This window comes from Meles meles, chromosome 19, assembly GCF_922984935.1.
Source record: "Meles meles chromosome 19, mMelMel3.1 paternal haplotype, whole genome shotgun sequence".
NCBI lineage: Eukaryota > Metazoa > Chordata > Mammalia > Carnivora > Mustelidae > Meles > Meles meles.
In genome coordinates this window covers 11371846-11426281 of record NC_060084.1, presented here as the reverse complement: position 1 = coordinate 11426281, position 54436 = coordinate 11371846, and the positions used below count along the sequence as shown (strand labels likewise).

Below are 54436 nucleotides of genomic sequence, written 5' to 3'. Positions count from 1 at the left end.
CCCTCTTGCTTATTCAGCTCCAGCCAAAAGGGGTTCCTTCTTGTCCCTATGTCAACTACTTTACCTAGTTAGCATTCTATCCCACCATCACTCGTCACCAATCCTGTTTTATTTTCTAAAGAGCACCTACCATTACATATTTATTTTTCATCTTGTTCCACTAGAATGCAAACTCCATGACAGCAGAGGTGTTGTCTGTTCTGTTCATTGCTTTCCCCCAATACCTAGAACAGTGCTCCTTTGTGTAGCAGTAATAATTTCTAGGTATGAAATTCAAAGGATTTTTCACTTCATTGGAGACAAGCAAGCAAACAAAACCCTATTTTGGTTGCTCAGACGATCTTAAAATAACCAAAATACTTCTAGAATGAAACTAGATTCCACAGCATCCATCAGGAATTACAACTGTAGGAAATGATGAATGACAATGCTCAAACCTGCAAGCCTTTCAGATGCATCAGAATCACAAGAATCACGTGCCCAATTAAATGAATATTCTTGATACGTACTCACCAGCTCGTAAACAGATGTTGACCCTGAGCAGACTGTCCTGATGACTCTGCTAGGAAGAAAGGAGTGACATCACTGGAGAACCTCAAGGCATATGCTCAGGCAGGTGACACACGCGCACACGCCGCCTAGGCTGTCATTGCTGAAATCCAAGCTGACTGCCAAAAAAACCTGTCTTATGACCAACTCTCAAGGGAATTCTCCCAGCCTGATGGTCACCTCTAACTCCTCTGCAGTTAAGGTTATGGGGTCTCTTTGTGATTAGTGCTATGTTACGTTCCTCAAATGCATATTTATGATATCTTTTCTTGTTTAGTCAAACACTTATTCATGAAAAAAGGAAGGATATAGAATTTGTTTAAATTCAGTTTCTAGGTCCAAGGCAACCTAATTACGGCTGTCTCCAATACTGAACCCCCGCTTGTCATCAGTACCTCTCTCCACAGTCCCCTCAAACTAGTTACTCTCTGTATTGCGCCCCCAACCTATTACCACCCTAAACAATACTCCCCAAACTGTCAATGCCCCAAACAGATTCCTCCTGCCTTCACCAACCACCAGAAACCCGTCTTCTGTCGTTCATACCTCCAGAATTCCCGCCGCACCGAGACTTCCCTCAAGAAAGCCACTATGAAAGCGCTATCCTATCAGCCATACCCCCAAACTCCTCTTCCTGTTACCAACGTCCACCGAGCCCCCACTCCTGTTACCAGCTCCCGAAAACATCCCCTTGCAGTCACCAAAACCCTCAAAGACAGCCCTGTAGTGAACGTCATCATCCCCACTTCTCCGCGGCAGCCCCTGTTGGAGCCGTCTCCTGCCGCGCCCCTTTACTTTGGCCCCGCCCCCGGCGCGCGGCCCTGCGAAAGGCGCCGGAAGCCCCGCCCCCGGCCGGTTGCTAGGCTCCGGCAACCGGAAGTCCCGCCTGTCGTGTAGTCGCCGCCGCCACCGCCGCCGCTGCCGTCGTTGTTGTTGTGGTTGGTTCGCTGAGCTCCGCGGCTCCGAGAGCCGGCTGCATCCCTTCCCAGCCACCACCATGAAGTGGATGTTCAAGGAGGACCACTCGCTGGGTAAGGGCTCCCTGAGAGAACGGGTGGTGGGGGGTCAGGACGGTGGGTGGGCCCCCTCCCCCACTCGGGCCGCCTTGGGCTGGGCCGGGAGGGGCGGATGCCGAGCTTCGGCGTCGGTTCGCTGAGGCCTCGGCGCCCCCGGCGGCTGCCCACGGATCTTGTCCTGCCTTTCGCCCTTCTGCCGGGATGCAGGGGCCGAGGGCCGAGGCCGCTGAGACTCCGGAACAAGGGCCCCGGGGCGTGCGCAGGTCGCTGGGGGAGGAGGGTTGGGGACCCGGGAACCTGGGGTCGGGCAGGAGCGACCAGCAGCCCGTTCCTGTCTCCCACAGAACACAGATGTGTGGAATCTGCGAAAATCCGAGCGAAATATCCCGACCGGGTTCCGGTGAGTGCACTCCCCGCCCCCTCACCTCCCTGTCACCCCGTCGTTTAGGACTCGTGATAAGGCCCCGGGCCATTCAACAGTTGACAAGTTGAGGTTCCAGTCCCAGTTATAGTAGCAGACAGGCCAGACTGGGTTAGGGGCCTTCCGGGTCCGTGGCGTGAGGGGCTTGAGCTGGTGCTGTTCAGGGTGTCTCAGTGCTGAATCTCCTGATCTAGGCCAGCGAGCTGTCTGCAGCCTCTGGGCTCCCTCGCCAATTATGTAAGGAACGATGTTCTAGGACAGGGCAACAGGTCACTGCCACTTTTGGGAACAACGGTGGAGGAAGACTGTCACTTTGGTCTTAGATGTGGTACTTTGGTCTCAGGACACTCATCTTTGACTTTGAATGTCTATCTTTGCTTGACTTCTGGCTTCCTTTCCTCACCAAAAAATCTGAGAAGCGTCTGAGAACCCTTTCTCTTGTTTCTCCTTAATCAGTAATAAATATGATCCTTTATTTCTTCTGTGGTAGGGGGTAAGTTTGTGTAATCCTTAACTGATTTTTAAAGGACATCCATGCCTGTCATTGTAGCTCATTGTTTGAACAATTCCTTTGAGGAGGGGTCAGGAGAGACACATTTGAAACCTAGGTCAGGGAGAAGCAACAGGCCAAATGAGGAGCTTGGTTCTTGCCTGTCTGGGATTGGCACTCATTCCTATTAGGCCATCCTTTCCCGTTTCCTTTGTTCCTTGGGATCTTCTCCTCTGGTGTGAAGGCAGATCCATTCTGGGGTCCTGGAGTAACTGGCTGTAGGTGAAACCTTTACCAGATAGTCTCAGTTCTGCCCAGATTAAATGTCGAAAAGCTTTGTAGTAAGGGCTGTGTTTCTCTTATGCTTGCTGAGATCCAGGATGATAAACATAATTGACCACAGAAAAGCACTTTCTGTTTCTATATCATACATTCCTGTCAGTTCTTAACCTCCAGAGTTAAGAGTTTGTGGTTTATTAAATCAGGGACCTATTTTCCAGTGTTGTGCAGTTTCCACCCACCTCCTTGCCCACATACTATTCATCAGCTCCCTGACAAGGCAAGGCCAGAATACAGGGCCAGAGCCTCACTTTAGAAATCCAGTTCTGATCTCTGTTTGCTTTCCTAGGTGATTGTGGAAAAAGTCTCAGGCTCTCAGATTGTTGACATTGACAAACGGAAGTATCTGGTTCCATCTGACATCACTGTGGCTCAGTTCATGTGGATCATCAGGAAAAGGATCCAGCTTCCTTCTGAAAAGGCAATCTTCCTGTTTGTGGATAAGACAGTCCCACAGTCCAGGTGAGAGGTGTTTACTGGCATTGGCCATCTGCTTGGCTGTTTACAGAACTCTGAATTTTGGAGGTCAGAAAACTCTTAGAGGTCCTGACTGGAAGTCTGGATTTTGTGCTCCCTGTCATGAGGAGTTCAAGGAAAATAAGAAAGGGCTGTAGTGCGTGGGAATGTACTTTGGATCAAGAAAATAGAACAAGGTTGGACTTTTAAAAAAAAAAGCAAAACCTGAAATCTAGCCTCAGACCCTCATGAATCCTTTAAAACAGTTGAGGATTTACTTAGGCTTAAGCCATCAGTAGAACTGAAGCCTAAAATGAGGTTTTCTTCAAATGACCCATGAAATAAGTCCTCCCATTCTGCACTGGGAGCCTGTGGGCCCTGCTGAGGCTCGGCTCCAGTTAATCACCCTGCTGCTTGCTCTCCAGACCTAGTTCTGTGCCCCTGTGCGAGCCCGTAGCTGCCTGATCCTCAGGTATGCTGGAATGGCTACTGTCCAGCAAAAATTCCCGAGGTTTCTTTATAGACTTACACCTCCCTCACACCACCTGCTCCACTGTCAGAGTCATTGCCCCCCTGCCTTGCTGTAGCTGTTGTGCTGCCTGGAAGCTTTCTTTGGGATAACTTGGGGCCTGAATCTAGGCATGGGCATTACACTTCCCTCCTGTGCAGTTGACAACCTAGCTCTAGTCCCCTGTGGGAAAAAGAAAATGGACTGGCTCCTTCTGGATTCTGGTGAGTCCTTTGCCATTACTGGTTGAGTACTAGCCCCTGAGCCAGATGCTAGGCCCTCTCCCCTGAGTGTGAGTTCCTGGCTGCTTCTTATCTTGGAGACCCAAACTAAGCCTCATTTATTACCCTCCAAAGTAGTACTTCTAAAAGCTAAGACTTTCAGAAGCGCAGGGAACGAGGCCATGTAGCCAAAATGTTTCCTTTGAAAATCCTTAAAAGCTCCAGAAAAGGTATAAGCCAAATTGCAGTCCTTTTCCTATGAAAAGTAGAGAGCTCTGGTTATTTTTTGGTCTGATTTTTGCTTTCTAGTCTCAACTACCTCCATTTCCTGTGTTTGGCAGAGAAGCAGGTTAGGAGAGAAATGAAAGCTTCTGCCTAAGGAGGTAGGCCTTGGCCCTGCCTGCTAGGTGCCGTTGGCCTACTGCAGCTATCGTTCGGGAAGCTGCGGTGTTGGCAGAGGCAGTCTTGCCGCCTGTTGGAGCTCTTCCAGCTTTCCTTCCTGGGCCTGTAGGCTTCATGGTACTGGGTGCGCTTTTCATCAGGGTGGGAAGCCGTGGGCATCTGTGGTCACACTCAGCTTCTCTCAAGGTGGTGGGGAAGTAAATCCTCACTCCTTCCGCCTGTAGCTTCTGCAGAGTCTTGGCGACCCTGTCTTTCCTCCTTCCTGGAGGTGGCTTCTCAGTAGAGGAAGTAGGTGACTTGACCTGTGGCATTGAATTTATTTTATCAATTCTGATCCCATGATACATCTTAAAGGAAAGGCTTTGGAGACATTGTTACTCTGATGGCCCCATGTTAATCTAGCAGTTAAAATGGCTGCAGATTAGCGACTGCCCCCTCCTCCATTATCCCCGAGCTATAAATAGAATTGGAAATGAAAGTGATTCTCAGGGCAGTAGAGGCTGCTTCCTTTTCTCTCCCAGTCCCTTTTGCCTTTCTAGGCTGGTAAGAATCAGCCCTAAAGCAGATGACACCAGTGACCCAAGTCAGGTTTTCAGAGAATGAATAACCAGGCTTCCTCTGCCTGGGCCTTTGGCCTCAGTTAATGGCTTTCTGTCCCACACTTAATGCAGCAGTTTGGTTTTATTAAGAAAAATGGTTTCTAAACAAAAGTGGTGTGTGACATCATTGGGCTTTATGCAAATGCTGATCACCTGACGACAGCACACACACAATCGCACAGGGTCTCCGTGAAAGCTGGTGTGTGACTCAACCCTGCCTTCTGCTCCCCAAGGCACTTAAGCAGCAGCCTCTTCCTCAGATCCTTCCAGCCTCCTTAGGGAGGTGCAGGGCCTCCGTTAACCTTCCACCAGGACTTGCAGCCTTAGGAGAGTCTGGGGACACGGGAGTTGGGAAATGGTGAATATGGGCCTGCAGGAGCCCTCTCCCATCCTGTAACAGACAGAGCTGCGGGAGGGTCACGTGTGAGGTGGGAGGCGAAGCAGAGGTAACTTCAATTATTTTTGCCTTGCAGTGGAACTTTGGGAGAGTGTTCTGGAACACAAGTGATTATCATGTAAAAATGTGATCATTTAGAGTAGTGAGTATTAAATACTGATTCTAGAAATAGAGACCAAGGCAAGTCCCTGAGAGTTTTACTTCCTAAATTCTTTCTGAGTTCTGTTTTTTTTAAAGCAGGGCTGGGGGAGGGAATCTCACTCAGCTCCCTTTTCCCATTTAGCATTGGAAAGCTGAATTCTCTGCCTAGGTTCCTGTATCCAGAATCAGCCCCAAAACAAAAGAATTGTGTCTTGGTGCAGACCGAGCTCGAGAAAGAGTATCAGTGTACAAGCTTCCCAGTCATGGCATTAGGGGAGAACCCAGACCTGGCAATGGTATCTACATTTTGGTCTTTGTTTAGAACACAGACGAGTCTTGTTAATCCCCATTTAAAATGGAAACAGTAGTATGTTATTAAGTAAAATATCTCTAAGATGTGATAATTTGGGAATGTTAGTTACATTTGGAAACCGGTGTTGTTTAATATTGTGGTGCTTAGTTGCTTCTTCGATTTTAAAGAACTATTAAGTGAAAGAAAGTTGTGAGATCTTACAGTCCATCCTTTATTTAGAAATGTGCTTAGATTAAGCACTTTTGATCATTTCTAGGTAAATATCTTTTCAAAGGTTTATTCCTGCAGTAACAGAATAAGGTTTATTTATATCCGAGAAAGATCTGACAAAAGGAAGAGCCAGTAGTTTTTATTTTTTAGATGTCGGGAGCCTTTCTGGCTACATGACCTCTCACTTCAAGGTGGTTGCCTTTCCAGGGTCCACAGCAGTGGCCATTGTCCTCCCAACTCACCCCTGCTGTCCTCCCCATCCTCCCCTGCTGGAAAGAGAGAAGTCCAGGTCCAGTGGAAGCACGCGGGCGCCAAAGCAGATGGGTGTCCAGGTGTGTGCCCGTCAGGCCAGCCAATTCCTGAGTCAGGCTGGAGCCCACAGCCTTCACTGACCTTGGTCAGTGGGCCGCGGAGGTTCTGCAGGGATTAGGCACCCACACAGTTCTCTGTCGGCTGCCCCCGCGCATGTGCTCGCGAGTAGCTTAAAGCCAGTGTTCGCCCGCAGCAGCACAGCCGTTCCTGGATGGGGATCCTTCTGAAAGGTGCCATTAGTATTGGCTGGTTTGTCTGAATCTGGGTGACTCTGAGTGGAGGGGTGAGTGACTGTTTTTGTGGTCAGTTTAGGTTCACTAGACTCAGTTCTTCAGGGTCCCACCATACCTGAGATTGGTTCCGTGGCTTGAATCTGCCATTGGCTTTTCCCATCTCTTTCCTTGTCAGACTCACAGGTGTGGAAGGTGGTGGGCCTCCTGGTGCTTGGCCGCACCCTTCCAGGGTGAGTGCCTGTCCTCGCTGATGTCACAGTGGTGAGCTTTAGGGTGTGAGGTCATCTCTGTGTGTCTAACTTAGCCAGTAACTTGGGCGGGAAGCTGTGGAGGTGCAGCGTGGCCCGCAAGTTGTCGGGCCATCCCGCAGGCCTGTGCTCCTTAGCCCGACCGGCGCATCAGAGCCACCGGTGCGAGCATCCTCGGGCATCCCGGCCGCGGCCTGCCCAGCGCAGTGGGGCTCGGGCTCTGTGGCCTCTGTGGCCTCTGAGACAGAGGAAGCTCCTCAGAGGCTTGTGGAACTTGTCCTAAACTGACAGGCCAGCCTCCTGTTGGAGACTGTCCACTGACTGGGGTCGTGTTTTGTCCCCCTGCACTTCCGTTTAACTCTTTAATGGGACTCAAAATGTAAACTGTGTTCGCGGCCAGCTCTTTCTGGCTCCAGACCAGATTATTCGGCTTTGTATGTGTGTGGCCCGATCCCATAAGAGCTATTTTGAAATCATACCGTAAGATGTCTCAGTGTTCTGCCACGGCACTCGGTGACTCTCAGAATCGGGCATTCGGTCCCGGGCTGCTGAATGGAGTGTGCGGCGGCTCCCCGCCTTGAGTGTCGTCACTTTCCAAGTGCCTGCCCAAGGGCTGTCCTCTGCGTGTAACACCCAGTGCTGCTGCCAGCCGAGTCAGGTTTCCGACGAGGCTGTGTGACAGGAAAGGAGAACAGCAAGAGGACTCTTAGAGTCGTAGCACAACCAGCCCGCTGTCACGTTACAGGATCTGAAGGAGACAGTCGTGTGACGCGGAGGCTGGCAGTGGCCGCCTTCCTCGGACATCTGTTACAAATGTAGCATCTCGGGCGCCCCTCTGACCTCCCGAATCCAGAGAGGCACTGGGAGCAGACGTGCGAGTGATTTCGGGCGCGTGTGTGTATGTGTGTGCGTGTGTGCGCGCGTGTGTGAGCAGCTCTGTTCCCGGGAGATCTGTGAAGGTACAGGATGCCGACGTGAGGGCAGTAGGACAGATCTGCGTGTTCACTTGGAGGCGGCACGGCTTAGTGCGAAGCCCGTGTCCTGGCGTGAATCATGTAACTTCCCTGAGTGTCCTTTTTTTTTTTTTTTTTTTTTAATTTTTTTTTTCTTTTTTACAGATAGAGAGAGAGAGAGAGATTACAAGTAGGCAGAGCAGCAGCCAGAGAGGGGAGGAAGCAGGCTCCCTGCCAAGCAGAGAGCCCGATACGGGGCTCGATCCCAGAGACCCTGAGATCATGACCCGAGCCGAAGGCAGAGGCTTAACCCACTGAGCCACCCAGGCGCCCCCCCTGAGTGTCCTTTATCTTACTGCCTCACTTCTGTTGTTCTCTGTAAACTGTGGCTTGTCATCCCTGTGAGGGTGATGTCGCCTCCGAAGACTGCCGTGAGGAGAAAAAGAATAAATTCAGAACAGTGCTTGGCACGTAAGTGCTGTTATAATTCGGAGTGTTATGATCCCCCTCTACAGCAGCGGGGGTACAGGTCAAACAGATGTATAAGCCCCAGTTTAAAAGACAGTGCGGATTAGAGACAGGCAGGAGCGAGAGCCACATGGTGACCAGCCTCTGCTCGCACAGTCTCCAGGCCTGCTGTAGGCAGTGGGGGGCCCTTGTTCACCACAGGCCGAGTCTGGGGTGGGCCACCGGTATTTATGTAGCTCCTCAGGTATTTCTTTTCCTTTTTTTTTAAGATTTTATTTATTTATTTGAGAGAGAGGGGGAGAGAATCTGAGCCAGACACCCCAGTGAGTACAGAGCCCAGCACGGGGCTCCATCCCATGACCATGAGATCACGGCCTGAGCCGAAACCAAGACTCGGACGCTCAGCCAACTGAGCCACCCAGCCGCCCCTCCTCAAGTATTTCTAATTCAGCAGTGGGATTTGGAGTCTATGCACTGGGGCTTCTGACTTGCTAGGAACGGAGCATACTTAGTCTGTTGGGTGGAACCAGACGTGACATTGGTATCAAGCCGTGGCTGCCTTTGAATTGCACAGTCTTTTACTTTGCCTCTAAATCCCTCTGGGAATGAATGGCCTTGGGGAGATGGTGGCACAGGTGCTCACCAAGGTCATCCCGGACATGTGGATGAGGTGGGCTTCAAGAGCTGTGCAGTTGCTGCGGCTGTTCTCCCTGTCCCCTCACCCCGAGCCATCTCCGAGAAAAGCGGGCGTCCTGGGGCATTCCCAGCCAGCCGGGTGGACGTCTTGAGAGAGGCAGCTCCGTGTCAAGCCTTTGGCTGGTCGCTTGCTCCTCACGGCACTTCCTAATCACATGGCTCTTAAAGATGAGCGTGGCAGACAAACAGAAAAGACAGATGGGACGCCTGACTGGCTCAGTCAGGTAGAGCCTGCAAATCTTGATCTCAGGATCCTGAGTTTAAGCCCCACGTTGCTTGCTTAACTTAAGAAAAGCAAATACGTGAAAAAGACAAGCATGGCTCCCTCTGGTAGAGAGACCGTTTTTTCCACCTCGCTTCACCTGGAATCATCTTGGGCAGTTTAAAAACCTACTGATGCCTGGGCTTGAGCCTGGAGATGTCGCAAGGCTCCCCTGTGATTCTGTTGTAGCGCTGAGGCTGGGACCCACTGCTCTCCGGGGCCTCATGCGGGGGCTTCCTCCCTCTGTCCACCGTCCCTCGAGTCCTCGCGTGCTCCCGGGCAGTGCTGTTGAGAAATGGCGTGTGAACCACATTTGTCATTTAAAATGTTCTAGTGCATTAAAAAGGAAACAGGTGAAGTGAATTATAATATATTTTATGTATCCAGTATATCCAAAATGTCATTTCAACATGTAATAAAAATTAAGGTTTTTACATCCTTTTTTCCCCAGCGGGCTTGAAATCTTGTGTATGTTTCACACAATGTTGTTACACAATGTAACACATTCCAGTTCAGACAAGTCTGAGCGTGCTGCCTGGAGCCAGCGGCTACGGTACCGGACAGCCAGACTGCAGGACATTTCTCTCCTAGCAGAAGTAGCGCGCGTGCACAGTGCTGGGCCAGGGCGTCCTTATTTTACACATCCCAGGTTAGAGCTTGGGAGTACCGTGTTAGTTACCAGATGCTGATCACAGGTCATTTGTATTCAGACTCATCCGCCCTCATGTTGTTACTTAAGAATTCTCATCTGCCCACGCAGCCAGCCGGGCCAAGCTGGCAGTTGGGCAGGAAGAACAGGAAAGGGAAAACTCCCCCTTGCTCCGCGCGTGGCCCGTGTCCCCGTTTACACGGAGGTGCATGCGGCCCGCCCGGAGCGCGCCAGCAGAGTGGGCCTGTCCCACTTGTACCAGCTTGCGGCCCTACCTGCCTCTGTCGCCCCCGGCCCTTGTTTTACTGAGTCCTGCTTATAAGCCGCTGTTGTGGCCTGTGCAGCGAGTGATCTGTGCCGTCTGGCTGTCAGACTGCTGTCTTACTGGTTCTCGGTGACCCCACGTGTGGGGACACACTGATGTTCAGCACACGTCTGTGTCGCCTGCTATTCTCATAGCGCAGTCACGTGGCCGCGGCTCTCCTGGGGTTCCCCGTGGTGCTAGTCTTAACTCTGGAGCCCATACAGCTCAGATCCGTGGCAGAGAACTAGATGGGGTCTCCTGTACCGCATGCAGTCTGCTTTACTGCTTGGGAAAACCAGCTTTCCTGCCCACACGTGTTTAGTTTCAGCAATATCTATTTTCTGGAGGGTTCTTAGGAGCGTTGGGCAGGGTTTCTTTGGATCCCAGATACAGTCAGGGCTTTTTGCATTCCATGTGAGGAAAGAACTTCTCTTTGATGGCACTGATGCTGATCGCTGGGGCACGAGGGTTTTGGTGGGGGGCTCCCACAAGATTGAACCCACTGATACTTGTCATGTTAGGTACAGATTATAAACCTTCACATAAGCCTGAAGGAGAAGCAAGCCCCATGTAGTTTCTTTATCTTGGTCCTTCACCCACACAGGGATGGGCCTCTTAGGCTCTTAATTTTGCTTAGGTTTTATCTCCTGCCCTTGGCATCCAGAAAGCATTCAGGTACTAACCAGGCAAGCCCACTGAAGGAGCCGGCACTGGCCTCTGAAGGAAGAATTTGGTGTGAGTGTGCAGCGGATGGCCTTGCCTCAGAGCAGGAGGGTGGAGATTTGATTCTAGCCTGATTTACTGATTGCCAGGGGCCCAGTTTATTTTAATCTTTCCTGGCTCCATTTCCTTTCCGTAACACGGATTGTTGGCACACAGCAGTGCTGAGATTGGAATTACTTTCACTTTCACGATCTACCACCCAGGCAGAGTAACCGGTTCCAGCGATCTGTCCCTTATCCTCAGATCATCTTTCTTCAAACACCCAGACTCAGTGAACAAACCCAATTCTCAATGTTGTTTTTTCTTTTCTTTCAAGCCTAACTATGGGACAGCTTTACGAGAAGGAAAAAGATGAAGATGGATTCTTGTATGTGGCCTACAGCGGAGAGAACACTTTTGGCTTCTGAGGGCCAGCGCTGGGCTAGGTGCACCGTTCCTGCTTGTGTATCTTGTAAATAGCTGGCCGTTTTCAGTTACCAGACCTCTTCACATAGACCTAAGTAGTGCATTTGTAACTGGATTTATTTCTTAATATATTGGAAGGTTTTGTTTCCTTAGATTAGTAAATTATCATACAGAGTTTTATTTTGAGTTTTCCTTTTTGTGCACTGTCCTCATGGCTGTACCCTCCAGGGAACCTGTTCTCTGAGGATCATTATTTAATGAAGATATTTCCATATTAAAGTGAGGTAGGTGGGGTATTAAAGTGAAAGGGAGGGAGATCATACATTTCTTCTGGATTATGTTTGAAGTGTTAAAGATGGCTAAGTATTAAAAGCACCCAAATTAAATCCTTAGCAATCAGACACTTGCTTCACTAGATTTTGCCAACTGCCAATCATGTTGGACTGAGCTAATCTGTTCCTCTTTCTGAAACTATTAAGGTAAATAATTAACAATAAAACTTCCTCTTATAAAGGCATTGCAGTGTGACCATGTCCTTTATTTGCTTTCTTCCAGAAGGGTCAGAGCAGTGGCTTGGTTTCTGCTAGGCCAGCAGGAGGGTTTGTGGGGCCCCTGGCTGCACAGCCTGGGACAGGAAGCAGTGATCTATGTCGTAAGAGAGGCTTTTTGTTTTGTTTTGTTTAAGATTGTATTTATTTATTTGACAGAGATTACAAGTAGGCAGAGAGGCAGGCAGAGAGAGAGGAGGAAGCAGGCTCCCCGCTGAGCAGAGAGCCCAATGCCGGGCTTGAACCCAGGATCCTGGGATCATGGCCCGAGCCAAAGGCAGAGGCTTTAACCCACTGAGCCACCCAGGTGCTCGGAGAGGCTTTTTTTTTTTTTTTTTTTTTGATGGTTTACATATGCAGATGGTTCAGATACAAATATTAGTAAAAGGTAGACCTTGAGCAGTCTTCCCACTATTGTTTCCTGACTCCCTAACCTTCTGCCTTATGGGAAACTACTTTAACTAGTTTCTTGTTTCTTTCTAGTATTTTTGGAAGTATAATTAAATGTGAATATATGTCCTTATTTTCTTCTATTTTTTCCTACAAAAGAAAACATATATTTATATATGTTGCTTTTTTTTCATTTAACAGTATATCCTGCTGACCTTTCCATATCAGTTCATAGGGAAACTTCTTTCATTTTCACAGCTAAATGGTATTGTGCTGTGTGAATATGTGATTACATACCTAGTACCTAGGCCCCTATTAATGGCCTTTGGCTTATTTGCAGCCTTTCACCATTACGTACAGTGTTGGGATGATAACTGTACACACACGGCGTCTTACATGTACTTGGGGCGCCTGGGTGGCTCAGTGGGTTAAAGCCTCTGCCTTCAGCTCAGGTCATGGTCCCAGGGTCCTGGGATCGAGCCCTGCATGGGGCTCTCTGCTTGGCAGGGAGCCTGCTTCCTCCTCTCTCTCTGCCTGCCTCTCTGTCTAGTTGTGATTTCTCTCTGTCAAAGAAATAAAAAAAAAATTAAAAAAAAAAAGAAAACATACATTTATATATGTTGCTTTTTTTCATTTAACAGTATATCCTGCTGACCTTTCCATATCAGTTCATAGGGAAACTTCTTTCATTTTCACAGCTAAATGGTATTGTGCTGTGTGAATATGTGATTACATACCTAGTACCTAGGCCCCTATTAATGGCCTTTGGCTTATTTGCAGCCTTTCACCATTACGTACAGTGTTGGGATGATAACTGTACACACACGGCGTCTTACATGTACCTGTACTCTTCATGGGACTGCTCTCCAAACCCTCTTCCTAGAAATCACAGTAAGATTTTCCCATGCCCACGAGTTTCATGATTTCTCACAAATTAGTATAAATATGTAGGCTTCCCGGAACACAAATGCATCTAAGAGGAAAACTTAGTTACTTTCCCAAATCTTCCAAAGATAGCCTGTGTTGGAGGCTGGAGGCCGACATAGAGAATCACTAGGTATCACCCCACGATCAACATGTGGTTTAAATGACTCCCTTAAACTCTGTCCTGGGGAAGAAAGATCTTTAGCTTTGTCTTCACCAAATCATAGAAATAACCTGTCAAGGCCATCCACTGAGGTCAGCTCCCCAACTGGGATCAGAGGAATCACTTGTCATTAAGCATCGAGTTGGTCTTTCCCAAACCTGACCCAACAGAATCTGTGGTCTCTTTGCTGGTAGTTTCCAACTAGAAGCAGGTGCAAGCTGACCTCTGAGTGAGCAAGGGAAAGGGAAGGAACAAATTCTGTGTTGAAGGGAATCTGTTCGCAGTGATGTACACCCAACTCGAGCTGGTTTAAGCTCTAAAGAGGCCATTAGCTCAGTTAGTTCACCTGGCGTCAGACATAGCTCGCACCAGAAGTTGATTGATAACATCAAAAGTCTTTCCTCTTGGTTTTGTTTCCCTCTTCACTCTCAGGCAGCCTCCTCTCATGTGACAGTGGCGTGGCCCCATCAGTGCAGCCAATCCAGGGGAAGAGCATTTCTTCCGAGGGCAGTGTCAGAAGTCCCCCAGGGACTCCAGCCTCACTTGAATTACCAAAGAGCCCCCCACCCTTCCTGGCTGAGACAGGGACTGGTGGGAAGGAAAGGTAAAACCCTCAACAGTACGAACAGAAGAGGATTGTAGAGAAATGGGGAAGGGCTAGCTTTCCAAAGGCATTTTGATCTGTTTCTGTTTCACAACCACAAACCCACAAACGCAACTGAACAGAAATAGTAGGGGGAGAAGAAAATAAAGCAAGGGTCACCATAGCCAGCTGTTTTTCTTTCTTTTAAAAGTAATTTTTAGAGGTGTCTGGCTGGCTCAGTTGGGAGAGCATGTGACTCGATCACTGGGTCGTTGAGTCTGAGCCCCATGTTGAGCATAGAGATTACTTAAAAGTTTTTTAATTAAAAGATGAATTTTTATAGTTTTTATCGAGCTCTCACTGGATAGAAGATGATTTATAAATATTATTAAGATTAGTTTTCAAAAGGCACTCATGAGATACAGGTAGTGTAATTCTCATAGCTCTACTGCTACCAAGTGACAGCGCAGACACCAGACTTGAGATTTAAGAGGAAAGACAGTTGGCCGCGTGAAATCATGTCATGGTGTTTGTTTTTTCTGTTTACAATGTGCTTCACACTGCTGGACAGTGAGGCACAAACAGGAATAAAAGCATTACCTCATCCTCCAGAAGCTTACAGTATGGGGGGTAAACCTACACATAAACAAATAACTAAAAAGTGATACTAGAAAGTATTCTTGGGTCAGAGGAGGGAGCAGCTGTTATCGATAAAACAAGCTCCTGAGGAAAGCAGTCTTACTTGTAATACCAATAACAATGGGTTTGCCCATCTTGTCTTCAGGATGTGGCATCTGAATGAAGATTTGAAAAGTTGAAAAAAAAAAAAGTAGCATCTAGTGTCCCCTAATTCTAGTCCTTAAAAGATAGTAGCAAAGTTTTACAGATGAATTTTTTCAAACTGTATAAGGACACCTTAACCTGTTCTTAAATTTTCAGAGATTAGAAAACGAATGATCACAAATTGATTTTGACACTGAAATCCCAATGCCAAAACTTCATAAGAGAAAAATTACAGATTGATCTCATTCATCACCACAGAAGAATCCTAAATAAAATATGAGTAAATAAAATTTTACAGTGTACTAAAACAGTTATGACCGGGGTGCCTGGGTGGCTTCGTCAGTTAAGCCAGGGTCATGATCCCAGAGTCCCGGAACTGCGCTGCTTTGGGCTTCCTGGTCAGTGGGAAGTTGGCTTCTCCCTCTGACCCATCCTCCTCCTGTGCTCTTTCACTCACTCACCCTCTCTTAAATAAACAATCATGACCAGGTAGAATTTAGCTCAAGAATGGGTAGTACATCACCAAAGGCAAGGGAAGCAAGAGCAAAAATGAACTATTGGGACTTCATCAAGCTATAAAGCTTTTGCACAGCAAAGGAAACAGTCAACAAAACCAAAGGACACCAACAGAATGGGAGAAGACATTTGTACATGACAGGGCTAGTATCCAAAAATCTATAAAGAACTTCTCAAACTCAACACCCAAAGAACAAATAATCCAATCAGGAAATGGGCAGAGGACACGAACAGACATTTCTCCAAAGAAGACGTCCAAATGGCCAACGTACACATGAAAAAGTGCTCGACATCACTTGGCATCAGGGAAATACAAATCAAAACCACACTGAGATACCACCTCACACCAGTCAGAATGGCTAAAATTAACCAGTCAGGAAACGACAGGTGTTGGCAAGGATGCAGAGAAAGGGGAACCGTCTTACACTTACACTGTTACTGTCTTACCCTCTTGCATACACTGGGAATGTAGGCTGGTGCAGCCACTCTGGAAAACAGCATGGAGGTTCCTCAAAAAGCTGAAAAAGAGAGCTACTCCATGACCCAGCAATCGTGCTACTGGGTATTTACCCTAAAGATACAAATGTAGTGATCCGAAGGGGCACGTGCACCTGAATGTTTATAGCAGCAGTGTCCACAATAGCCAAACTATGGAACGAGCCCAGATGTCCATCAACAGATGAATGGATAAAAAAGATGTGGTAGGGCGCCTGGGTGGCTTTGTCGGTTAAAGCCTCTGCCTTCAGCTCAGGCCTGCTTGGCGGGGAGCCTGCTTCCCTTCCTTTCTCTCTGCCTGCCTCTCTGCCTACTTGTGATCTCTGTCAAATAAATAAATAAAATCTTAAAAAAAAAAAAAAAAGATGTGGTATATATACCACATGGAATACTATGCAGCCATCAAAAACGAAAATCTTGCCATTAGCAAGGACATAGGTAGAACTAGAGGATATCATGCTGAGTGAAATAAGTCAGAGAAAGACAATTATGATTTCACTGATATGAGGAATTTGATAAACAAGACAGAGGATCGTAGGGGAAGAGAGGGGAAAATGAAACAAGATAAAACCAGAGAGGGAGATAAACCATAAGAGACTCTTAATCTCAGGAAACAAACTGAGGGTTGCTGGACTGGGGGGCGGTGGGAGGGATGGGGTGGCTGGGTGATGGGCACTGGAGGGTGTGTGCTGTGGTGAGTGCTGTGAACTGCGTAAGACTGATGAATCACAGACCTGTACCCCTGAAACAAATAATATATTGTTTGTTAATAAAAATAAGATAAAGAAAATAATGGGTCATATAGGGAGACTTGGGTGGTTCAGCCTTGATGGTTCATTCGGTTAAGTGTCTGCCTTCGGCTCGGGTCATGATCCCAGGGTCCTGGGACTGAGCCCCGCATCGGGCTCCCTGCTCAGCCTGAAGCTTGCTTCTCCCTTTCCCTCTGCTGCTCCCTCTGCTTGTGCTCTCTCTCTCGTTTGCTCTGTCAAATAAATAAATAAATCTTTAAAAAAAAAAGGGGGGTCATATGGTCCATCATTATGTCGACTAATGAAATACACCAAATTAATAATTAAAGGAGAAAAACTATAGGATTATCTCATAGATGAAGAAGAAACACCTGAAATAACTCAAAACCCACTTATAATTTTAAAAAAACCTCTTAGCAAATTAAGAAGTGCACTTCTTTAACTTGATAAAGGAATCCATAAAAAATCTAGAGCAAATATTACTTAAAGCTATGGTATATAAGGCAGTGTGGTGCTGATACTCGGGGAAATACTCTCACGGAAGGGAACCCAGAAATAGTTCTGTATATAAAACGTATGTCAGAGGTGGCACGACAAATCAGGAGGGAAATGAAGAACCAGTCAACAAATATAAATGGTACTGTGAAGTCTGAAGGGTGAATTTTGTGTTATGTGAACTCTATCTCCATATTCTCAAAGCTGTTAAAAAAAAAAAAAGTCTAGTGGGGGGGCACCTGGGTGGCTCAGTGGGTTAAAGCTTCTGCTTTCGGCTCAGGTCATGATCTCGGGGTCCTGGGATCAAGCCCCACATCGGGCTCTCTGCTCCGCGGGGAGCCTGCCTCCCCCCCTCTCTCTGCCTGCCTCTCTGCTTACTTGTGATCTCTGTCTGTCAAATAAATAAAATCTTAAAAAAAAAAAAAAGTCTACCAGGGCTTCTACTCACCGTGTCCTGGCATAAAGCCAGCCAATACAGTAAGAGAGGAAAAGTAAATGAGAGGCATAAAAATGAGACAGGACGACTCAACTGTTCTTATATATAGACAGTAATCGTCTACACAGAAAAATCCAAGAGAATCTGTAAAACAGATTCGAACAAATAAAGTCTGGCATGGTTGCTGGATACCAGAGGAGTTACACATATGGATGTTGTTTCTACATATCATCTGTAACCAATTAGGGAATATAATAGGCAAAAAGATCTCCTCAGTTGGAGCAAACATCTATAAGTGCATAGGAATAAATTCATATGATATTCAAGACCTTCATCAAGAAAATGACAAAATACTATTGAAGGACACGAAAGAAGACCTAAATGAAAGGAGAAACACTAATATTCCCAATATCTGAGAATGAGAACACCCAGTATTGTAAAGCTCCATATTGCGGTAGATTAATCTCTAACGCAATTCCAATAAAAATCCCAGCCAGTTTTGTTTTGTTTTGTGGAATCTGACAACTGATGCTAAATCCATCCATCTAGAAGAGCAAAAGGCCAAGAATAACCAAGAAGTGTTAAGAAAAACAAGCTGCAGAGACTTATCTTAGCAGTAGTTAAGTAATTAAGACTGTACCATATGGCACAGAGATAGACAAACCAGGAAACACAACAGAAGCCCAGAAACAGACGAATGTTTAAAATATAACAGCGACAACATGAAAATCAAAAGGGAAAGGATGGACTGGTTAATCTAGGATTCTGTAATTGGCTATATATATGGAAAAAATAGATCCTGGGTCATCGGGCTCAGTTGGGAGAGTGTGCGACTTGATCGAGCTTACAGGTTCAAGCTCCATGTTGGGTAGAGTAAATATTTACTTAAATATTTTTAAAAAATAGATCCTCATATTTCACCAAGATGAATTAAAGATCTAAGTGTGGAAAAGCAAAACTTTAAGAAAAATCTAGAAATATCTAGAAATTTAGAATATCTATGACTTTGGAATAGGCAGGGAGTTCTTGGACACGAGACAAAAATACAATAGGGGCGCCTGGGTGGCTCAGTCTATTAAGTGTCTGCTTTCGGCTCAGGTCATGATCCCAGAGTCTGGGATCGAGCCCCATGTCAGGCTCTCTGCTCAGAGGGGAGTCGTCTTCTCTCTGTCCCTCTGCCCCTCCTCCCCCACCACTCATACTCTCTCTTTCGCTTGCTCTCTTTCAAATAAATCTTAAAAAAAAAAAAAAACCAAAACATTAAAGTAAAAACTGATATATTTAAGCTCATTAAATTTAAATTTCTTAATTAAAAAAAGAAAGAATTTTGCATAAGGAAAAGTGTACCATAAACAGAATAGGAGCCACAGGTTAGGTGAACACATTAGCAACAGATACACATTTTTTTTTAAAGATTTTATTTATTTATTTGTCAGAGAGAGAGAGAGACAGAGAGAGAAAGATCACAAGTAGGCAGAGAGGTAGGCCGAGGCAGAGGGAGAAGCAGGCTCCCCGCCAAGCAAGGAGCCCGATATGGGACTCGATCCCAGGACGCTAGGATCATGACCTGAGCCGAAGGCAGCCGCTAAACCAACTGAGCCACCCAGGAGTCCCCAGATACACATTTTTAAAAAGACTTTATTTATTGGGGCACCTGGGTGTCTCAGTCAGTAGGTGTCTTGGGCTCAGGTCATGATCCCAAGGTCCTGGGATCGAGCCCCACATCGGGCTCCCCGCTCGGCGGGAGGCCTGCTTCTCCCTCTCCCACTCCCCCTGTTTATGTTCCCTCTCTTGCTGTGTCTCTCTCTGTGAAATAAAATCTTTTCCTATAAGATTTCCTATAAGATTTTATTTATTTGACAGAGAGAGAGAGAGAACAGCGGCAGCGGGGGCGTGATCAGAGGGAGAACCAGACTCCCTGCTCTTGATTCTAGCATTCCAGGATCATGAGCCGTGCTGAAGGCAGACACTTAGCTGAATGATCCACCCCAGCATCTGCAACAGATATAAATTTTAAAAGAATTCATATCCAGAATAAAGAATTCTCTTTAGAACTCTTCCAATTAGTAAGGTGTAACAGCCCAACAGAAGGAGAACAACAGAAAATCCTTACTATTACTTAGGGCCACTGTATACGTTGCACATTGCACCAACTCGAGTGTTTTTTCAGACAACAATGTGAACAGTGCTCCCTAGAGTGGTGCGTGCACAAGCTCTACACTAAAGGACACACTCTTATACTATATGGCTGGTGGCCCTGTGAAAGTGCAAAGGAAACTAGGGGATACCATTTCACACTTGTCAAATTGGCCAAATTAAGTTGTGACATTTAAAAATGGTAGGGAAGGGGCACCTGGGTGGCTCAGTGGGTTAAGCCTCTGCTTTCGGCTCAGGTCATGATCTCAGGGTCCTGGGATACAGCCCCACATCGGGCTCTCTGCTCAGTGGGGAGCCTGCTTCCCCCTCTCTCTCTGCCTTCCTCTTTGCCTACTTGTGTTCTCTGTCTGTCGAATGAATAAAATCTTTAAAAAAAAGTGGTAGGGAAGATGTGAAATATGTGGAATTCTTACCAAGTGCTTCTGTGGGTGTAAACTGGTACCATCACATTGGAAAGCAATTTCACAATATCAGGTAAAATTAAAAATACAGATAACCCATGACCTAGCAAATTCCACGTCTAGGTATATACCCTAGAAATATCCCTACCCATGTACAAGAGACATGTCCAAGAATGATCATTGCAACCTTGTTTGCCTGAGCAAAATATCGGAAGCCAGCTAAATTGTTCACCCACTGGAGAATGGAGGGGTGATATGCGGTCTATTCACACAAAGGAATACTATACAGCAGGTAAAATGAATGCACGAGAGCTGTGTATGGTAACAGAAATAAATCTCCAAAATGGTGCTGAGGAAGGAAAAAAGCAAGATGCGGAAATTTATTCAGCATATCATTTAAAATTTAAAAAACACGCGGAGCTCCTGGCTGGCTCAGTCAGTGGAGCGTGTGACTTTTGATCTCGTGATCATGAGTTCGAGCCCCATGTTGGGCGTAGTTTACTTAAAAAAATAAAATCTTTAAAAAAAAATGTAAAAACATGCAAAGTAATAGTATGTATTGCTTAAGGATACAAACTTACGTGAGAAAGTATAAACCATACAGTTCAGGGTGGTGTCTACCTAACGGAGGGAGGGGACACGGAGGGAGGGGACAGTATCGGGGAGGCTGGCGGGGGCGGGTGTTGGTAAAAGTGTGGTTTCAAATACAACTAGCCCTGTTTTATTTCTCCAGAAAATAAAAACATGAAGCAAATACAGTAAATGTTTACTGCTAATTGTATGGCGGGTGTTCTTTTTATTGTTAGGTGTGAAATATTTCCCAACTTTTTGTTTCTAAGTTACATCAGCAAGAACAGAGACTGGCCCTGCTTGAGGAAGACACACGGTGCCTCCATTTCTCACTTCCCCTTCCCTTCGTCCTTAGCCCGGGAGAGGCTGCCTTCCCCAACGCTTGCTGAGGATGCCAGAAATAACCTTGTCCCTCGGTGGGGAAGGAGGTGGGGAACAAGGTTCTCAGTTCCTACCTTCTTTGTCTCTTTTTATATAGTCTACCCTTCAGGTTACGCCTGCTGCCCCCTCACCCCCCAGCTTGAAGCTCCTGTCTTTTCCCTCTGGCCTCCTGGTCACACTCTTTCTCTTCTTCTCCACTTGCTCCCGAGCCCTCCATGGCCTCCAGGGCTCCGTCCACGCCCCCTTTCTCTTATCATTCCACCCACATTCCGTCTGGATGCTTTTACCCTCATGTCCTCAAGGACTTCCTGAAAATAGATGACCCACAAATCTCTATCTGCAGCCCATCTCTCCTGAGCCCCAACCCAGCCCCTGCAAATGCCCACCCCCAGTCCTTATCCCGAGGTAGTGCAGAAAGCCTAAACTCTGAAACTGAGCCCGTCATCCCCGGCCTGCAGCTCCCCTCCCCGGGGTCCCTTTGCTGATGCATGGCACCACATTCTGTCCTGTCGCCCAACAGGGACCTGGGAGCATTCTCATTACTCCCTCCTCCTCATCCCCTACCTGCAACTAGCTGATCAGCCTCGCCGGTCCCCTTCCTATGGCTCCTAACACCAGCATTGTCTGGGCCTCGTCATTTCTCCTTGAATTACTCCAGTAACCTCCAAGCTGCGATCTCTCCGCCAGCATCCCTGCCCCTGCCGTTCCAACCTCCCTGCCACAAAGGAGAGTAATCCTGCTAAAATTCATCTCTCATCCCAATATCCTTTTCCCATAATCCTTGAATGGCAGAGTTGTCAGGAGAAAACCTTTCTCCTTCGCAGGTTGGACAAAGTCCTCCCTGATTCGCCCGAGGTCCTCTCTGGCCCTCATACTCCACCGGCCCAGCCGTGCCCTGCTCTCTTCTCTGGCCTGTGTGTATGGTGATTTGGCCCCAAATATCCTCACGAAACCGTCCCGCACACACCACCATTTCTCTCTGCCTGAAAACCCAGGATCCTTCCTTTTGCCTTTGCCTCTGCCCAAGTGAACCGTGGACCGTGAGATCTTCCTGTGCCCCTCCCCCTAGTGGAGTGTTTGACCTCGATCACAGCCACCCTCACACTGCGCTGTTGCCACTGTGAGGGGACTTGCCCATCTTCCCTGTCAGTCAAGGAGCAAAGAGAGGACTGTCCCCTATCTCTGAACCTCAGGTCCATAGCAAAATGCCTGGCATAGCGATGGTGTTCAGAAGGCATCTGACTTACGTATGAGTCACTTACGAGCTGAAATACCAAGGCTGGGGGTCGCTGTATGCGAGGCAGGCAGTCCTCCCCATAGCCGTGTTATCCGTGGTCTCAGCTCATCCCTGCGACCCTCCCGCTGGCGGGAGTGGTGGCCTCACTTCAAAGGCGAGCGGGGACACTCCACCGGCCTATCGGGATCACACCGGCGGAATAAAATAATGGCTCTTCGTTGGACAAGGACTACACTTCTCAGTTCACTGCGCCTGCTTTGAGTTTCCGACTCCTGGAAATGCTTGGGTTTGCAAGCCCCTGCACCACAGTTTCTGCACATTCCTGTTTATTCTAGAACAGAATTCCTCCGAAGTATATGCAAGCAAAATACTAACCCAGGTGGCCCTTCATCTTTCGTGAAGGAGGCCAAGGGGTGGGAGGCCCCGTCTGGTCCGCCCGTGGCCGCACAGGCGAGGGGGCGCGGCCGTCCGGGCCTGGTGCAGACTGTGCTGCCACTCTATCGCCCGAAGCCTTATTTCTCCCGCCGCCCCCTGGTTTCTCGGCTTGGCAGTACAGACGGGCTAGGACAGAAGGGTGTCCACAACGGCACTGGATCAACGAAGAACAAAAAGTATGGCGTGAAAATATCAGCTGAGGGGTGCCTGGCTGGCTCAGCCGGTGGAGCATGGGCCTCTTTATCTCTGCGTCCTGAGTTCAAGCCCCATGTTGGTCTTAGATATTACTTAAAATAAAAAAATATACATATAAAAGAAAAAAGAAATACCAGCTGGAAAAGTACTGACTGGAGGTCAAAAGAGTCCACAGTCGTCGCAATAGAAAAGGAACTGGGTGAAATCTTGGTGGCGATGGGGGAATATCGAGAAGAGCTCTTCTCTACTGAAAGAATCTAATTCAACCAAGACAGGGTGAACTGGATTGAGTGTGCACTTATTGTTGAGCAAGGCTCGGGGGGCCTATAGCAGAACTTCTCAGCAATCTCCTGAGGTTGCACAGAAAGGTCTTGTTGTTGGGACTGGGCTCTGTTATCCTGCTCTGTTGACAGGTTGGTCTCACCAGGAAGGGGCCCACCGTACCTCTCCCCGTGGAGACACTGCTGGGTTTCAGTGCGCTTTTCATTCTGCTGGCTGCCTGAGCAAACAGCCATCATTGTTTCCATTGTGAGCTCTTCTCCTCTTGGAGCCAAGCCCAAGTTCAGGGAACATGTGCTTGAGCCCAACATTTGGCAGCCTGTGTCCCCACTTGGAGTGAATCTGTCTTTCCCTTTTTCCTATTAAGACACTTCGCTGAATTTGGAGATTGAAATGAAGTGCTGAACACACTTCGTGCTAAAAGCTGGTTCCTACCCCCTGCTGGCTTATTTGTATAAGGGGCAAAAAACCCACACCCAAATTCAGAACCCGAGCGACTAGGCTAAGACAAGAATTATTTCCATCTCTCTCTTGTCACCAACATGACTGAGGCCATATGTATCTCAAAGTGTCAATGGACTCAGATTCCTGGAGAAAATTTCTCTTTGCATTATTGACCCAATTAAGAATTTATGAGAAATCCTACCTCACAGTTGAAAAAAAACACCAAGCATCCTAATTGCTGGGACCTCATTTTGTACAACCGGGTGATAGACCAGAAGTCAGATTAAATACTTTCCCCACATCCACACAGATACGAAATAATAGGACTAGGGTTTATTTGTTTCCACATTTTTAAGTTGAGGTACAATGGCACAGAATAAAATGCACAGATCTTCAGGGTAGAGTTTAATGAATTTTGACAAATGTTTATACTCATGTAATCAACACTTCAATCAAAATTTCCATAATCCTAGGAAGTCCCCTTAGGCCTTTTTCCACTCAATGTCCATCCCCCTTCTTCCCCCACCAGGCAACAACCATTCTTTGATTCCTATCCCCCTTGGTTAGTTTTGGGGTTTTAAGAACTAAAAACTGAACGCATGCAACCTTGCCTGTAGCCGAGGAGTCTGTCTCTGCAGATTTTCCTCCCCTTTTTGGACCACAAGTACTACTTAAGATTTGTTTTGGATCCATCTGGACAGCCTTCCAGGAAGTCCATCTTAACCGCAGTCCAGACACATTTAGGTCTAAAGGGATTCACGTTTTATGAGAGATGAAGGCCAACTATGATTCTTCAGCATGTGGTACAAAAAGAATGCTTCTTTCTGGAAAGTCAAGTTTTCTTCAACGTATCTGCTTTCTTGACTCTTTCCGTGTCCCACCTCCCCTTCAGGATAGCTGGCTTTGGATCTGTGGCAAGAACTGGCCGAGCCCTTGCGAGTGAGCACGTGTCCGCCATCTTTCAACAGAGAAGCCACTTCCTAGTCCCGGTCACCTTCCTGCTGTGCGGGGCCTCCTCTTCCCAGCTCATCTGGCCTCTCCACACAGCATCCCAAGAGGACAGGGCTCGTTGAAAATCTAATGCTGTCCTCAGCCACACAATCAGCCTGCAAGGAACTGGGTTTTAGAAACTGGAAAAGTTGGGTGAAGGCTTGCTCAGAACACTGCTTCCAGGCCAACAAATGGAGCCAAGGCCCAGGTGCAGGCAGCTCCCCACCAGCCACAGACACGACTCAGTCCGATGGGGCCTGCTTCCCTTCCAAGCCGAGTGCTGCAGCCAGGGCGGGTCATTTTCTCCGTAGTAGCCTTGTTTCCCCAGACGGTGAGCTAATGCTTGGCACCGGCAAACTCCATAAAATGAGGCAGTTAGGTCCGTGCTTTCAGGCAGAAATGACCACATGGAATCTATGCACACAATTATTTCAATCAAGCCACGTGTTAAAAATTCTAATGAAAATGAGGCACACATAAATGTCACATTAGAATCCACGTGTGAACCCAGAACAAAGCAGCAATGCTGGAGGGGTACAGGCCCCTCTGGAGCCAAACTCCGTAAGACGGTTTGTTAGATGAGTCTGCGGAATTACAAGCAGAGGTGTCGAAAATAGTTTGGAGAGTCTCTCTTCCCTACACAATGTCACTTCTGAGTATTTCCTGGGGTTTTCGAGACTTTTTTTTTTTTTTCCATTTTGTAAATTTCTAAAACAGGCATGATATTAGCATTGTTCAAAATTCAAAAATAACGGGGCGCCTGGGTGGCTCAGTGGGTTAAGCCGCTGCCTTCGGCTCAGGTCATGATCTCAGGATCCTGGGATCGAGTCCCGCATCGGGCTCTCTGCTCAGCGGAGAGCCTGCTTCCCTTCCTCTCTCTCTGCCTGCCTCTCTTGTGATTTCTCTCTGTCAAATAAATAAAATCTAAAAAAAAAAAAAAAAATTCAAAAATAACAAAATATAAGGGGTCTTCAGTGAGAAGTCTCCCTCTCCCTCCTGGGCCCCAGGCATTCCCTTACCCTCCCGTGGGCCCCGCGTTTAGTGGTTAGTGGCTTCTTGTATTGAGTCAGAGATAGTCTGGCATACACAAGTAAAACCCAGATATACATTTCTCACTCTTCTTTTTTATAGAAATGGAATTTACTAACGCTATCTTGTATTTTGCTTTTCTTTTTTCTTTGCACTCACTGTATTTAGAAACAGAACCTTGAAGATGGATTTCAATAAAGAAAAACTGTGTGATCATTTACCCATTCACCCAGCAAATCCTACTTCTAAAAATGTATCCAAAAGACACCCTGGCAAAAATACAAAATACTATATGGAGGCTGGTCACAGAGCATTTCGAAAAGCAAGAAGGAAATGACCACCGATTACTAATAAAACTGCTGGTCAGTGCTGGACCAAGGAACAAACGGGAGAGAAAGGACGGGAGACCTCTCCGAATGTACCTTGCTTTTACCCGATTTTTTTTTTACTGGTTTTAACTCTGGAATCATATAAATATTTTACATAATTTTTTGAAAAGCCACTCCTCCCTTCCCCCAAAATAGAAAAGCAAAATGAAACAAAGTTAACTGTGTATAGATTTGGAAGAGGAGCAATTTCAAGTGACTTTATTTTTAAAGATTTTATTTATTTGAGACAGAGAGAGAGAGACAGCATGAGCGGGGGAGGGGCAGAGGCAGAGGGAGAAGCAGACTCCCTGCCCAGCAGAAGCTCCATCCCAGGACCCCAAGATCATGGTCTGAGCCAAAGGCAGATGATTAACTGACTGGGCCACCAGACGCTCCTCAAGTGACTTTAAAACACAATCCCTCGATGAGGGTTTCTCACCTTCCGCACCACTGACATCTTGGGTGGGATCATTCTTTGTGATGGGGTGTGGCCCCGCGCGCAAGCCCCATGGCAGCGGCACTTGAAGCAAAACTTTGGCTGTACGGTCACGCGTCACTGCTGGGAGAATTAAGTGTCCTGTGTGCCAGGCCACTGGGAGAGTTTGCGAATATAGGAGGAGAGGACACGCTGGGCCACAGCTGCCCTTCCATCTGATGGGGAGGCACCAGGGTTGGTCAGGAGGCAGAGGGAGCGAGGACATGTGAGCACGAGGTGTTACGACAAGGGCGAAGGGAGGGATGGGCACCTAAGCAGACTGGGGATTGGCTAGTTTGACTCATGTCAGTGGCGCCTGAGGCACAAGGGCTGTCCCTAGTTCTCTGGTACCTGAGGCTGGGGTGAGGAGCGCAGGCGGCCAGTGTGAGAGCCCCACGCAGCAGGTGGCTCACAGCTTTGCAGTGCACGGCTGGAATCTTTTACTCCCTCTGGGAGTTGGCTAGACTCCTACAGGCAGTCTCTCCAGGCTATGTGAGGCCCCAGATGTCAAAGCGTCAGACGCACATGGTTAATACAGGGAGGACGACTGGAATCTTGCACCTGTTTTCTGCTGGACTGAGCCGGGCTGCCTTTTCTCTTTGCCGATTTTAATCTGTGCCCTGTCACTGAAATAAACAGTAACTTCGACAGCTTTGGTGCGTTCTGTGAGTCTGTCCAGTGGCTCATCGAACCTGAGGGTGCTCTTGGGGATCCCTGGCCCAGCTGCCAAAACGATGCTAGGGAACTTCACGGTGGGAGAGAGAAGGCTGACCCCACTGAACCCACTGCTCGGTCACCGAATGTGGGCAACCAGATGCTCCTCTTACATTGTGCAACAGAAGTATGCAGAATCACCTAAGAAGTTTTCTGTTTTGAAGATTTAATTCATTTATTTGAGAGAGGGAGAAAGAAAGAGAGAGAGAGAGAGAGAGAGCGCGCACGCATGGGGGTTGGGGGGGTGCACTATTCTATTTTTGTGTCCATTTAAAATTTTCTCAACATGTTTTAAAAGGTTAGGAAAAAATGAATTTAAAAATTAGAAGCATCCATAAAAATCCTAGAGAAGAACACAGGCAGCAACCTCTGTGACCTCAGCCGCAGCAACTTCTTGCTAGGCACATCTCTAAAGGCAGGGGAAACAAAGGCAAAAAAGAACTATTGGTACTTCATCAAGACAAAAAGCTTTTGCACAGCAAAGGGAACAGTCGACAAAACCAAACAATAACCAAGAGGATGGGAGAAGATACTTCCAAATGTCTTATCAGATAAAGGGCTAGTACCCAAAATCTATAAAGAACTTATGAAGCTCAACACCCAAAGAACAAATAATCCAATCAAGAAATGGGCAGAGGACATGAACAGACATTTCTGCAAAGAAGACATCCAGACGGCCAACAGACACATGAAAAAGTGCTCCACATCACTCGGCATCAGGGAAATACAAATCAAAACCCCAATGAGATACCACCTCACACCAGTCAAAATGGCTAAAATTAACCAGTCAGGAAATGACAGGTGTTGGTGAGGATGCAGAGAAAGGGGAACCCTCCTCCACTGTTGGTGGGAATGCAAGCTGGTGCAGCCACTCTGGAAAACAGCATGGAGGTTCCTCAAAAAGTTGAACGACCTATGACCCAGTGACCCAGCAATCGCACTACTGGGTATTTACCCCAAAGATACAAATGTAGTGATCTGAAGGGGCACCTGCAACACAGTATTTATAGCAGCAATGCCCACAACAGGCAAACTATGGAAAAAGCCCAGATGTCCATTGGCAGATGAACAAAGATGATGTGATGTATTTACTCAATGAAATACTACTCAGCCACCAAAAAAATCAAATCTAACCATTTGCAATGATGTAGATAAAACTAGAGGGTATTATGCTGAGTGAAATAAGTCAATGAGAGAAAGACAATTACCATATGATCTCACTCCTATGTAGAATTTAAGAAACAAAACAGAGGATCATGGGGGAAGGGACGGAAAAGTAAAAAAAGAGGAAATCAGAGAAGGAGACAAACCAAAAAGACTGTATTAATCATAGGAAACAAACTGAAGGTTGCTGGAGGGGAGGGGGTAGGGGACTGGGGTAACTGGGTGATGGGCATTAAACAGGGTATATGATATAATGAGCACTGGGTATTTATAAGACTGATGAGGGGTGCCTAGGTGGCTCAGTCAGTTGGGTGTCTGCCTTCAGCTCAGATCATGATCCTGGAAACTTGGGATTAAGCCCCATATTGGGCTCCCTGCTCAGTGGGGAGCCTGCTTCTCTCTCTGCCACTCATCCAGCTCTTGCTGTCCCCTAAATAAATACAATCTTTTTTTTTTTTTAAAGATTGTATTTATTTATTTGACAGACAGAGATCACAAATAGGCAGAGAGGCAGGCAGAGAGAAAGGAGGGGAAGCAGGCTCCCCGCTGAGCAGAGAGCCCGATTCAGGGCTTGAGCCCAGGACCCCAGGACCATGATCCAAGTCAAAGGCAGAGACTTTAACCCAATGAGCCACCCAGGGGCCGCATAAATAAAATCTTAAAAAAAAAGAAGGATTGATGAATCACTCAACTCCACTTCTGAAAATAATAAAGTACTATATGCTAACTGAATTTAAATAAAAAATAAAAATTAGAAGCTGTTATCAAATAAGGGTTAAGAAACACGAGTTAAAAACACATGATCTAATTAAATGTATGAAATTTAAGAACCTCCCAATATTTCAGAGAGGTGATTTTAAGGCATAGTTGAGATTATAAGGGTTTTAAGAGGTTAAAGTAAAAGGTAGGAAGTTGGATGTCCGAGCATCCCTTTCAGGTCTTGAGAAAACAGGTGGAGCCCAAGATGAAGCTGCCTTTTGTCTGAAGCCTTCAGGGTTTCCCCAGTTTCTGCTCTAAAGTCTAAATACAGGGGTGGTTTTTGTATTTAGGGGTTTTCTTGGTATTGATTTGACAAATCTACCACAAAACTTTGGAATAAAAAGATACCACTTCCTTATATTCTCATACAAATCTTTAACCTTTAAAGACCATCTCATAAGAGAGAGAGAGAGGCATAATCTTCTGTGGATAAGAGCTCCTGCTAGTTGTTACCTTAACTGCTGTCATAAATATGGGATTTGGGGTCAGGTAAAGAATCTCCCCGATTAAAGCAGCATATGGGAGAGCCTGGTCTTCAGGGTGTGATGTTTCTGCCTGCTATCTAAAAAGATTTCTTGGGGTGCCTGGGTAGCTCAGTCAGTTAAGCATCTGACTCTTGGTTTCAGCTCAGGTCATGATCTCGTGGCTACGGGATCGAACCCCACATTGGGCTCTGTGCTCAGTGCAGAGTTGACTTCAGATTCTCTCTCCCCATCTCTCCTGCTCACTCACTCTCTCAAATAAATAAAATCTTTAAAGAATAATTAAAAAAAAAATTTCTTATGCAAAAAAATTTAAGGATAATTTGTTAGGACAAAAATGTATTACTTCCGTCATTAAAAAAAATTTAAGAACATATGTTCACATACAAACACATACAAGAACCTTCACAGCAGCACTATTCATAATAGCCCCAAAGTGCCAACAGCCCAAGTGCCCATCAACTGATGACTGGATAAATAAGATGTGATGCATCCATACAACTGAATGTAACTTTTATTCCACAGAAAGGAACATAGTACTGATCTGTGCAGATTCGTGCTATCACATCACAAATCTTGAAAACATTATGTTCAGTGAGAGGAGCCAGTCACAAAAGACCATGTATTCTGTGATTCCATTTATATGAAATGTTCAGAATAGGCAAATCTCTAGAGATAGAAAGTAGATGCTGGCTGCCCTAGGGCTGGGGTCGGGGTGGGGTTGAGGGAAAATGGGCAGTGGCTGCAAATGGGCACCCTACTGGGTTGATAAGTGTCCCTTCCCCCAAATTTAGAACAAAAACGTTCTAAAATTGATTGTGGTGATGGCTGTGCAACTCTGTGGATAAACTAAAAGCCACTAAATTGTATAATTTAAATGGGTAAATTGTATGGAATGTAAATTATATTCCAATAAAGCTGTTATTAAAAAAAAACATTCAGGGGCGCCTGGATGGCTCAGTGGGTTAAGCTTCTGCCTTCAGCTTAGGTCATGATCCCAGGGTTCTGGGATCGAGCCCCACATTGGGCTCTCTGCTGAGCAGGGAGCCTGCTTCTCCCTCTCTCTCTCTGCCTGCCTCTCTGCCTACTTGTGATCTCTGTCAAATAAATAAATAAAATCTTAAAAAAAAATTCAAAGCTATACAAAAATGGCGGGCACCTGGCTGCCTCAGTCCGTGGCACGCATGACTCTTGATCTTGGGGTTATGAGTCTGAGCCCCATGTTGGGTGCAGAGATTACTTAAAAATAAAATCTTGGGGCGCCTGGGTGGCTCAGTGGGTTAAGCCGCTGCCTTCAGCTCAGGTCATGATCTCAGGATCCTGGGATCGAGTCCCGCATCGGGCTCTCTGCTCAGCGGAGAGCCTGCTTCCCTTCCTCTCTCTCTGCCTGCCTTTCTTGTGATTTCTCTCTGTCAAATAAATAAAATCTTAAAAAAAATAAAATAAAATCTTAAGGAGGTGGTTGGGGGATTGTGGTAACTGGGGGATGGGCATTAAGGAGGCACCTGAGGTAGGGAGCGCTGGGTGTTCTAGGCAACTGAGAAATCACTAAATTCTCTCTCTGAAACCAGTAATACAGGCTATGTTAACTAAAATGAATTTATATAAAAAGTTAAAAAATAAAATCTTAAAAAGAAAAAGGCTGAAGAACTTTGAGAAGGATCTTGAATAATCCTAACAGGGAGAACTTCCCTTGCGGTCGGTGATTTAAGGTATGGAGAGGCCAAGAGTTAAATATTACATGTTGGTTGCTAGGTCTGCTGCCCATCTGCTCTACGGACTTTTGGCCTTTTAGACAGAACTCTTTCAGCTGCAAGCTACAGAAAACCTACTCAACCAGGCTGAACCAAAATAATACAAATTTAAGTCACATACTTGGGAGTCCAGGGTGAGCACTGGCATCCAGACAAGGTCACGGGAACAGATTTCCTTCTTGACCGCCTTCATTCTCAAGCTGTCCGTCGCTGTGTGGTGGCAAAGGCAGCCACAGGCGGTCCCACGACTCTGTGGCCTTTACAGCTCCTGGTACAAGAGAGAGACTCTCTTCTGCTAGTTCTCGCAGCAGTTCCGGGACTGTCGGGCTGGCTCCCACTCTCATAGCCGGGGAGAAAGGTCTGCTTCAACCAAGTGCCATGGGTAGAGCAGGAGAGGGTGGTTCTCCCAGGAAGAAAGGCTGCGTAGAGAAAACCTGTCCACAACACCAAAGGTAGTGCTAAAACTTGCAGATCTGAACATCATCTCAGCCCCATGAACACTTGCCAAATCAAAGCAAGAACACACAAAACAGAGCAACCACAAAGTCCTTTAAAAGCTTCACATTCCACGTTCTTATTCCGTATTTTAGAGAAGCAGTTAACACACAAGTCAGCACAGACGCCAAGGTCATCAACTAGATGCCATTTCAGCAGAGAGAGCGACTTCAATCAAGGATAGACTGGTCCGTGTTCCAGAGTTCTGTCTGAAGTGACAGGTTGCTCTGGTAGATGGCTTGGCCACAAGAAAAGTTCCGTCTTGTCCAGCACAAAAAGCACCAGCGGTCCAGGGTGAAGAGCTGGAAACACTCTGCCCCCGACATGCTTATTGCACTTTGCCCTTCTTATTTGAACTGGTGATAATCTGGTGGGTTTCGGATCCAGGATCTGAAGGCCTGCTTTTGGAGTGTACTCCAGGCTTCCTGGTAAGCAGACGCGGCCTCCTTGTACTCATGGTACGTCTCCAGCTTCCGCAGCCTAATGCACACACACCAGCAAGCACACGCTCAGCAGGGCGGCCAACTGAGCCAGCGGCCGGACAGATTTCTAACCAGAGACCTAGGAACAGACCTAGGAATGGGAGGATTTTGGTACGCTTTCCTACAGCAACTCTATTGTAGGAAACTCACTAGAAAGCAACATGGATTCAAACAGGTGATAATCAATAATGCTAGTCTTGTTTGGTCCTGGTGGAATCAGACAAATAACTACTTTTTGGCTTAGAGTGTTCTGGGAAATGGCTTACTGCAAAGAAGTCCCCTTCCCTGTAAGACTCATGGATGCCCCCTAGGCCTACCTATGACAGATGCTCCAAACTCCCATTCTGTCTCAGTGACTAGCTGAACTGTTTGTACCATACACCAAACTGGACAAAATTCTTGCTTCTGTGACCAACATTAGTTATGCTTCTGTCCTTCTCCCAGGCCCTGAACTCTGGCCCACCCTCAGCCTGAGCCAGCATCAAAATGTGTAGTGAGCCCTTCTTAACAAACTAGACCCCCAACCCCCTACCACCCCACCGAGAATCGACTGATCTCAAGAAAAGACATTTCCCATTTCCTGTCCACCTGTCCCCTCACACTGACTGAGTCTCCCATGCCCCCTTCCCACTTCTTTCTAGACTTGCTCATGGCTCCCCATAAAGGAAGGCTCTTTCCCACCCACCCTGGAGGCTTACAAACCAAACGACCTCAGTGCCCTCGCTTTGGCATCAGTCCTGCTGCTGCTCTAACGGCCCCTCTCTTACTGCAGTGATCCTTTGGAATCAAGTTCCTCCTGATCTTAGCTCAGAGTTGTTTTCACGGACACACAAAATGTCTGGAACCCGCCCCCGGGTCAGTTTGATTCATTTTTCTAGACAAAAAAAACCAAGCAAACTGACCAAATGGACTGCAGGGCACCATTACCGACTATAGTGTGCACAGTGGTGACAGCAAGGGGCTAGCCTGCTCGGGGAGAAGTTTCTAGCAACGCCTCAGCTTCCCCATTGTACGCTGTATGATAAAGAATTTGGCAGGTCTTGTTGTCAGTTGCTGAGAGGGAACCTCCAAACCTTCTGAATTTCCCTGGGGGCAGGAACGTCTTTGTTTTTCATGGTGGACCCCTGTGATCACCCGAGTTTACACTAAACGAGGTGACTCCTGGTGGGCCCTAACCGATCAGGGTGGGGTACCATGTCAGAAAGACTAACCACAGAGTCCAGTGGGTCATGCTATCGGTCTGATCTCCTGACCGGAGGGGGAGATGGCGAATGAGTTCAGTCACATCACGTGGCCAACGATTCGGTCAAGCTGACTTAATGAAACCAGCGAAAACTCTGGACACTGAAACTCGGGTCCCCCTTCTGGCTGGTGATACACAGTGATGTGCTGGGGGGTGACTCTTCTTTTAGCTGGTTCTGATTCATATCCTTCACAATACAAAGGAATTGTTCAGTGAAGCGCTTTCCTGAATTCATGAGTTGTTCTAGTGAGTCTGTAGGCTGTGGTCAGAAGCCTGAGCGGCTTGTGTCCGATATATGAAGTGAGGGGCACCGACCTCCGGTAGTTAGTGTCTGAACTGTCCCACCCAGCTGTCCCAGCCGCAGATTTAGAGTTCTCTATGTTCCTGCTTGCCAGCAATTTCATTCATGAAGCTGTAGCTCACAACCACTGATGTGAAGAGAAGAGAGTGATGTTCCTAACACACTCTACTGCTCCCCAAACTCTCACGTGTCAGCCTGGCTCTCCATGGGGAGGAGGGTGAAAGGAGAGCCTGGAACGGGCCAAGCCCTGATTCCTTCCCCTCCCCAATATCCTCTGTAACTGCACCACTAAGCCAACCATCCTGCACACCTCAGATGTGCGTTGGCAATCAGAGCCCCAGGGAGAGAGGAGTGCTCGGGCGGTAATTAAGTGCCCACGGACTCCCGCCTAGGCTTCCTGCCATTCGTAAGGCAAAATTAACTCACAAATCTTCCTAAATATGAAAAAACATGGGTCAACAGAGTCACCTGAGGGAGTCTGGCCACTTGTCCTCCGAAATACTGCTTAGCAGTTTCTGGAATGATCTAAAGAGTTCCACTTTGCTGATCCGGGATCTGTTTAGAAGCAGAGGACAAAGAGGTTTATGAGAAGCGCTGAGCACGTACCAGCCCCTCCGAGATGCTGGGCTTCACACGGAGCTTTCTTGTTTGAATGCTCCAGGGCCCCATTTCCACCTGTTCTTCACATGAAGAACATCGAGACCTGATTGGGGTGAGGGAGAAAAAGCAATCTCATCTTAAGAAGTGTCATCAGCAGGGGCGCCTGGGTGGCTCAGTGGGTTAAGCCTCTGCCTTCGATTCAGGTCATGATCCCAGGGTCCTGGGATCGAGCCCCGTGTCGGGCTCTCTGCTCAGTGGGGAGCCTGCTTTCCTTCCTCTCTCTCTCTCTGCCTGCCTCTCTGCCTACTTGTGTTCTCTGTCAAGTAAATAAAACAAAACAAAAAGAAGTGTCATCAGCAGCAAAATCATCGAGATGACATGCTCATGTGAGGTAAAGGCGGACATGGCATTACTAAACTCCCCCCAGGACACCCACAGCCACGCTGGGCTACCTCTCCTCAAGGGAGCTGAGCCGGTGGGTAATACTGCTCAAGGTACTGCAGTGGTTTCAGCCTCGAGGGCTATTCCCTATGGGAGCTGCAGTCATAAAGTCCACTTGGATGAGCACTGGACATAGAGCCTCCTAACTCTCCTCTGGGCACTGTGGGCCTTTGAGGCAAACCCTTGGCTTCCACCACGAAGCTTCACACAGGCCACAGTTTGGAACACTGGGCAAAGTGAGTGTGGCCAGGCCACCTGGCCACCAGCCCACCGGGGCCTTCTTGCTTTTGGCCAGCCATGCTGCCAGGATCTGGCCTGTATGTGCCTCCTTTCCCTCCCTTACACAGCTCCCGAGCTGACTGAGAGTAGGGAAGCATGTTGGCCAAGAACTGGCGGTCTCATCCTTACACACCAGAGCCTTCGCTGTTCTCACAGACTGTACCATTAGCTTGGACACCGTGGCCAAACCGGGATATGTGAAATAGGGAAGTGTACCATCTGTCAAGAAGTTCCCTCACCGGGCTAGCACCTAGGCTACTTGGCAGGGGGCCCTGAGCCCTCACACGCTGCTCTCCCTGGCCCCTCACGGAGCTGGAGTGGCAGCTGGCGCTTGGGAACATAAGGTTCCTTTAACATTAAAACAAAACAAAACAAACAAAAACCCCAAAGCCAAAAAACGAATGAAACTTATTTTGTAAAGATTAAAGGAGAAATGTAATATAATTGTGAGAAACTCCCTCACCCCATAAATAAATAAATGAAATCTTAAGAGAAAAAAAAAAAAAAAGCCGGGGGCGGGGTGGAGCTCTGGGTGGCTCAGTTGGTTAAGGCCCGACTCCTGATTTTGGCTCAGGTCATGATCTCAGGGTTCTGGGATGGAGCCCGGCATCGGGCTCTCTGCTCAGCGGGGAGCCTGTTTCCCCTCCTTCTCTCTCTGCCTGCCTCTCTGCCTACTTGTGACCTCTGTCTGTCAAATAAATAAAAATATTAAAAAAAAAAAACCATTTAGCAAACGAGGATTAGGAAAAAGACAATATTTATGGCTGTAAGGGATGTCTATAAAAACTTGCAGCAAATTCATGTCCTTAACATCAGGAAAAAGACAAGGGCGCTGTTTTTATCTCATGTTACCCAGAAGGTTCTGGCCAGTAAGACAAGAAAAAAAAGCAGTAAGGATTAAAACACAAAAACCAAAGTCATTATTTGCCAATGATTGGCAGACTGTCAGTTCTAGCCAGGATAGTAAATCAAGGAAAAATAAATAAATAAAAGGAATGGAGGGATGGAAAGGAAATATTTGCAAAAGATCGTTTACTTTGGGGGGGGGAAAAGCGCAAAAGAATTCCCAGATAAATTAGGAGAATAATAAGTTAACAAGGTTGCTGGATACAAACATTAGCTGCAACAGGGAACAACAAAAAACTGATTACAACAGCAGTGAGCAGAAAATGAAATAAAAAGAAATTACTTAAAATAGCATTATGGTAGCTGACCTCCAAGAGGGTGATTTTTTTTTTTAAAGATTTATTTATTTGAGAGAGAGGGGGAGAAAGTACACAGGTGCGTGCATGCACACACAACCCAACACAGGGCTCAATTCCAGGACCCTGAGAGCACGACCTGCGCTGAAATCAAGAGTCACTTAACAAACTGAGCCACCCAGGTGCCCTGTGGCGATTTTTTAAAAAAACTGATGTATAGTTGACTTACAATGTTATATTAGTTTCAGGTGTATGACACAGTGATTTGACAATTATTTATGTTATGAAATGCTCATCATAGTAAACACAGTTTCTGTCTGTCACCACATGAAGTTATTACAGGATTACTGATTATACACCCATGCTCTCCTCTTCGTCCCCATGAATTATTTATTTTATACCTGGAAGTCTATACTTTTTTTTTTTTTAAAGATACTATTTATTTATTTGAGAGACAGAGAGAGAGAGAGAGTACAAATTGGGGGAGAGGCAGAGGGAGAAGCAGGCTCCCCAAGGAGCAGGAAGCCTCATGTGGGACTTGATCCCAGGATCCCGGGATCATGACCTGAGCTCAAGGCAGAGGCTTAACCAACCGAGCCCCCAGGCGTCCCTGGAAGTCTGCACTTTTTTTTTTTTTTTAAGATTTTATTTATTTATTTGACAGAAAGAGATCACAAATAGATAGAGAGGCAGGCAGAAAGAGAGAGAGAGAGGGAAGCAGGCTCCCCGCTGAGCAGAGAGCCCGATGCGGGACTCGATCCCAGGACCCCGAGATCATGACCTGAGCCGAAAGCAGCGGCTCAACCCACTGAGCCACCCAGGTGCCTGAAGTCTGCACTTCTTAATCCCCTTCCTCTATTCTCGCCCATCCTGAACCCTTCCCCTCCCTTCTGGTAACCACCAGTTTGTTCTCTGTATTTCTGAGTCTGTTTCATCATGCTAGGGGACAGGACCATACAGCTTACTGTTCAGGAAGTCTAGAGAGTCTCACAGACTTAACATTTGTGTTGCCCACCTTACCCAGAATAGGTAAAGGAGAAACATCAAAAATAAAGTAGTGTCTTGCCTGACGCTCCTGCTTCCTTTTGAAACACTGATAGATGAGCCCCTGAAACTTTTGCTACAGCCCAGGGGCCACTGATGTGCAACTATGCGAGAACATCTGGGTTTATTTTTACAGAGCGTGAATGAAGCACACAAAGGCCTTTCATCCACCAAAACAAGAAGCCTTAGCAATCAGCCATGCCTATCCGGAGCTGGAGACGGTTCCCCATCTAGGTTTGTTAAAGAAACGCATCACTTAAACCTCCCTGAAGGAGCCCTAATGGATTCTGTTTACCACCAACATTGTAGTGCAATGTCAAGGCCTCCAGGTTCACTGTAAGAAGCCATCAGTGTGAGTGAGCTTAACAGCTTCTTGAGACCAGGTCTGTAAGTGGTTCCAACCTTTTTCCCTCGGGAGGAACAAATAGCCCTTTCTCTTATCAATGTTTCCAACCTAAGGCAACAGCCTTGTGAGTAATGTTAAGGTACATATACCTACAAAGACAGAAAGGAGATGCTGAGAACCTCTTCTCTGCTGAAACAGAGCTCCCTCAAGAGAAATAAGACCTTTCTGAAGATCTCTTCAACAGCAGAATGGAGTGGCCATACTAGTTACTCCTCTGTCAATGAGACCTACTCAGTAATCGCCACTCGGGTCATCTGTGGAGCACAGCAACCCTCCACAGCAATCATGGCAGCTGTCCCTCTCCAGGGAGCCCTGGTTCCTTTCAGCAGCAAGGATTACGCTCTTGGTATTAGGTTTTCCTCAGGAAAAACATTGCTGGTTGGTGCATCAAGGAGCCAGAAAAGCTATACATACAAGTATACTTTAAGATTACACATTTACATTGGTATTCTTTTTTAAAAAGATTTTATTTATTTGGGAGGGGGCACAGATGGAGAGTGAGAGGAAGAAGAAGCCCCCCGCTGAGCAGGGAGCCCAATACAGGGCTGGATCCCAGGACCCTGGGACCATGACCTGAGCCAAAGGCAGACACTTAACCAACTGAGCTACCCAGGTACCCTCTACATTGGTATTCTTTTTTTTTTTTTTTTTAAAGATTTTATTTATTTATTTGAGACAGAGAATGAGCATTGGGGAGAGACAGAGGAAGAGGGAGAAGTAGGCTCCCATTGAGCAGGGAGCCCAATGCAGGGCTCCATCCCAGGGTCCGGAAATGATGACCTGAGCCAAGGGCAGACGCTTAACCGACTGAGCCACTCAGGCGCCCCAACATTGGTATTCTTAATCTAGCCTTATCTTTAAGAAACTCAGATGCACTTAGGTTTTCTGGTTTTTTTGTTTTTGTTTTTGTTTTTGTTTTAATTCCTCTTCCTTTTATAATCCAGTGAGGCATGTAAGGATGTCTCTGGGGTCCTCTGGGATGGAAAGAGGATTTGCCACTTACAGGAAGAGTAAAATGAAACCTCTTGAAAATGAGGGTCCTCTACTTAGTGTCTGTTATTACTGCATTGTGTGTAGAAGAACACAAAGACTTAAGTGAAATATTTTCTTCTTGTATTGCATTAGTCTCTAACTCTAACATCCCAGTCTCTTGTATTGCATTAGTCTCTAAATGTCTCTAACATCCCAGTCCACGTTCCTATTCCCCACAGTTCTAAAGAAGGTGGTCCCAGGATGCCAGCATGAGGAAATGAGCCGTGCGAAAACCTGCGAGTCTTTGGAAGAAACTGACTCTTCCACACAGAATATGAAGCTTCTCTGAAGAAGGGCAGGGGAAATCAATCTTAACAAGATGTCTGCTGTAAGCCTGCCCTACCTTGGCCAGCACTTCTCACCACATTCGTGGGTGAAACATACTTTTAGTTCTCCTTGCTCTACAGTTGGGGAAACGGAGGCTCAGAGAGGTAAAGTAATTTGCCCAAGGTCACACCCTGGGGAGGAAGCGAACCAGGAATTAAACATCAGTCTCCTGAACCGTAAGGCTTCTGTTCTTGCCCCCCTCCACTTCCTCCCTTATGGAGTCTGCCTTCTAAACGGGGAGACATCTACAGCCTGTCAGAGATCTCAGATCATCTACTCCAGTATCCTCATCTGACAGAGAGTCACGCACGGAGGCCTGGAGAGCAACTGGCCTTGTCCAAAGTCACGTGGATGCTGGAGACAGAGAGAGCGTGGGAACATGAGGTGCCCCCAGTCAACAGAGAGCGCCAACATACTGGGACAAGCTGGAGAACAGCACTATGGAAATTTGAAAAGAGGACGGTAACTGTGAGCCAGAAGGCAGTTGTAGTTGAGTTGAGGTTTGAAGGTAAAACACACTCTGGTCGGTGGCTAACAGCTGGTCCCCTGAGAGATGCAAACAATGGCCCGGAGCCAGGAGGCCCTTGGGAAATCAGGCAATGGTTTCTTACCTGCGAGACTAGAAGTACAAACCACCATAGGAAGAAACCAGATGAAATAGACTTCATCAAAATTTAAAACTTCCGTGCTTTAAAGGGCCCTTTCAAAAAGTGAAAAGATAACCCACAGAATTGCAGAAAATATGTTTAAATTCATATGTGAAAAAGGACTGGCATCCAGATTATACAAAGAAATGTTTCAACTCAACCATAAAAAGATAAACAAACAAATGGACAAAGGATCAGAATAGGTATTTCTCCAGAGAAGATACACAAATGGCAAATAACATACGAAAGAATGCTCGACATCAAAAGAAGCTCGAACAGTTATGAGGGAAAGGCACATCAAAACCACGACGAGATAGCTCTCATGCCCACTAGAGTGGTTCCGATGAAAAAGTCAGGCAACAGTGAGCGTCGTAAAGGATGTAGGGTAACTGAGACGCATACATTGCTGGTGGGAGTTTAAATTGCTGCAGCTGTTACGGAAAATGTTTGGCAATTCCTCCAAAAAGCAGAAAAGCAAAAAACCCCCAAGGTTATCACAGGACTCAGCAATTCCATGCCATGGTATACCCAGGAGAATTGAAAACATATGCCCACCGAAGAGCTCATTATATAAATGCTCACAGCAGCACCATTTCCGATAGCCCAAAAGCGAAATAACCCAAATGGCCACGGACAAAAGTACGGATGAACAAAAAGCAGCGGGCAGAGCCCCCAATGGTATATAGAAATGAAGGACTGATACGTGTTACAACACACGGACGAGCCTTGAAAACCTTGCGCTAAGTAAAATAAGCCACATCCTGTATGATTCTACACAGCGAAACGTCCAGAAAGAACAAATCCACAGAGACATCAAGTCGATTCACGGATGTCAGGGGCCGGAGTAGGGCCTGGGGAATGACTGCTAAGAGGGGTAGGGCTTCTTTTCGGGGCAATGAAGACGTTCTGGAATTAGTGGTAAAGGGGGCCTGCACAGCCACCATCTCCTTCTGCCTCAACCTGCTTACCTGGCCTGAAGGCACCTGATGGCTTTCTTCGTGGTTCCCTGTGGAAAGCCATTGGCAGTGACATCCAGCGGCTGCTCGGGAACTGCGCTCCAGCTGATGGCTGTGAAAAGAAAAGATTCTAGAGTTAAAACTCCTCAGTTTCCTGTGAATGTCAGAAGTGCTTTCACAAAAATATTTCCCTCTCTCTCCAAAACAGAGTCAATGGCTGCCACTCTGATGCCGGGCCTCCAGAATACAGTGATATAAAGAGGTTCATCATTCATCATCTTTATTCTAAGACCCAGTAACCACTAAGCACTCATTACATGCTGGATACACAGTCAGCGCATGGAACAGAATTTCTCATTTAATCCTCGTAACAATCCCGATAAGAAAATGACACATTGTTTTCTTTCTTTTTTTTTTAATGATTTATTTATTTATTTATTTGACAGAGAGAGAGAGAAAGAGAGAGAGTGAGAGATCATAAGTAGGCAGAGAGGCAGGCAGAGGGGAAGGAGGTAAGCAGGCTCCCTGCTGATCAGAGAGCCCGATGTGGGGCTTGATCTCAGGACCCTGGGATCATGACCTGAGCTGAAGGCAGAGGCTTAACCCACTGAGCCACTCAGGCGCCCTGACACATTGTTTTCATATGCGTACTCTTGTAATCCCCATCTGAACCCCCTCCCCCCGCGCCGGTAACATCAGTTTGTTCTGTAGAGCTAAGAGTCTCTCCTTGGGGCACTGGGTGGCTCAGTCAGTTAAGTGTCTGCCATTGACTCAGGTCATGATCCCTGGGACCTGGGATGGAGTCCCACCTCGGGCTCCCTGCTCGGCGGGGCGTCTTTCTCCTCTTCCTTTGCACCTCCCCTGCTTGTGCACTGTCATATGAATACACAAAATACTAAAAAAAAAAAAGACTGTTTCTTGGTTTGTCTACATTTTTTCCCCCTTTGCTCATTGTTTTGTTTCCTATATTGTACATATGAGTGAGATCATATGGTATGCCTTTCTCTGCCTGACTTATTTTGCTTAGCATAATACACTCTAGCTGCATCCAAGTCCCTCCAAATGGCAAGATTTCATTTTATTCTATGGCTGAGCAGTATCTTTATCCATTCGTCAGTCAGTGGAAACTTGGGCTGCTTCCATAGCTTGGCTATTGTGAATAATGCTGCAGTAAACACAGGAGTGCATGTAGCCCTCTGAGTTAGTGTTTTTGTACTTTTAGGGTAAATACCCCCTAGTGTGATTACTGGATCACAGGGTAGTCTTATTTTTAATTTTTTGAGGAACCTCCATACTGTTTTCCACAGCGGCTGCACCAGTTTGCACTCCCACCATTCCCACCAACAGTATAAAGAGGTTCCTTTTTCTCCACGTTCTTGCCAACACTTGTTTCTTGTGTTGATTTTAGCCATTCTGACAGGCGTGAGGGGATAGCTCACTGGGGTTTTGATCTGCATTTGATGATCTGCATCCCCAATGAGTGATGTCGGACATCTTCTCATGTGTCTGTTGACCATCTAGATGTCTTCTTTAAGGAAATGTCTGTTCATCCCTTCTGCCCATTTTATTAATTGGATTAATTTTTAAGAAATGATATTAAGAATAGAATTCTTTAATTCTATTAATTAACAATGAATAAGTAATTAATTAAGAAATGACATTCTTATCTGAAGATGAAGAACCTGAGGCTAAGACAGGATAAGTAAGCTGCCTGGTGTCTTGCAGAGCATGACCCTGACTCAGTGTGGTCAAGCCTCCGCTACTGAGGACTCAGGTCAGAAGCTGCCTCTCTGGGCTGGGGGGATGCAGCCCCCCTCCGGGCCACGCCATGGTCTGTGCAAAAGTTACTCCAGGGCAAGTGGAACAGGGCAGATACTTTACCTGCACCACAAGGAACAAGTCGACCCGGGCCATCAGCCCTTCTTGCCTGCACTGCGCTGCGGCTCTGTTCAAACAGTAAACCGGACTGCTGTATTTCCACTTCTCGAACTCCAAAGCCTTTGGGTAGCGCAGAGACGTTCCGACACCTAAATGTGAGGGAGAGTGCACTCAGTTTCAGCATGCTCCTCCGGAAGACAGTGTCTACACCAGTGAACCACTTCACTGCCCCCGAGTCTCGGCGAGAGGATGTGAAAGAACCGAACCAAGATCTTACATGCCATGTGGCCGGAGAAAGATCCCTTCCTGTCTCTCTGAAGTGAAAATGACTAGCTGAGTCACCACCCCTCAGAGACTATAGGGACACTAAACTCCAGTCCTGGTACTGGCTTTGAAAGACTGCAAACCCTCAAAGAGCCATATTAACTTGTCAGTATCTCTTCCTAGGGAATCGTCCAAACACACCAGAAACCAAAGCTCTCCTGTAACAGACAAGCTTCGTTTTTCCCTCTTGGGTCTTTCACACCAATTAGAGGCTACCATGACGCTGCTCTGGAACCGAGCAGACAGACTAGGGAAAGCACGGAAAAACACCGAAAATGTCTTGGGCATAGTGCTTAGGAATGCTTTTGTTGAAAACATCATGCTGGGCTACAGTTGCATACCACAGAATTCATCCATTCTCAGTGTGCAATTTAAGGTTTTGTTTGTTCGTGTTTTACTATATTCACAGAATTGTGCCACTGTCACCATGATCTGAGTTTATCACATTTGACCCCTGATAAGAAACCCTGCACCCATGAGCGGTCACTCCCCATGCATTTCTCCAGCACCCACCAACCTACTTCTGCATTTGCCTATTTTGGACATTTCGCTCCATGAAATCATCTGCTACGTGGCTCCTCTCACTCAGCACGGAGCTTTTGAGGCTCATCCGTGGGGTAGCTTGGCCGAGCCTTTGCTCCTTTTTGGGGCTGATGATCTAACAGTCTGTTACCTTTCGTTGATCCGTTCACCAGCTGATGCACATCTGGGCTGCTTCGCTTTGCGGCTGGTGTGACTTGTACCACTGTGAACGTTCATGTGTCGGTATTTACGTGGATGCATGTTTTCATTTCTCGTGGGTACACTCCCTGGGTGTGTTCCCTGGCCCTGGTCTCAGGAGCAGTACAGCCGACACGACGGGCCTCCCCCCCAGCGGTGGCCTCTCCCTGCCTTCTTTTACCACAGCCTTAACTGGGCTTGGCCACGCTTCCTTAGGGAGACCACACTTGAGTGATCATCCTTTGTCTTTTATCTTTTTTTTTTTTTTTAAGATTTTATTTATTTGACAGAGATCACAAGTAGGCAGAGAGGCAGGCGCAGAGAGAGAGGAGAAAGCAGGCTTCCCGCTGAGCAGAGAGACCGATGTGGGGCTCGATCTCAGGACCCTGAGATCATGACCTGAGCTGAAGGCAGAGGCTTAACCCAATGAGCCAACCAGGCGCCCCTGTCTTTTATCTTTTAAAGACGTTGATGGTTTTTAAAAATTAGAGTAGCAATATATATGTACGGGGCAGAACAATGAGAAAACAGAGTAACCATAAAGAAGAAAAAAAAACCACCCGTAATATCACGACTCAGAGATAATCTTACTAACACCTTGGTATATATCCTTCCCCGATTTTTTTTACTATGTGCATATATACTTTAAAACCAACACAAACTCACTGTATCTTTAAACTTGCTCTTTACAAATTATGACTATCTCCTGCAACTGCACTACTGATTTACCCCAAAATACAGATGTGGTGAAAGGAAGGGTCATCTGTACCCCAATGTTCATAGCGGCAATGTCCACAATCACCGAACTGTCGAAAGAGCCCAGATGCCCTTCAACAGACGAATGGATAAGGAAGATGTGGTCTATATATACAATGGAGTATTATGCCTCCATCAGAAAGGATGAATACCCAACTTGTGTATCAGCACGGACAGGACTGGAGGAGATTATGCTGAGTGAAAATAAGTCAAGCAGAGAGAGTCAATTATCATATGGTTTCACTTACTTGTGGAGCATAAGGAATAACACGGAGGACATGGAGAGAAGGAGAGGAGAAGTGAGTTGGAGGAAATCGGAGGGGGAGACGAACCATGAGAGACTGTGGACTCTGATAAACTGAGGGTTTTGGAGGGGAGGGGAGTGGGGGGTTGGGTGAGCCTGGGGGTGGGGATTATGGAGGGCATGTATTGCATGGAGCACCGGGTGTGGTGCATAAACAAGAATCTTGGGGGGCGCCTGGGTGGCTCAGTGGGTCAAAGCCTCTGCCTTCGGCTCAGGTCATGATCTCAGGGTCCTGGGATCGAGCCCTGCATCAGGCTTTCTGCTCAGCAGGGAGCCTGCTTCCCCCTCTCTCTCTGCCTACTTGTGATCTCTATCTGTCAAATAAATAAATAAATGAATCTCGGAACACTGAAGTAATAAAATAAAATTTAAAAAAAATTATGAGCATCTTTCCAGGTCCAATAGTCATCAATATTGGCTTTAAACCATTTCACTGGTTTCCTTTTCTTTTTAAAACATGTTTACACACAAAGCTAAATGTCTGAGCACTTTCTTATTTCTTAGGACAAATTCCTAGCAATAAACCCAATGGATCAAACGTATGGGTATTTTAGCTCTCTGGACATCTTCTGAGACTGCTTCTTTGGAAAAGCTGTTCGAGCTGCTCCCTCCCTCCCTCCCGGCTCACCTCCCAGTCAGAGCTCTGTGCATTGCCTCCTGGCTGTATGGGCACCTCCCAATCACCACAGCTGACAGGTAGACGGGCTCTTCTAGAAGGTGCATCAACAGTGCCCCCTGGCATCCGAGGACGTTCCACCGGGCCAGCTTGTCACTGCAGGACAGCGAGCAAGTCCGGTCTCCCCGGCCAGGCTTCACTCGGAGCAGCCCCACCTGGTGATACGCAGCACCAGGCCGCCCCGAGTCTCTGGCTTCTCCAGGCACACACTTGGCTCCGGTTCTATAAACGTCCACCACTTTGACACCACTGGGGGCCATTCTGGTGACAGGGGCCTGTTCCTGTGCAGTAAAATGAGAGCCGCTGATGTCTGGTGGGACTGGATCACTTTCCTGATGGCCAAAACTTTGACGTTGAGCCACATTGTCAGGAGTCCTGGGATCAAGCCTCATCTTTTTGGTCACAGGACTACCCAGGCCCTCACATCTCTCTGTGTCCCCAGGAACTTCCAGGTCACCACTGGCTTCTGATGGCTTACTGGCCCAGTCTCTATGGACAGGACAGCAGGGCTGATCTTCAAACTCGAGCATTGGAATGATGGAGGCATCCCCACCTGCAAGAGAAGGGACCCCTTAAAAACCAGTGGTTCTCCAAGTGAGGCCCCAGGACCAGCCACATCAATGTCCCTAAGGAACTTGTTAGAAATGCCAATTCTCGGAAGCCACGGTCGACCTGCTGAGTCTGAAACTCGGTGGTCGCCAGCAGTGTGTATTTTAGCTCTCCAGGTCACTCTGATGACTAGAGAACCACTGTCTGAAAGAAAGTCTGATTCTATTTTCCTAGCTGACTTGAGATTAGGAATACTTGCCCAAATTTCCTGAGTAAGAATCCTTCGTGGCTCTATCCTACCTAGACCCAGTGAGTTAGAAACTCTGGGGAGGGGGTTGGGGGGCTGGAAAGCAGAATACTTCAACAAAGATCCCAGGTAATGCTCATCCCAGGAAGTTTTGGAAATACTAGCTTTGACCAGGGTTTGTCAACGTTCACAATACTGATGTTTTGGGCCACATAATCCCTTTTGTGGGGGCTATCCTATCCTTTACATCATAGGACAGTTAGCAGCTCCTTGGTCTCTACCTACTAGATACCAATAGCACCCCAAGTCTGACCATCAGAAATGTCCCCAGATGTTGCTAAATGGCCTCTGAGAAGCAAAACTGTCCTGAGTTGAGAACCCTTGGTTTACAACGAGCAGTTTCCCAAGTGCATTTTGTGGAATGTTATCCTGTAACATGATTTAGAAAACAAAAGTAGGGGGTTGGTTTCATGGTTAAATATTTGGCAAATATGTTCCCAAATTCCCCATCTTGGAGATTTACGTGCATATCTTCACAGTAAAGGCTTTGCAGTGAATTACACAAGTGGTGTTTCCCTGTGCCGGGTTAGAGATTTCTGACTCAACTCTGTGCTTAAATAGAAACACAGAAAACCAGAGGTTAGCAAAAAGCACAGCGTCCCCTGGAGAAGGGAGCTACTTCTTCAAACACTAACCTACTGTGTTTGGCTTTTCTAAAGTGTGTAAATAATACATCTGCAGCCTTTATAACCTAAGAGTGGGAAAGGCAAGAAATGTAGAACTGGGATTGTGGCCAGAGAGGCTGGCTGGCGGACTTCCAGAGACCTCACAAGGGGACAGTGACTTTGGAGAATTGACTGGGGCCCACCTCCCACTCTGAGGGCTCGGAGATTTGATCCAGACAGATGCCTAAACTTGAGAGGCTGACTCATGCTAATAAAACTCACAAGCAAGAGTCTGAAATAGCTAATCCAGGCACCAAATTATCAATTAGTAATGAGGAATAAATGCAAAGGGAGACAGTTACATTCTCCAGGTAATATTCTTTCCTCCTGCAGACAAACCATGCATGGGCATCACAGTGCAAAAGATGACCTATTAGCCCAGGGCAGCTGGATTGGTGGGTCTAGATTTTGATTTCACAGACCAGTAAAATTTCCAGAAGATTTCAAGATCAACAGAGGGGGTGGTCAATTTTGTATTCCATCAACTAAGATCTTTAAAAATCCTAATTATTACTATTTATTTTTTTCCTAATTACCACTGTTTAAAACAAAAAGATAAAAATCTCACAACCTTTTCATGGAAAAGAAATTAGATTTTTTTTTAAAAGAGCTTATTTATTTATTTGACTTTTAAAGATTTTATTTATTTATTGGACAGAAAGAGAGAGACAGAGACGAGGGAATATAAGCAGGGGACGTGGGAGAGGGAGAAGCAGGCTTCCCGCTGAGCAGGGAGCCTGATGTGGGGCTTGATCCCAGGACCCTGGGATCAACGACCTGAGCTGAAGGCAGACGCTTAATGACTGAGCCCAACCAGGCGCCCCAGAAAGTAGCTTTTCGAAAAACTCACTATAGTCCTGATTTTTCATTTGGCTATAGACCAGCCTGTGGACCACTGATCTATGTGGTCTGATTAGTGGGTGAGGCTAGCTGTGATCCACAGATGCATCTCTCTCCACCATAAGGCTACACCTGCCACTGGGTCAGCCAAACCCTAGCTACTCCAAGTGTGGTCCACAGGCGAGCACCACTGACATCATGGGGACTTGGTTAGAAATGCAGACCCCTAGGTTTCATCCCAGACCTAATGAATCTGAATCCACATTTTATTAAGATCACTCATTTGCATATTATAGTTTGAGAAGCATTCAGTTAGGAAACATCCTTTGGTTCTTGGACCAGGGTATCCAGTGCTAATAAGAAAGCACAGATGAGCCCTGCCTTTCTCTGTATGTCATTTTCTGGCCTTTGACTCAACCGATTCTTTTCTGAGACTCATTCTTCCTTAAGCTGTATTATATTTTGGATTTGAATTATGACAAGTCTTGACAGCTCTTCTGTCTCTTCAGAGCGAGTACCTATATCTGCTCTAATTGCATGTGTAGTTTTAAAGTTTAATACTTAGAGAACACTGTTAGAGCCTTCCTTCAAAGGTTTTAGGGTGAGTGAAGATTACTGCCATCCCTGAGCTGCTATCTAAAGAGAGTAGAAATTCTCCATTTTCAAAACAAAACAAAAAAAACAGTGGTCTCCTCTAGGCTAAGACTGGTCTTCCTGCTTGATGCAACCACAGCACCTGAATGTCCCCATATAACTTGTCAAAATTTAACTTAACTGATCATGACTGTCTACACTCTATGAGGCTAAGCAAGGGACAAGTCCTACTCCCTGCTGTATACCCAATGTCACATTGTACCTGACAAGTAGCAGAAAATAACTGTTGAAGGAGTGAATGAACAGAATGAGTTTCAGGATAAATTACTATGGAACTCAGGGCTTTGGACTTATAAGCCCAACTGCTGGTTTCAGACATTTGTGGGGTTTCAGCTTGAAGCTTCCCAATCCTGACTGGGAACCGAGAACTACAGTGTCGTTCCTTAATAGGGAAGTGGTCAGGCACCGTGGCCCGTTCAGAAAAAGGCAGTGTCCACTGCCTCAGCTACTCTGCAGCCAGAAGAGCTTTTTTGAGGAATGTATCTAAGGATAAGAGGACATAAGGAAGTGGACAATGTAATAATGATCCAAAGGGTTGGCTATACTTACAGGGTGTATGGCTGGAGAAAAACACAAAGGAGAGGTCTGGTCTGAGTTTCCACAGCCCTCTCTGAGTTCCAGGGACAAAGATGCTATCCTCCTTCAGGGCGGCCGCCAAGTGGAGCTGATGGAGAAGGTACCTAATTGGGGCACAAGGAGTGGCCAGAATGAACCACCAAAGTTGCGGTGAAGTGTAAGACTCTGGCTGGTTGATGACGAAGAGAGAGCTACTACAGACCGATGGGACTGGCAGTGATTTGGAATTTCGAGGATAACGCAGGATAATTTCGAGGATAATGCAGACCAGTGATTCTCAAAAGTGTGGCCCCTGACCAGCAGCATCAGCATCATCTAGAATCTGCTAGAAATCCAGGTCCCGCCCCTGACCTGCTGAATTGGAATTTCCAGGGGAGGGCCCAACAATCTGAGTTTTCACAAACATAGCTAATTCTGATGCACATCGAGCGTAAGAACCACGGTCTAGACCAGGGCTAATCAAAGTGTAGTTCACAGACTGACATTATCAGTGTTACTCGGGAGCTTAGAAATGCAAATTTAGAAATGCAATTAAAAAATTAGAAATGCAAATTCTAGGGCTCCCCATGGCAGGCTAAGTCAGATTCTCTGGGGTTGTCTCTTTACCTTTGGAAACTCCTCCTGGCTATGACCTCAGCGTGGCTATCATTGAGGATGTCTCCTGTGGCAAAGACAGGACACTAGTGAAGACACAGAGAACCAGAGGCCCTGTTTCCTTGCAGAAGAACACAGCAGTTTCCCCCAGCTACCAGGATGGCCATGGTGCTCCTGGAGGGCTCTGTCAGGAAGTTCTGCGATCACTGATGGCAATACAGGGCCTCCTCAAATCAGTACTACTGACACCTTGGGTTAGAAAATTCTTTGTTGTGAGGCTCTGTCCTGTGGAAGGGAGGATGTTTAGTAGCACTTCTGGCCTCTAGCACCAGAGGAAGGTAGCATAGTAACGCCCTCCCCTGACTTGTGGCAACCAAAAACTGAAAATGTCTCCAACCACTGCCAGAGGTCCCCCGGGGGATAAAATCTCCCCATAGCTGAGAAGGACTGATTTATAGGAAAATAGATGGAGGAAAGGGGTTCGAATCTTTTGTGGCCTGGTATCACACTTGACCTTGTGGTGATACAATTCCATCAAATTCAATCCACAGTGGTCCAGGCACACAAGAGGCAAGGCTGGGAAGATGGGGAAAGCAAACCTGAGAAGGAGTCTGCTAACTGGAAGCAGGAGGCGAAGATGTCAGATCTCTAAGGGATTTCCACATCTCCACCAATTCAAGACTGCTTTCGGCAGGGGCTTCAGACCTAATGGGGAGGAGCTGCTCCAGGGAACTTTTGGTTTGCGCAGGAAAATACCAGCCAACTTCCAATCTATGCAGAAAGCATGTTCCTGGCAGCCTTTGCTTCCGCTGTTTATTCTGATTCTTTTTTTTTTTTTTTAAGATTTTATTTATTTATTTGACCGAGAGAAATCACAAGAGAGGCAGGCAGAGAGAGAGGAAGGGAAGCAGGCTCTCCGCTGAGCAGAGAGCCCGACACGGGACTCGATCCCAGGACCCCGAGATCATGACCTGAGCTGAAGGCAGCGACTTAACCCACTGAGCCACCCAGGCGCCCTGTTTATTCTGATTCTTAAAATGAGTTCTGACCTTCCCAGTGGAGTGACAGTGGGAAAGGAAAGGTCGGCCACCTCAGTGATGTGGCCCCTTTTAACAGGATGAGGCGAGGAGAGGACAAAATGCAGACTGCTTTCTGAAGCGCCCTGGATGAGTGCTGTTCAGACCCCAGCCGGGCTTACCGCTCTTCCTCATTTTGGACTGGCCTATACATTTCGTTCCTGTTCCCATTGAGACAACTTCCTTTGTCACTGAGAGGGAAAGAACGAATCATTAGGTGAGCTCCCATCCTGTAAATGGTCCCCAGCCCTCAGGTTTCACGCATGCACACTCCTCCAGGGCATTTCTATAGGGGACCCAACCCAGGGCTGTGGTTGCAGCACCGCAGGCTCCAACACAAGTGCTGCGCCACCTGGTGGAGAGCAGGGGAACATGCCCACCGCTGCCACTCACGCCAGCCAGGACTGTCCCTGCACAGCCATGAACAATTCTCCTACCATCTCTGAAAGGGAGAAGGAGCGCTGGAAGGTGAAAAGACCTCACCCTGAGCTGGTTTATTAGTGATGCCATGGGCCTGGTCAGCTGCAGGTTGTATCTTCACCACGGCTGCTAGTAATGTCCACTCACGGTTGGGGTCAGGCTTCCCCTGCTTGGGCAGTCTGGTCCTATAGTGCTCATAACACAGCTGGGCAATCTCATCTGCAGTCCACATGGTCCGCGTTAGTGCTGAGCCTGATCAAAAACCACAACCATCAGAAGAACAGAAAAGAGAACCAACGCAAGGTGTTACAACTTGCCCAGGCGCTTCAATGGGCTTTCAGGGTAGCCTGACTGCATTCATACCGAGGTTTCTCTATCTGGAACTCTAATGGGTCACTTTCTTCTACTACTTCCCTGTCCCCTCTCCACACACCACCCCCCCTTTTTTTAATTTTATTTATTTACTTGACAACAGAGAGATCACAAATAGGCAGAGAGGCAGGCAGAGAGAGGGAGAGAGGGGGCGAAGCAGGTTCCCTGCTGAGCAGAGAGCCCCATGCGGGCCTCGATCCCAGGACCCCAAGATCATGACCTGAGTCGAAGGCAGAGGCTTAACCCACTGAGCCACCCAGACATCTCCCCCGCCTTTTAAAAGCAGGCTTCATACCCAGCATGGAGCCCCACACACAGTCTGAACTCCCAATCCTGAGATCAAGACCTGAGCTGAGATCAAGAGCTGGAGTATTAACCCACTAAGCCACCCAGGCACCTCTCCCCTTTTTATTTTAAGGAAAGATCAAAGAAGTCCCAGTTTCTTAAAGATGTTTCTTTTTAAATGTTGGACATCTGACATGTATCTAATGAATCTGAACCTACTACTCAAAAATAAAAGTACATGAGAGGGAAGTATCCTTGCTACTCCAATTTTCATTTGGAAGTAGCAGGTCAGGTACCGCACACCTCAGCTGGCTTTGGGCAGACTCTGACCATACAAGGTTTATCTTTCTGGGCAGATGTTCTTCTTTTCCATCTTCTTCTGACTTCCTCCCAGCAGACTGACCCTTGATCTCCCTCTAATAAATCTCCGATGACCCCATCAAGAAAGCAACACTTTAATTTCTCCCATAATGTTTTATGAGGCAGGTAGGAGAAGTGACAAAGCCCAGAGCTTTCTCACCAGTCACCCATTCTCCTCACAGGAGTCTGTGCTGGAATGTGGGCTTTGGAGTTACCCTTTCTGTATTCTAATCCTGACTTTGCTACCAACTGGGTGATACTGAGTAGATGACCTAACCTCTCTGTTTCTGTGTCTTTATCTGCTAAAACAGGGATAACAGTAATATTTAATCTATGGCTTATTGTGAGGATTAAGTAATACTTATAAAAAGCTACTGCTACGATGTTAAGCATAATTAATGTCAACTGTGTGATTAATGTTCCAAAAAGGAACATTTCATGTTCCTGATTGTCTTGAGCCCCTTGGGGAGCAGGGGGCTGCAAAGGCAATGTAAAGCCATGGGTAAAAATCCATTAAGCATATCAGACCAGAGAGGCTACTTTGCTAGAAACCCCTCTACTCTTGACTCTGTGCTCACTCAATAATTTCATTTGGACTCAAATGTATGGAAAGCTTCTTAGCAGAAAATGAGATCATATGGTGATGGATACAGCTAAGCACTAAAAAAAAAAGGCATTACTGAGTCCCACTGCATGCAGCTTCTGAAAACTGCTATTTCTACAATGAGCCCCCAGCATGGAGTTAAATTCGTTAAACAAAAACGCCATTAATGATGTGGCCCTAGTGCTATGGTGGCCTATAAAGCAAACCATGATCTAAGTCTGTACATGCCTGTAGGTTACAAAAGCAAAACGCTAAGGATAACCAATCACAAACAGCCAGACCCAGGCTTAAGCTTTTGCCAACCACCTAATTTCCTTCCTTGCTGTGCTCTTTGGAAGTCTTTCCCCTACCTCTGATCTGCAATGTTCCTAACCACTTTCGGTTTAGCGCTGCCTAACTGTAATTGATTTTTGCCCCCAATAAAGCTCTTAAAATTCTTAATATGCTTCCATTTATCTTTTAAGAGTTCTAATGTGGAGCCTGCTGCTGCAATAAATGGTCAGAGTAAATCAGACCACAGTGATTGAAAACCAGAATCTGCCAGGAACTGACATAAATTGTGACTTCAAAGTCAGAGAACGAGCAGGTCATGTATCTCTCCAGGAAAAAGAAAAGTATTGTGGGGGGGGGGGGAGAAAAAAAAAAAGCATTGGAGATCCTAGAATCCTCTATTTGGAAGGGATACCGCCCCCCCCCCCCCCCCATTTCGGGCCTGGGGGGCGGGGGGAGCGCAGAGAGCGGGCATCACAAGGCATCAACGTGAAATTAAACCAGAGGCACATACCACGAACCATAGTAGCCAGGGAAGACAAAACTTGCCAGAAGTAACATTGACTCCCTAAGATGATGCAGCCCAGAACTATTCCATCCTCTCATTCACGTAACTGTCCCGGTGAGCGTGCATGGTAGCTGACATGAATCCATGTTCTGCTAAACTATGTCCACTAAAATCCAAATTCCAAATCCACTCTCTCTTAGGTCTTGAGTAACTTCCTATGAAACAACAGCTCAGTTAAATAGGCATGTCTTTGCCCACAAGATCGCATTAGGCAACACGTGCAAAAAGCCCAAGAACCCACGCCCTTTTCAAATAAGGCAACTCAGCTGCCACGGGAGAAAAGGCTTTGGCTGTAGTCCCCTCTCCCCAATAACCCCGACCGCAGACCCTCCTCGGCAGGCTCTCCAACCGGGGTGGGGCCCATTCTATCCGAGAAGCTCTGGGCCGATGAAACAGCGACAACCTGCGAGCCCACCTCCTCGGGTGGCGCGCGCGCCGCTGCGAGGCCGCCCGCCGCGGATACCGGCACTTCCGGGGAACGGGACGCGCGCCGGGGGAGGCATGGTCCTTACCACCACTTCACACACAAAACCGGCTCAGGAAGGCGGACCGAGGGCAGCTCACCCAGCAGCCTTGAGGGGGGGTTCCCTCACACTTGCGCGCCCTTGGCCCCGCCACCCCGCCGCCTGCCGGACGCTCCCCTTCCACCTCCAAGGTGCGCTCCCTGAGGGGAAGCGAGGAGAATCGCGGGACGTAGTGGACGTAACGTCCCAAGGCGGCTGCTCTTTCAGGCCCCGCCCCCAGAGGCGCGCTGTGCACTCTGGCCCTTGTAGTCCTTCTTGGTTGGAGTCCCGCGTGTTGGAGCGTGAAATGGCCAAAGGAAGCTGGTGAGATGGTTCAAATAGTAGAACGATGTCGTATTTTGAAACACTAGTCTGAATTTCTGTCTAAAACAGTACGGTCCTGCAGAAATATACGTTGACCCATAAAATGCAATTTAAAATTGCCTATA

At 47.0% G+C, this 54436-nt stretch overlaps 2 protein-coding genes across 19 annotated transcripts; one reads left to right on the top strand and one right to left on the bottom strand.

The window, feature by feature from the left end:
• Positions 1 to 1424: 1424 nt before the first annotated feature.
• GABARAPL2 (GABA type A receptor associated protein like 2) lies at positions 1425 to 11832 on the top strand. Its single transcript, XM_045987378.1, has 4 exons — positions 1425 to 1580; positions 1910 to 1965; positions 3105 to 3277; positions 11227 to 11832. Exons 1-4 carry the CDS (start codon positions 1547 to 1549, stop codon positions 11315 to 11317), a joined length of 354 nt encoding a protein of 117 aa, XP_045843334.1. The 5' UTR covers positions 1425 to 1546; the 3' UTR covers positions 11318 to 11832.
• ADAT1 (adenosine deaminase tRNA specific 1) lies at positions 3293 to 54173 on the bottom strand. Of its 18 annotated transcripts, none has more exons than XR_006816170.1 (13): positions 54049 to 54173; positions 53431 to 53639; positions 51089 to 51277; positions 50728 to 50796; positions 49542 to 49596; positions 48909 to 49039; positions 45297 to 45897; positions 42568 to 42713; positions 40699 to 40798; positions 34221 to 34307; positions 31353 to 32206; positions 9367 to 9519; positions 7442 to 7526 (listed from the first exon to the last, which is right to left on the bottom strand). XR_006816170.1 is itself a non-coding variant. In XM_045987373.1 (11 exons), exons 2-11 carry the CDS (start codon positions 53438 to 53440, stop codon positions 32074 to 32076), a joined length of 1521 nt encoding a protein of 506 aa, XP_045843329.1. In that variant the 5' UTR covers positions 53441 to 53639; positions 54049 to 54173; the 3' UTR covers positions 30885 to 32073. The 18 variants fall into 18 exon arrangements, 4 of the variants coding, with proteins under 4 accessions (XP_045843331.1, XP_045843332.1, XP_045843329.1 ...); XR_006816171.1 differs by lacking the exon at positions 7442 to 7526 and adding an exon at positions 8169 to 8234; XR_006816172.1 differs by lacking the exon at positions 9367 to 9519 and having other exon boundaries at positions 7396 to 7526.
• Positions 54174 to 54436: the final 263 nt, after the last annotated feature.

Bases quoted from the DNA above. Each gene is read 5' to 3' on its own strand.
- GABARAPL2 (XM_045987378.1), top strand. From the start codon at position 1,547: ATGAAGTGGATGTTCAAGGAGGACCACTCGCTGG. The intron at 1,966-3,104 runs GTGAGTGCACTC...TTGCTTTCCTAG, and splicing joins AATATCCCGACCGGGTTCCG to GTGATTGTGGAAAAAGTCTC. The intron at 3,278-11,226 runs GTGAGAGGTGTT...TTTTCTTTCAAG, and splicing joins AAGACAGTCCCACAGTCCAG to CCTAACTATGGGACAGCTTT.
- ADAT1 (XM_045987373.1), bottom strand. The intron at 49,040-49,541 runs GTAAAGAGACAA...TGCCCCAATTAG, and splicing joins GCCAGGAGGAGTTTCCAAAG to GTACCTTCTCCATCAGCTCC. The intron at 32,207-34,220 runs GTGACTCTGTTG...TGTGTGCATTAG, and splicing joins AAGTGGCCAGACTCCCTCAG to GCTGCGGAAGCTGGAGACGT.